Raw genomic sequence first — 72,089 nt, forward strand, 5'->3', positions numbered from 1 at the left:
AGCAGGGCGTCAGCCACACATACCTCGAGAGATGTGGCTCATGTTAAGCAGGGCGTCAGCCACAGATACCTCGAGAGATGTGGCTCGTGTTAAGCAGGGCGTCAGCCACAGATACCTCGAGAGATGTGGCTCGTGTTAAGCAGGGCGTCAGCCACATATACCTCGAAAGATGTGGCTCGTGTTAAGCAGGGCGTTAGCCACAGATACCTCGAGAGATGTGGCACATGTTAAGCAGGGCGTCAGCCACACATACCTCGAGAGATGTGGCTCGTGTTAAGCAGGGCGTCAGCCACACCTACCTCGAGAGATGTGGCCCGTGTTAAGCAGGGCATCCGCCACACATACCTTGAGAGATGTGGCTCCTGTTAAGCAGGGCGTTAGCCACAGATACCTCGAGAGATGTGGCACATGTTAAGCAGGGCGTCAGCCACACATACCTCAGGAGATGTGGCTCGTGTTAAGCAGGGCGTCAGCCACACCTACCTCGAGAGATGTGGCCCGTGTTAAGCAGGGCATCCGCCACACATACCTTGAGAGATGTGGCTCCTGTTAAGCAGGGCGTCAGCCACACCTACCTCGAGAGATGTGGCCCGTGTTAAGCAGGGCATCCACCACACTTCAACGTCTCACAGAGGCCTGTAGCAGAGGGGACAGGCCCATCAAAATAGCAGGGGCAATGCAAAATTTATCAAGAGGAACCCACCCATTAGCAAATTTCACTGACCCCCGCCCCCTTTTGCATTACCCCTCTTCCCCTGCCGGGAGACCCCTCCTCTGCTGATTGAGACCCTAAACATCTAACAACAATGTATGTGATAGTCAGCGGTCACAGGTCAAGAGGTCACCAGTCAAACTACTGCTGTTGTACCCTCACGTCATTAATTAAAACATTGATTAGTGTGCATTCTCACTATCGGGGACGGGGGATATCTGCTTATCAAATCGTCTTAATAAAGGTCACCTGTCCTTAACACCCTCTGCTCTTTCAATAATGCTGACAGATTCAGGTGAGTTTTAAACCATGAAACTGAAAATAAATCCCTTTCACTGTCTTTTTGATTATTTTCCCAGTCACTAACGTTACTTGGAAGGATGGAAGAAAAAAGAAACACAAATAATTAAAGAGATTAAACCATGGGTGTAATGTTACTGGTCTGTTTATACAATGAGATTGACATATTCCAGGTCAATTACTGTTTGTTGTGTCATATACATAGTGTTATTTGCAGTTAATCAGTCATGTTAAAGCACACAACTGTTGATAATATGTGTGCACACACTGTTGCGTAAATTACTTAGCAGAATAGACTTACTGTTGATTCTGAAGCTGCCTGTTTAATCATTTCAGTTGCTTAAGAGCATCAGAGTTATAAATTAAGATTAAAGCTTGGGAAGGCATAAAAACGAACAAAGGAATGAAATTATATTTGAATAGAAATTATTTAAGAATATAAGATACAAAAACGTTTGCATGGAAGAATCAGACACACGAATGAGGGTGCGAATTGGAGGGCCGATCGACTAGCGGCTGTAAACTGCCACTGTTTGTTAAAGGCCGAGAGTGAAGTGCATTTTAATGCTGCCGTGTGCCAAAGCGACTGCAGCTAAAGCCTTAATAATTTAGATTGAGCTGGTATTTAGTTTCACTTGGCTATGGGTGATTGAGTGGGACCAGGCGAAAACAAGACATGAGCTGTATTTAATGTGGGGGTGGAGGGGCGGGGGGGGCGAACTCAATCAGAGCCAGGAGCCGAGCAGCACCCGGCATGCAAATACCGTACTGGGGAGGGAGGAAGGAGAGCGTGAGGAGAGAGGGAGAGAGGGAGGGAGAAAGAGAGGAGGGTGGGGGCGTGGGGGTCAGATTGATGCTGATACCCTTTGCTGCCAAGCGAAATGCCAATAATGCTTGTATAGCATTTTGTGAAGGCAGAGGCTGTATTGATTCTGGAGCAATAATAAAGAATGAAGCTGCTCTCCCAGGTATAAAGAAAGGAGTATTGGCAGATGTTACAAAGCGCTGACTCCAGGCAGCCCCAGGCTGCCCCCATCTTAACACAAATCACCCCCCCCCCGCCGCCCCCACCCCAGGGGTTGGCGGGCCAGCCGGCCGTGCTCCCCGGTGCGCCTCCGCGCTCCCCATTTAGCCGCGGCTTATCAGCGGATTTCTCCGCGCCGCTGCCGCCGTCGCCGGGGCGAAATGAATTTCTCGGGGCTTGTTAAGCGAGAAATGTGAAGAAGTGGAGAGGCCATGAAAGTTTAATTTGAGAGGAGGAACACAGCGTGCCTGCAGCATCTTAATGAGGTGAGCGGCCGGCGGATACAGCGGGGGGGGGGGGGAGCAGAATCCTAATGGCTCGCAGGTTTCGGCGTGGATGGATGGATTGGGTGCAGGGGGGGGGGTTACTGTGTGACATGCTGGAATCCTTCAGCGGGTAAGCCCTCAGCAGACTTGAGAGAGAGAGAGAAGGGCTACGGCAAGTTGTATTTTATTTGTTCGTTTATTATTGACCAACCAATCAGAAGCCAATTCATGCATCCTGGGCTGCAGGGGACCCAGCTGCCACTGTCATGGCCTCAGCTCAGAAATGCGCCCGCCGACAGTGTAATGGAATGGGTCATTGTGTTTCAGGTCGCTGCTGTCAGGTCCCCGTTAAAAAAAAATAAAGGATAGCAGCACTTTTTCAGGGGCTGCTTGGCTATTATGTTTATGGGCGAGTATAAAGGGCCACCCCAGTGAGATGTAGGTCATGTGATGATTGAGGCAGGAGCCCGGCTTAAGGGGGGAGGGGCCCAGCGCAAAGTGGTACCTGGGATGAGACAGGCAGGCCGATAAGCGGAGCCCTGGGAGAGGCGAGCTGAGTGCAGACGAGGCTATAGGGGGAGATAAGGCCTGACAGTCACTGAACGCCCAGCTGCTGGGAAAGATGCACTGTCACGGGGCGAGTTGTTTACCGCGGCCGATTGTGGAACTACTCAACGGAACCAATAGCGGTGCAGATCCGATAGCGATGGGCGGAACCTGGGCACTTGGGGAGTAAAGCCGACACACTTTGTGGGAAAATGCACCTCCCAGGTTTGGGGTTAAAAGGACCGCACGCCATTTTTAGTGAATGAATGTTTCCAAAAGTGTTTCAAAAGTGCTCGATGCGATGAAGTACGTCTGCTGCCGCCTTGAGCCATGTGCTCTAACAGCAGGCTACCCATGTCCCTCATGCGAAATTGTCATCAGGAGGACAGTATAATTTTGCCCTCAGCTCAAGAACACCCGCATAATCACATTCAAATGGCCTGTTGTCACTAACTATGCTTTTGAGGCTTGAATGAGGTATCCTGCATTTCCTCGGCAGGCTCTTAGGCTTGTGCTGCCAGCAGCCCCCCTTCAATTTGGCACATGCCATTTGACCGTCCAAATCCCGAGTGCACCAATCGAACATTGAAATGCCATGGTTTTACACCAGAGGTCATACCCCCCCCCACACCCCCACAACAGAGCTAGCCCCTGAGATATCCTCATTGTTATTCAATGAGTCGTGCTCCAGCTGCAGCATTGGGTAGAGCCTCAGCACTGCTGCAGTGGGTCAATACCTCAAACCGCAGTGGTGATTTGCTCTCCCTAATGGTCAAAGGCCTGTCTCTGATCCCGCAGGACCTTATCTGGCCTCAAGAGGCCGCCCTTTGTGCAAATGCTATGAGTTTATGCATAAAGTATTTGCATAAAATATGATACAGAAAGTCATACAAAAGGCAAAGCTTTCGACAGCTTAAAATCCTGTGACATATTTTTATATAGTAAGTGCCAAAAATGCATATTTTAACATAATTGAGGGATTATGCAGAGCAGGTTTTAGCTTCATAGTCATGTAAACGGCAGCTAAATCTCCCTCCAATCCCATAAAATGATGCATGAGATTAGGGAAATCTCGCATACATATTTACAGTTCAAGAATCCCGTAAATACTCGAGCTGGCCAGTACCCAACCGTGATCTCAGTCGCTTTAAGCATATGCATTATTTACTTAATCGTAATTATATAGTTTCAGAAACATTTGCATCACAAAATGTGCAGATGAATGTCGCTGGAAGAGAATCTGATGTAGCAATTTTTAAATCCCCAGTCGTAGCTTCTCTCTCTTTAATCTGACGAGGATCCGCCTGTCTTCACGTGCCCCCCCCCCCCCCCCCCCCCCCACCCCCCCCCCCCCCCCCCCCCCCCCCCCCCCCCCCCCCCATCGCCGCAAAGCCCCAAGACTCCCACCCAGTCTCCTCCTGCTTTAAAGGGACCTTCCCGGCATCCTCTGCACTCAGGCCAATATTTCTACAGGGACGTGTGCGGATTGAGGGAGTGACCCCAAAACCTACCCTAAAAAAACAACCTGAAACCTTCCAAAGCGAAGCACGTGGCAAAGAAGCCACATTTCTCAGGCCGGTCTGGACGTGACCCAACCTGAGTACCAAAAGGCGGGCAGGAGACTGAAACTATGCGGTCATGTAACCTAATTACGGAAGTGATGTAAATTAAGCACTGAATCAGCAAGCAGCTATTTAGGATCACTATAGAGTCAGCAACAGGGGAGCGAGTGATTTCGAGCTGCTCGAGGCAGGTGACACAGGTCATACAGAGGTAAAATATTTATACACACACCCTCCCACCCCCCTCCACACACACACACACACACACACACACACACCGCATTAGGGCCCCAGTGATGTGAGCTCCAGCTGGGAAATGGAATCAATACATTATTTTCGTGTCATAGACGGGATCATTAAATCCTATCGCCGCACGCTGATCGATAGACGATGGCTTTTTAAAGGCTTTCTAAGAGCCCACTGCAGTCTCTGTCTGGACTTGTTCCCCCCCCCTCCCCCCCCCCCCACCCCTATCGACCGGCGATATGGTTGAGTGCATCTCCAGGTCGCACCGACGCAGCTTCTACAGCCACAGTCCTGATATGCCAGGCTGCCCCAGCAGTCCTAGAAGATGCGGGAGGGGGGATTAGCCTCCGCAGAAAGCGGCTGACCCGGCCAACACCGACGGAGAGACTTCCTAGAGGGGAAGGGGGCAGGTAACAGAAAAAAAGGGATCACATCCCTGTTGGCGTTTTGTCTGCTGTTTGAACTGGCAGCCAGTCTCCCATAACAAAGATCTGATGTAAGAAAGTGGGGCAGGGGGAAATTGTGAGCCAGGGTAATAGAATCCTCACAGATGACATGGTTTATTCCGAGCCCTCGGATTGCGATTTTTTTTTTTTCATACGCACTTTCTGGGCAACACAAATTTAGTGGTCTTTTCAGAGGAGAGACTGACCGACACAGAGCCTTTATTAGCAAGGAACAGGTCAACTCGGCTGGGATTTGTGTGAATAATTTCAGCTGGTTTGAGCAAAACAAGTTTGTGGATTCTCACTGTACAGCTAATCAAAATAAAGGATGTAGCCACAGAGTGGATTTAAGTGAGTGCTTTTTGTGTGGCTTAGCAGACAGTGTGAGCTACATCTCACACATCCTGTCAGAGATCCCCTGAGTGCAAGGAGGGCCCTTGTCCTCCTGTTTCCCAAAAGCCCGGATCATATTATTGATTGAATAACACACTGACTCCCCACCCCCAACCCTGATACTATGCTTGTCCATCTGAGTTACTGAGATATTGAATGAAGTGACTTTGGCAGAGAGATCAAGACCAGAGCCTCCACTGATGTTGTAGGGTGATATTTCAGACCCTTTGCTCTACTTTGTTCTAGAGCTTAATCTTCCATTCCAGCTACCTAATTATGGACATGTTGACTTTTTTAGTCATTACTAAGATCTCTTGTGAATGATACAGTTCATAAGCTGCTTGGAGTTCAGTTGTTAATCACAAAAAAGGTTTTCATTAAATTAAATGAAGGATCACGTGATGGGGGGGCCTCTGCCAGTCCTGCTGACATACTGACTCATCGTCCTCAGAGGGGTGAAAAATCACAGCTTTGCTGATACACGTCATGCAAAACCCAGAAAAGCACATGAAACGCTTAAATTAAGGATAATCTTTGGGGTAAAAATGATATCGTCTGTGTCATGGGGAGCACATGGGGATTGAGGCCGATAAGATTAGAATGACGCTGTTTGGAGAATTATGGCTACCCTTAAAGACTTTATTGATCGACCAACAAAGATGGCTGTCTTAGTGACGACGTGCATTGCTGCCACTTCTTGCACGTTCTTGCATGTTCCCTGGCTCTTTGAGGAACCTGAAAGAGACACAGAACATGTGTCGCGCTAGCTGCTGGCCAGAAAGGGGAAGGGGACACCCTGGATGGGATGCCAGCCTACTGCAGGCCCCACCCTCACATGCACAACCAGAGGCCAATGTGCCTGACTGACTGCATGCCTTTGGACTGTGGGAGGGACCCAGAGCACCAGGAAGAGCTCACAGAAACAAGGCGGAGCTTGGTGACTCCCAAACTGGTTACAAAATTTCAAATTCAGAAGGGAAGATAATATACCACCAATGTCATTATGAACTTTACGAAGCTAGTTCATATCTTATCTCATGCAATCCTCAGATATCCTCAGTACACAAGTGAGAAGCTTGTATTGCATCCTCCTCTGCCTCAGGGGGCGCCAGTGGTGGGATATAGTCCAAGCCGGTGTGACACGGCTGCCAACATCATGACATGAGAGCGAGGAGTCACAGTGGGGACTCATGCTGCGATTCCGGGGATTCATGGGACATAGGACACCGTGTGACAACTCAAAACAAAAAACCACAACTATCTGTGACCCCAGGAAGCCGCAGAAGCGGGGAAGGCCAACCCTGCCCGTGTCAGCAGAGACAGGAGTGGTCATGTGTGACGGCTGTGATCGAGCTAAACGGGAGGCCTTCCCAGTGATTCCAGGCCGGCCTGACTGCCTGCAGATGAAAAAGCTGCCGACGGTCACAGTCACAGGGTCCTGATAACCGGCCACCTCTGCACTTCCTCGGCTCGGAACCTCTTCCTGTCTTACCCGAAGCTACTGGTGTTTTACCATGGCCAGGCTGTCTCTGAAATATGCATCTAAATATTGAAAACACCAGCATCCACAAGTACACGTATAAAACTGGCCGTGTTTTTGGGTGAAATTAACCAGACTTCCCAGAATTCCAATCACCTCACTGAAATATCTTGAGGATCCTCAGCCCAGAGTTACAGGTCAGAATTTGGGGGGGGGGGGGTGAGACTGAGCCTCAGCTCCCCTTTTTACTCTGCGGGAGGCACTGGCTGAGGGGAGGCCAGCACCCCTCATTAGACTTTGGCACATGAGTGGGGGGATCTGTGCCGCCGAAGTCGATAACGGACACCACGCATACGCTGGTTTGTCATCTTCACCGGCTTGATTGGCCCCCCCCGGCCTCTGAGGAGCGCACCCCCACCCCGCCCTGTCACCCCCACTCTCCCCTCCAATCCCGGGAAATGTGCTTAAGTAATAGGATGATATGCTGCGAGTGGCCCTGGCACAGCCCGTCCCCCTAATCACGGCTGATTCTTACCCCCAGGCTCCATCACTCCACTCCTTTTCCGGAAGCTTGTAGGTTTTCGTTCTGCTCAGCTGATTGGAGGGGATGATTGTGGTGTTATTTCTGTGCGCGAGCTGCTGTCAGCGCTGAAGGTGCCTTTTTCTGTCCCTGGCTCTAATAGGAAGCAATCTGTGTTTCCCTGGAGGGTCCTGGCATGTGAAATGGGAAGAGCCTCTTCCTCGCAGGCAGAGGTGCAGAGCAGTGGGCGATGGCAGCCTCACTTCATTAGTTTTGGTCTGATATTCTGTATTCTTCTCCTGTTGTAGAAACACTGGGAATCTGGTGTGCGTGGGAATTTTGTAAATATTTGTTTTGCCCCTAATTAATTATACAGGACATTTATATTCCCCTGTTGGGTAAAAGGTACGTAGCTCTAAACTAACAGTTATTTACCTGCATCATTTGAGCTGAATGCTAACAAACAGGTTTAGCCACATAGTCTAGCCGTTAGATAAAATAGCCTCATGATTACAGAGCTGCACCGTCCCTGTAATTCTCTTGAAACCAAAATTTAATGGCTGTTCTCTAAATCTGATTATTGCCAAATAAATATGCCTGGAGACGCCGGGCAGGTAGCTGGTGTTTATGTGTTGGTGTTCTCCTCACCTGTCTCGTGGGCCAGACGCTCATCAATCTCCGTTACTTGTGCTCTCTGCAGCCGCGCTGAACGGAAGAGTCGTTGATTTTTTTTTCCTAGCACGGCGCTAAAATGACACCGCTGGAGTGGGGCCCTGTTCCTGCCTCCTACAGACGCCCGCTCCCCGTCTGCGAGGTGTCCTTAGTGACAGCGTGTTCCTGTCTGCCTGCGTGATCCTCCCTGACAAGCAGCCCACCCCCGGACTGTAAGGGCTCAGCGATGACGTGGGTTAAAAACCGGGAGAGAAACCGGATCACTGGCTAATCACTGAGCGTGCTCCCTAGACAAGGGCGGTGAAAAATCGCCCTGCGGATTGGGCAAGAAATTAAATGTCATAAGAAAACCTCCCACTGCCTAATTTAAATCATACATAGCCCTGTTCTTTCGGATCCACGCCTGCGTATGTCAGCCTGTCATGCACGGAACTGTGCCGTGCCGCTGTCAGACCCTGCTGCCTCGGCCTTGTTTCCCATCCGGAAGTTTCTCAGGGTCAGGCAGGTGTGGAGACTGCGTCAGTTGACTGAATCGTTTAAACGTGTACGTACACCTTGTTAGCGGAAAGCCAAGCCTAACTTAAGCGTCTCCTGGCTCACAGCGGCTTCTCAGCCCGTCTGAAGGCAAGTGTGACACGTTTCGTTCTCCACGGACTGTTCTGATAGCCGCACCTAGGTCACCATGACAAAACTTCAGAAGATTCTGCTTTCATTCTCATGGAATGAGATTCCATCATGGTGCAAAATCCCTGGTATGATTCAAACATCAACACACAAAAAACTTCTTTAAATGATTTGTGTTTCCTTATAAATATATTTTACAGCCGTTATTTCCATTTAGATTGTGTTTTCCGCTGGTTGCCTCCGGACATCTTCTGGGAAGAGGCCAAGGGCTGGGGGAGTTTTGTACGAGAAGGAGTGTCTGTGTGCGGGAAGCTATGGGCCATATTTACATAATTTATCATCTGGAAATAATTTGGCAAGATGACTCTTTGGCAGTTCCATCAAAGCTTAGTGGCATTTGTCTTTAATGGTGTTAGGTAACAGTGAAGTGGTACCTATGTGTTATTTATGGGAAATCATAAACCCTGTGATTCAGTGGTTGGACTGAGGTGTAGCTACTGTATGTTCATATGACTGACCGGTCTTATCACCACCCGACGACAGGAGTCGCACCGTCGCTCACTGACGCGCGGCTCCTCCCACGAACTCGTCGCGAATGTTCCGACTTCCATCTCGGGCTAACAGCAGTGGCACCACATTGCCATCAAGTGGACCCTCCGTACCCTCTGCATTCGCCTCCTCGCACTATTTCACGCTCGAACACGTTCCTCTTCAGCGGTGGCTAGGAATGAAAAAGGCTGCCGCTCCGTCCGTCCTCCCCCACCCTCGCTGTCACAACTCAGGCGTCACCCCTCTGTCTGACATGTGATACGTTCTACCTGAGCCCTGCCGCTGTCGCACAGCACCGTCTACCTGCGGACACAAGTGCGAGATGGTTGCCCACACCCCAGTGTTGACTCAGTCCAGTGGGTAAATGAACACGGCTGCGCTCTGTATGCTAATCAGACAACACGCGCCGAGGGGGGCAAATGTGGGTGGGACACCATTTCAGGAAGAGTAACGCTCCAGCAGGTTCCAGCAGAGGGCCCAGTCACCAAACTCCTGACCCCAGATCTGTCGCCAGTCACAGCCGCAGCCAAACATGCCCTGCCGAATGGCACAGCGCCACGTCTCGGAACACAGATGCCATAAACCACTACAGACAGTTTACATTAAACAACGGTCAGATACCATCTACCACGGACACACCGCCTACCGCCACTAACCGCCATATATGGCCGTAGACTAAACACCGTGTGAGATACCAGCATAAGCCACGCATCACGCAACACGGACATGCTGTCTGCTGGTAGTGTACACAGCGATGACATACATCCCTCACAGAGCTCTGCTCATTTACTGTTTAAGCATAAATCAACATGAGCGCACAATGGATATCACCCAACTGGCAGCGTGAAGCCAGCGAGCAAGCAAGCAAAGGCACATCCGGAGAGGTACCACTGACACACTCCCTCATTTGAATGCCTATGATTCTTGATGCAGAGGAAACAGGTGATGTTATTACGCTGCAGAAGCCTTGTGGCACTCAGAAGTCCTTATTGCTTGTGCCTAGGATTAAGGCCCCATTTATCCAGACAGCTACATAGCCCCTAGCATAGGCGATCAGGACTGCAGCTAGTGATTCTGGGCCCCATGGAAGCCCTATGGGGCCCTCAGCGTAGACCAATCCAATTAGGTTTTTTAGAACCCCTGTCACTGGTGAGGTCCTTGGGATCTTTTTCTTAAGGTGGGGGACATAATTCATAAAGAGGGGCCAAATTTATTTTTAGCCAATGATCCAATGATAGGATTTTGAATCGTTTTGGGGGGGGGGGGGGCACTCTGGGGGCTTTCAGTCTGCAGTCAAAGGGTCACGCTCATCAAGCAGAGGGGGATGGCTCAGGTGGTGAAGCTAATGAGATTTCTTTTTTTGATTTATTTGTACCAGATTTGAACAGTAGCTCCAAATCGCAGTTCAGATGCTAAGAAGAGTGCTGCTGTTGTTTCCTGGGATAATTTTAGATATTTTTTTTTTTGCAAAATGCGTGGATGGGAGGGGTTGTGGATTATGCCACAATCGCTGCTGAGCGACACCGCTCTCTAGGACGGCCAGCTGGGAGGCGGGACCCTCGTAAGCAATTCGGGCAAAGCTGAGAGCCGCGCGTCGCTTCAGATGTACGGCTCTGTCGAGCAAATAAATAAGGTAATCTCCGGGCAGCCTCTCCCGCTGCCTCTCAGCCTCGTTAGCATGCTAATGCCTGCACATGTCCGCAAGTTAGGAAAACAAACAGGATCCCGCATTAGCATCGGCATAATTAGCGATTGTTTGGTTAAAAGCCACGTCGCGTTCTAATTACCGCGACTAAAAAAATAAGCCCTTTCCCAAAATTTACATATGCAGTATATATTGTGTTTGTAATGAGTTTGCATTCCCTGGAGCATTTTAAATTAATAATACTTAATTGCATTTACGTTAGGGTGAAAGCTCAGTTTAAATGCACTGATGTGCCTCGGTCCAAACTGCACATTCCTTTCTGTTCCCCCCTCCCCAGTCCTACACTAGTTTATGGTGTAGGCCATCGAGGTTGCTGGAGGACCTCCCCCACACATCGGTGGCAGAGAAGCAAGGCCCAGCATTCCAAACACGCTTTCCTCGCGGAGGTAGTAGGCTTCAGACGCACGCAGCCTGACGAGGTCAGGCTCACAACGTCACCGGTCACCGGGCAAAGTAGGAAGAAAAAAACCCCCTAAATATTTAATTAGAAAAATAAATAAATGGGAGCAGTCAGTTTAAGGAAGCGGGCTTTGATAAGCAGCGACGTTATTCGTGGAATTATCCTGCGAGGCCACCTGTTCCGCTCGCCGAGGGCCCATTTGGCGCGGCCGGCGGTGAGCGCGTGCTCTGCGGAGTGCAGATACCGATTAAAGCTGGATTGCCTCACTCGTGCCTTAAAGAAGCTGGAAGCGCGATTAGCGACTTATCTGAAATGAAGCTAAGCAAGCAGGCGGCGTTCCGTATCCTCCAACGACCTGGCGGAGCCGCGGAATTTAGCGCCATTAATGACAACATCACTCTCACAGACAACCTTGATTAGTTTAATTATACATGCGCCACTCTAAAGAGGGGGACGGGGGGAAAGAATAATATTATGCAGATTAATGAAAATTTTGAATGAGCTGCCCCCACCCCTCCTGTCAGCAAGCAGCGATCGGGACGACCACCGTCTTTCTGACATCTGAAAGAGGGGAGCTGCCAGTTAGTCATAACTGTGAAAGACACGCTTTGTGCTCTTGGTAGAGCCCAGACAAGTCAGGCGCCCCCCCCCACCCCCCACACACCCCCGCCTCTCGGAGGCTGCTTGAACAATTGGGTTTTTTATTTGCCAATTTGTCGGCTTGTTTTTCTAATGACTAACTGACTGATTGAGAAAGACAGCTGGAGGAGGGGGTGGGGGAGGCAAGGTACAGCTGGAGAAGGCAGGAGGGAGGGGGCAGCTGTTTAGAGGAGACCAGTGAGTCAAAAAAAGAGTTGTTGGGGGGGGGGGTAAAAACAGCAGATGGTGCTACCGCTAGATCCTGAGACATATGCTATTCAATGCAGTTATGATTTAATTTAACTTAATAAGTAGGAAGCTAATTGCTTTGGGTTAGCTTCAGAAAAGGCTTCCTGATGCTTGGCAAGATGTAGGCGACGTGTTTTCAACTGGTACCTACTTAAAACACAAAGCAGATGCGGTCAAAAGTATTACTAGAATTTTCACAAATGAAAAAAAAAAAACAAACCTGATTTTAATTAACAGACAAATTTGGAAGAATCATATATTTTTAAGGAAGGCTTTAAACTTTTGATTGATGTTTTTTGGGTATGTGCAAGCAGTGGTTGAATTAAAAGTATTTATTATTTATTTATTTATTTATTTATTTTTTGCACTTTCCAGATTGGAATTCAAAAGACGGTCCATCCACTTCCCATTTCCCACAACAGCTCGATTGTAAATTCCACAGCCCGTGAAACATGAAAGCCTGCCTCTCTGCTGCTTACTGTGGCTGGACGTATGGGGCCTGTTGTGGGTTTACACCGGTCTATGCCAAGTTCTCTGCCAGCTGATACAGAACTGAGGATCATTCAAAGCTGCACACTCATTTGCATCAAAAATTTGCTCATCCCGTCAGAATGGCACAAAGGACATAAATCCTGTTGTTCTACCAGATAACTGTATAATCATGACTTATGTTACATTTTTAAAGGTAACTACAGTGATCGCCACTTAGCAAATTAAGAGAATATGTGGCATTGAAAGCAGCTGCTCCCAAAAGAGGTTCGTGTATTAAGTAAACAGCATCCCGTCGTGCTTTTAGTCTTGCATAAAAGCACCATTTATTTTGGCTGCTGTGGTAGAGGAACAGATCTCAGAGACTGGGTGATCCCAGAGAAGGATGACTGTCGGAACGCGGTTGGCAGGAGCTTGGGTGAGAAGCCTTCAACGTGCCGATTATTCACAAGCAAGAGTGACTAAGTGTGCGACATTAGCATGGATGTCTCCGGGAAGGAGACGACCAGCTAGGGCCAACTGCGGATGAAATCACATGCTGCACGAGCGTGACATCCACGCGAGGCACAACAGATGAGAGAAGAAGGCAGTTTCATGAGATATACTTTGTCGGGAACAACAGAGAGGGGTGAAGACGCACTATAGTGAGTTAAGCTCACGGAGAGCAGGTGGGAAAAAACCTGGTCAAATGAATCATCCCTCGCTGTCAGCAAGCAGACAAGAACATGAATGGCACATTCCAGGAGAAGTGTTTGGCTCTAGTGCTTGTTTCACACAATGAAGGATTCTGGGAGCCATGACTGAGGACACTGAGGACACGCCTTACTGGCATAGGTCCACTCAACGTAAATGCACATCTGCGTAAAGCCATTCTGGGTGATCATGCGCATCCTACGGAGAAGCATTTCCACCCCAACTGGAGTGAATTCTCCCGTGATGCCAATGCCACAATCTGAAAGTGCGCAGTCACTAAATAGTCTGATGCCGTGATTAGCCAGCATTCTATACCTCAACCCACCGGAACATGTGTATAGAGTAACGACAACACCATATAATTTCAATGTGGTCATGTTGAAACAACTGTTGCATCCCATCCAGTTCCAGATGCTTGTGGAGCTTATTCTCTAGCACACTGACCTTTGTGGAATTTATACTAAGTTTCAGGGTGTCTTGGTTACTCATGGCAACCCAATGCTGTATAATGATGTAACATTTTTTTTTCGTAGTTATAACTGAAAGCTCCTTGGTGCTTAAAATAATAAGGTTACGTGTGATGAAATGCCCCAATTGAGCGTCCATGTTAAACTGTACCCGCTGCAATTCAATCCTTCTTGATGAAGCACACAGCTTTAAGCAAAATGCTTACTTTGTCATTTCCAGCATGAGCGTTAATGCCTTGCAGCTGGTAGCTGACAGCTCAATTGTAGAGCACTAGTGGATCCTCAGCAGGCCACATTGTACCCACTGGAAGTTAGTTGTCTGATCATGTGTATCTATTAAATAGCCGTAATCATTTGTTCCGTTTGTCGCATCACGTTTTTGAAAATGTTTAAATGAAATTTTCATAGAATGTGCTGTTAGATTTCCTGTACAGGTTATGAGCTGAATAAAATACAATGCAAAGCTGTGCAGTCATATGTCTCTGGAGGGAAGTTCTTAGCACACAATGAGCCACCAAGCAACTGAGGTTGCTGTGGTTCTTATTCAGTCATTTAAAGGGTTTAATTTCCAGCAATAAACAATATGGAGACAGCTTAGGATGCTTAGGAATATCTGCAATACATGCTGCTTTTAATTATCATACTCGATGCCTGTTTCTGGTTGCAGATGAGATGACCATTTTAGCTCTTTATGGGTGTGTGACATCACAATGTGGGCAGTGAAACATCGGAACATCCGAAAATTCCAGAATTCTATTTACGATACATTGTTTATTCATTTTAGGTTAAAATTGTTGTAGCCTTAATTTTTTCGTTCAAACCCTGCACCACAAAAAATGTCTAACTTTCAACAAGTTGATCCTCTTGGTCGAGTCTGGAAATGTAGCATGTAAGCCCTTTCTATTGGGACGACGCAGTGAGAGAGTTGTGTTGCAAATCTTACCAGAAGAAACTAATCACAGTTTGCCTTCATGTTCCCTTTTGGTTAAGCTTAGGTTACATTAGCATTTAGGCTAATTGAATGGAAGTCTAAAACTGGTCAAACTGACTGCTACTGCAAGGCAGCCTTATACTCCATAAACACTGTAAATCAAATAGGCTGCACTTTACAGGCTTACTGTAACAGATCTGATGTCAATTCAACATTGTTATTTGCTCTCCAAAGAAGGGATTGTTAAGTGTTTGGAAATAAGATTAGACATTAAAAGAAGCATAGCCCACGGGAACTTCCCTGAATACATTGGAAACTGGGAATTCCAGAACTCAGCCTATTGTTGTATGGCTGAAATGATTTACGGAGTGTATCTGTGTATATAACGTCATTGTTTGTTCCAAATGGATATTATCCCACAGGAGCCACTGTATACTGCATATTTACTTTCAGTTCAGAATATTTAATTATTATTGCATGTTTACTATCACTAGTTTGTAGATTGTTGGAATAGTTTGTGGCAAAATATTTTCAGATCAGTGTTTATTGGATCTCTTTTGAGTACCTCTTCTAGTTGATTAGCCAGATCTATATAGGCAGTTTTGTTTCGGGGGTGTTCATGGTTTCTGTACCAAATGTGATGAGCAGCTGGGAATCAAAGTGCTGGTAAAGTAGTAAGACAAAGGACTTAATAAAGGCCTGAGCTCAGCAAGCCTGTGTTTAGCTACAGAAATGCTCTGTAATCAGTGTAAGCGGAACAAGGCATTCTGGGTGATTTATAAGTAGCGAAGGACAGTCTCCCGCATGCACACACAAGGGAGGGGAGGAACTTGTTCCTGGCCATGTCTGTGTGCAAGTTGGGGGGGGGGGGGCGTGGTTGTGGCCACTCTAGAAAGCAGCCTCTCATCTCTGAAAATGTGCTGGTGGGTACAATCTTCCCTCTCCTGCTCTATTAGAGCACCTTTCCTGCTGCCGCTTTCTGACGATTCCCTTCTCCTGCTAGGCTACTCACTGTCTTCCGGGCCCATTTCAGCAGAAGCCTGCCCTGACACGCACTGTTCCCTCCACCGCGGTAACCACCGTAAGAGCAGACTATTTCGTGGTACTTTCTCCTCCTATTGCGGAGGCAAGGAGGGGGTAACAAAAGAATGACAAAAAGGATCTACAGCTCATATCACTTCTGTAAAAGTGGGGAAAATGGTGGCAAAATGACCGTTTGGATGCAGATAATGACTCGAGCTCTGAGCCTCTTGGGATTGTCTGCCAAGACCATTTACAAGACCATTTTCTCTCGGTCTGTCATGCATTCGCACAGACATGCGTCGCATCAAGATCATCACAGGAAAACTGAAGCCTCCTGCACCTTTTATGGCGTCTCCGTAGCAGCACAGCGCGCCTGGGACCTGCCGCTGCGTCACTGCCGATGACGGGGTGTAAGTGTGGGTAACCCGTTCTCCAGGGGTGCCTGGGACTCCATCTCATGCACCTGTAAAGACACTGCAAGCCTTTCTTTCTCCCCAGAAGTGAAGGGATGAGAGGCTCGCTTCGTTAATGATCAAGCATTCGGCAGATCCCGAGAACACATGCAGGCACGCACACTAGAACGCATTCGCACAGAGGCGTCAACATGCGCACCCACACAAACTCCTGTAGGCTTTTCTTATTATGGGCAGCGCTGACAGGCATATCTGTGGGCAGCCTGTTCTCCAGGTGTGTATTTCGAGGTCTTTCAGATCCTCACTGTTACTCACCCATTCTAGCACTAGACACATGCACAAACATGTTCATTGGCTCACACACACACAGAGGTACCAACACGGAAGCTGTGCATGTCGGCAGTGACAGGCTGGGAGGCACAGAGCAGGTTTATCCAGGTTTTATCATTTATAGAGAGAGCCGCTCTCTCTATAAATGATAAAACAGGATTTTTTAACCATCCGACAAAAACAGCGAGATCTCCAACGGGACACCAGCTACCCCCAAATCCTTTTTTTTTTAATCACCTTCGCAACAACGAACTCTCCCACGCTATAAATATTTAATGCAAAATCTGTGGATTAATATAGCTTACAAAATGCCAGAGGCTGATTATTTTTAGGGTGTTTTTTTTTTTTACATGACAGGAATATTCATATCTCAGGGCTGCAGCACACGCTTGCAGTGGAGCAGGGCCAGGTGTTCCTGGGAGATACCTCACACACAGACATCAATAATCACCTGATTATGTAACCCCCTCAGGTGGGCCCCTAACGCCATTAATCCCATTACATTATTTATGTCCTTTAAAGAACCAAGCGGCTTTGTTTGTTTGTTGCTCTCGGGTGCCATGTTATATTTTCTGTCCCCTCTCGGTGCTCTTTAAAATTAAATCTGGGCACCATTTCATTATAATATATATATTTTTTTAATTCACCAACAGTCAGGAATAATCCACTATGCCTGAAATAAGTAATTAACGACAGTTATTGTATGAGGATTTTATAAGCTTGTTTGATGCGGGCGCATAAGCGGTGCTGCGGAAGAGATGAGGTCGCCTCCGAGCAGCCAATGACGTCGAGCCACGCCTCCGTAAGCAGGCTGCTTTATGTGGCTGCGCTCTCAGACGCCTGGTCTGTGATGTCACATGACACCACCAAAGAATCTCAGGTCCTCTGCCATCCGTCGGCCGCACAGCGATGACCACAGGCTTGAGTACCGGTCTTGAAGTTTGGTCAATGCTTCTGTGGCATCAAGCAAATATTATATGAAATATATGAAGCTGTCCTGCACTGGACTGGCATCCCACCCAGGGTGTCCACTGCCCCGCTCCCCCGTGCTGCCTGGGACAGGCTCCATGGACACTGTGACCCTGTACTGGACACGGTTATAGAAGATGGGGGGCAGATAATCAAGCCCTTTTGTTTTTTTTTTTTTTGTCATTTGTGCAGGTTGGTTCATTATTGGGTTGCAAACAGGGCTGCCGGAGGGACAGGGATACCCTGGCAGATTCAGTGCTTCACTGGGACCCTTGAATATGCAATATTGAACGGTGGGGGCTAAGGAGACATTTTCGGGGACCCAGAATTGCGAGGTACGCCCCTGGACACAAATATAAATGATTTTCTCCGTGTTTATTTGGTGCTAAAGCAGGAGGGTGAGCGGGTATCACATAAGCACCTGCCGATTGTGCCGTGTTCGGAGCAAGAGGCTCGCTCTCCGACACCGACTGGCGGGCAGACGCACCGGTCATTTAACAGGCATCCCGGCCTCCCCTGCCGACTCCCCCAGAGTCACGTGACCCCGGAGCCGCTTCAGAACACTGCCGTCCACCCCGAGTACCTCAGCTCCCTCAGGCTGACATTTAATTTTCCGAGGAACTTTTGGAGGCGAGTCACTTGGTGCCGTGGTTACCCTGGCATAGTGGGGGGGGGGGGGGGGGTGTCACGTCTGCCTCATGCCCACAGGAGATTTACAGCGAGTCCACAAACAAACCGAATCGAAGCATCAGCCTCGACCAAATCGTGAAGGTGGGGGGCATCGTTAAACCACAGCGTGATACGGTTTACATAATCTGTTGATCCTCTGGGTAAATATAAGTTGAGAGATTGGGCCTAGGAATGTATAGCAGACTAATTTGTAATTTAGGGATTTGGAAAATGGGTGGGGAGTCAATCCCCCCCCCCCCCCACCTTCCTGTATGGTCCAGATTTTCCCTTGAATAAGTGCTTGATCCAGCACAGAGAATTTGCCACCAAGAATTTCATTACAAATAAACCTCCCTCTTCCACCCGCAGTTTTAGCAGCACGGTAGCAAGCAGTAAGGCTATGTTATTATTTGCATTTACCTGAATTCAAAATGCTGAAATAGAGGACTGCAGTACAAATGTAAAGAAGTATTTTTTTTTTTTATAATTTGTAAAATTAAATCGAACTATTCAAACAAAAAGGCCCGTTCCACTGTTGTACGGAGAAGTTCCAAAGGGTTTTTGAACACATACACGTCAGAGGCTCAGGGCCAGATCTGGAGCCACAACTCACTAAAACGCCCATCCCACAACCAACCAACCATGCGGCTACTGGTTCTGCAGCGTCATGCAAACCATGCAGTTTCAGTGATATGTTTTTTGGCTTTGTGGCCGTCGTGACGGGCGCCTAATCACAAATCAGTCAGATACTGCTCTAACACCCAGGGACCCGCAGAGCAGGAAGCTGAAACGTTCCCATGCTTGTTACAGAGTAAATTAAACTTGATCAGTTTTTATTTTATGAGGGTTTATAATCGTGCCCAAGATAGGCATGCAGTACGCAGACTGTGGTTGATCCCCCAGGTGGATCCCTGAGGGATCGTTTTTCAGCATTCATTAGAGATCTGGTGTCTTGTTTACTTGGAGGAATGTGGTTTTACTGATGATTGATCCTGCAGCTGGGAGGTGCTCTTTAAGTGGCTAATGAATGATCTGTAAGGACGCATAAACCCCATCCTCACTGACTAAAAAGGATACACCCCCCCCCTCTGTTACAGTGGCCATTTGAGGGCGGGAGAAGACTTAGAGTGCCTCATCTGCCCCCCCTATGAGGCCTACAGCTGTCCTCCTACGTGTGAAAGGGGCAGCAGTATCAGCGGTGGCTGTGCCGAGGGCGGGGTGGGGGGCACGTTGTGAGGTTCTGCTGCTTTGTTTCTTGTTTTTGTTTCTCTTTCTTCTCCCAGGGGGGGCCTGGAGTTGCAATTTCCTGCAATCTGTCGGCTGGTTCCCGGCCATTCGCTCAGGAAGCTAACTGTGTATGACGGGAGCGGCGGGGGGGGGGGGGGGGGGGGGGGGGTAATCAGTGCGTGACTGTCTCCGCAGTGGCAGTGCTGCCTGACCCCCTGCAGGTGGGAGATGGGCTGCCAGTCCACACCCTGTCTTCCTGTGCTGCCCCCGGCCCATCTCCTCTCCTCCTCCTGGCCGGTGGGGGCTCTCCATACCTCCTTTCTGATCCAGCTCAGCTTCAGGCTCCGACCGGGAAGGACCAACTCGTCAGCTACTGGCCGGTGACACTTCCTGTACAAGGTCTCAGTGTCACCGAGCGAGTGAAGCTGAGGGTATTTATCTTAGTGCATGAAACAAGCACATTAACCAAGCAGCGTGTGGCCAACAATAAACATCCCGCATGAGCCCAACTATGGCCATTTCCCCCCGGAGCCAATTAAAAAGACCTTCCTTCAACGAGGGTGGGGTGCGCATGGAATCTTCCACTTTAAGTCCAGTAAACGCTTGTGTAGGTTGTTTGGGTAAAATCTCCCGCAGGCTCACGTACACAGGGCGTGGGCAGCCAGACACAAAGGCACTCAGCAGTGAGGCAGGACTCATCTTGGCGTCCCGCTGTTCGCCTAAATAACTTCCCAGCTCCATAATGCCGTACTGCTGTCCTTTCCCACAGTCCTCCGCCAGCTCATGTTACATGGGCAGGAATAATCTGCCATATCCGAAGAGCAGAAATTTGATTAATTATTCAATCCGGTTCAATGAAATGGGCTGATAACAAGGCCTGTCTCCTGATGAGAGCAAAGCATTCAGAGGTCAGCTGAGAACTGAACACAGAATCCATTCTGCTATCAGATCTTTAGATAAACAAATGCGCTATTCACAGAGCTTTCATATTTGATGCTTTTTCTGATATAGGGCACGTTTAAAATGAAATCACATTATTTTATGATGCTTAATTTGTCATACAAGTCAGACGGAACCTTCCAGAGGTGAACAAGGCATAAGCTCCCACACCGTCATAGAAACCACAAATCTCACATGCCAAGGGCCAGGCAGACAGACACGAAGTGACCCAATTGGACCGTTCAATTCCCTCAACCATTTTTTCCTTCACCCCCCCCACCCCCAATCCGAGAGTAAACGATAAATGAGAACCAGTTTTGGAAAGAAAAAAAAAACAGAAGTCCGGTGGTTGTGCCAAGAATTTGACAAAAAAAAGCAGATATGCAGAAAAAATGAAAGCACTTCAGAGAGGGAAAAAGGGAAGCGATCCTGAATTTCCATACTCAGGTTCCTGGCGGTGAGTGAACCCGAGAGCTGCCATTCCTACCCCTCCAATGAGGAAATGCCCGCGGCATTGTTTTAGCTTTCCGAAAACACACAGTAGCCCTTGACCTCTGATCCCAAATGACAACTTGCGAGCATCCACGTCGTGTCTGCAGGTCACTCCTTGTCACGACTGCTGCACGGTAACAAATGCGATGGCAAACTGCACGATGCATGGCGGCTCACTGGATCCACTCGGGGACTGGCTGGCACAGGGAGGCGGCCTTGTTTAATTTTAACATGATTGCATTTGGAGTTAAACTACGAGCCAGCATTACTGGCTGCATGCAAAAGCTTTGTGAAGAGAGCATCAGGAACAACTCCTGCCTTCTGTACGGACTCCAGGGCGGATCGGTTGGTATGAAGCCGGAAACACTCGTGTCTGAGGAGCGAGAGAAACTAGAAATCCCACGAATGTTCAGATCTGCTGGAATCCGCCCTGGCAGGGCAACGCACTCTCATTGGCATATCCAAGAGCCCCAAGCCGAAGTAAACCGGGAAAACCGGGATCGCCAGCATCATCGCTGGTCAGGAAAACATCGTGGATAGACGACGACAACCTGAGGAGGCTTTCGGAAGAATGCAAGTCACTTTCGAGCACAGCGGTGAGTTTCGTTCATATTTTTACAGCACGTTAGAAGTCAAATAAAGTATAGAAAGGTGGATTCCCAGAACGTGGTGCGGTGTATCGAAGCCATGCAGATGTATCATAACCTCCCTCCGGAATGACGCCAACACACAAAGAAACCAGGTGATTAACCGAAAAGTTATTCCATGGAGGAATTTTTTTATGGTTTCCTCTGTAATCTGTACAAATAAACAGATACTTTCACACAAGGCATGGAACAGTGCGTTGGCACAGTCTGCTGTCATTTCGGTTAGCTTGTTTCTACACCCAGTGATGTATTTACTTCTCAAACCCTCCAGTAAAATTCAGTAGTCATGGTAGACCATCCTTTTCTGTAATGAAATACATGTGACGGGATTTTCTTTTTTTTTCTTTTTTTTAAACATTTTTACTTTAATACATCACATTCGGAGACAACGTTCTTGGGATAATACAGAACTGGGACCTCACTACTTATCTTGTATCTGCATTATGAAACCCCACAGGCCGATGCTGTCCATGCCATGGCTGAGGGCCCAGGGCTGCTCCGTCAGCACAGCGGGGCCCGGCCCATGCAGGAGGCCTCATTACAGAGCTGCAAGTCACCAGGTCACTGCCCCGTATTACCATAGCAACACCCAGAGAGGCGAAAACACCTTGAACATAGTCAAAATTTCTGAAAACGAGTGTGAAACATTGTTAGAAAAACATTTGCTGTGTGGACGAATCCCTCAAATTATATTAGATAGCATTTAGATCGAGAGTTACCCATACTAGGTTATTCTTTAAGACGTATACCAAACATTCCTGCAGTAACTAAAGCATTTGCTGTAATAAACCGAATATTTACAATTTGTACATTTGCCATCAAAACGTAATGGGTACAAATGGATGGGACAAGTCACAGGAGGTCAGAGGTCACTAAGGGCCAGTGCGGGGTGGTATAGGGGCCCTCTTTGGGCATAAACACCCAGAAGAAACTCCGGTGCCGTGGGTCCAAATCCTCCCTCGGAGGCTCCATCCCTGCATCGGTCTCTGTAGCATCCAAGGCCGCCGCAGAGTCCCAGGGGTGGAGAGGGACAAGCGGGGGCTTCTGGGAAATCAGACGTTTACAAAAAAAAAAAAAAAAAAAACCTGGCGCTGGAGGGTGGGGGCAGGGCAGGTGAGGAGAAAACTTTGGTATTCAGTAGATAACTTCATAGACTGTGGCTTTCTTGTCCCCGGAGCCCGTGACGATGTATTTGTCATCGACGGAAATGTCACAGCTCAGCACGGAGGACGACTCCTTGGACTGGGAATGAAGGAGAACAGAACTGGGTCAGGAAAGCGGGCTTGACACGCTTGGCGCTCCCTGAACAGCTGTTCACATTTACATTTTTAAACATTTAAGGCCTGTAATACTTTCATTATACATTTTAAAGTAATTCCAGATGAAAAGTCACACTTGATTAAGCGGGTCTCTGCCAAAGGGAACAAAGGCATTTATGTACCACTGACATAAACACTTCCATGTTCAATTTTCCACGTTCAAAGCCATATGCGGTCTCGAATCACCCTACAAATATATCAACAAACTCAGCATGAGAAAAATGTTTTTCTTCTTACACCAGTCACCAGACTGCACGAAGCCCTGTGTCCACGCAGAACGCATTCACTCTCCATATAAGCTGTTTATACTAGATAATTACAAGTTCCAAGCATCTAACTGAAAAACCAGCTTTATCATACAGTGCTGGGTCTCAGTGCAGACTGGTTCTTACCTGGAATATACTGGCTCCATACGGTGTCCTCCAGGCATTAAGGAGGTTGTCCTTCCCAGTGCTAACAAACCATTTACCTGCAGACGAAATGCAGAAGTTCAGCTATGGGTGCTTTTCCACCTCACCGGGTACTGCCTTTTTTCCCTTTGAATTCTGGTCCGGTACCAGTACAGAAGTACCAAACCAGCTGGGGTGGCTCATTGGGTACTTCAGTAATTTGGTGTTTATTGTCAATCACTTATGCAAATAACCTGCCTCGCAAACAAAATACAGCCGCCACCTTGAAACAGTGCAGTTACAAGCTCAGGAAAAACAATGGTAAACAAAGTAAAAATAAATAAATAAAAATAAAGTAATAATTGGTGCGTGGAAAAATGAGACCCAACTGTGATCCTGCTTTGAAAAAGAGATTTGGCGGGATTTGGATGGCATGACAAGAAATAATGTATTTGCTATAATGCAATAGGTCTGCGAGACTTTGGAAATATTTTCTGATATGATTTGTTTTTGTGATAAATATTGTGATTTTTAATCGAACAAAAAAAGAAGCATACCCAGTATGAAAACGAAAAAGCCTGATCTCAACCCAGCTGACGCAGTCCTTGCAACGTGAGAATTGCATGTGCATAACACACAACATTGCTGTTAATACTGTGCATCGTCCAACCTTATACTATAAATGCCATTTCAGAATTCAGTACCAGGGGCAGATATAGGGGGCGCCCTCACCACCATCCCTTCCCCAGGAAGCAGGCTGAGGAGGGCTGCTCATACACTCGTGTGCCTCCACACTCCAAAGGCCAGTCAGGGACAGGGTGGGGGTGTGACAGGGGAGAGTATTAGGGGAACACGCACCGCAGTAAGCGAACTGCAGAGACAGCACACAGCTCTCGTGCAGGTGCAGCTGGTATTTGTCCGGCTTGGTGACGTGCAGGACCTCCACGTTGCTGCTCTCCATGCCCACGGCCAGCCACTCGCCAGTGGGACAGTAGCCCAGGGAGAAGATCTGCCGAAGAGGTCAGAGGTCAGGGCATCCATCGGGACCATGTGGACCTCCGCTTAACACGCAGTGACCAAGGTGGGACCCCACATGACTGATTGCTAAATACACAGTTACTATTTCATTCTACACCTGTGCTCTCTGCCGGTCGCAGTTATAGAAAAATGCTTCCATTGCATTTATTTTTTTTATAGGAACACAAAACATTTTTTGTTTGCAGCTGATTTTAAATGTGGATTTATAAAACAGAAGTAATACGCAGGAAATGCGCAGGCAACCTGAAGAGACAGTCGCCACATCCGAGCATCCCTGCCAGACAGACACCGAGGAGGAGGAAGGTACCGGAACGTACCATTGGGGTGATTTCCAGGGAGGCTAACAACATTACGGCTCCACTTCCGCCGGGATCAAAGCGGTTCAGGTTTCCAGACGCGCCGCTGTAACCTTACCCGGATGGAAAATGGGCTTGGGAAGGGAAGGGGAGGGGTCGCAAGGGGGTGTGGGACAGCCAAAGGCGAGGGGACGGGGCCCTACCTGGGAGGTGAAGTCGTGCTGCTGGAGCTGCCGGCCCTCCCTCAGGTCCCAGGAGCGCACCGTGTTGTCCAGGCCGCCCGTCCACAGCTTGGTGCCGTCGTTGGAAATGTCAATGCAGCTGGCTCCGTCCGTGTGGCCCTGGAACTGCCTGGTAAAATAAATACAGGCTGAATAAAGATTTCCTGAGTGAGCCGAAGGTAAACACGGTCACGTTGTTAGTGTTGGAGCCAGTATAAACGTGGCCCTTTTTGTTTCGCGCTAAGGCGTCTGCTGGAGCGTTTGGATAAACAGACCCCGGCGTAGCATGCGGAGCGCTTATGTTATGTAAACATTTCCCAGGTGGGAGGAAAACGCACCAGGATGCAGCTGGAAAAATAAGCGCCGGCATGAACATCCACTTATACGGATCGGCTTCCAGCGAAGCCACACTTTTACTGAGAGATGCTGCACTGGGGGAGGGGGGCAGGCTGCAAATTCCAACATCACAGAGCCATATAAACAATCTGCTGAAAAGATGATGATCCTCCTAGAACATGACCTCTAAATTTAGCCCCCTCCCCCCCAGGACAAGGGGCTCACATGCAGGGGGGGGGGGGGGGGGGGTCATACCGTTGTGTCCACCATCGGTGTGTGAATGGGTGAATGTGAGGCAAAAACTGTAAAGCACTTAGAGTGCTCAAAGAAGTAGAAAACGCACTATATAAACGCAATCCATTTACCATTTCTGTCCAGAAGGGCTCATCACCCTAGGGAGGAGGGAGTGGCTCAGACACGCCTCTGCAGGTCAGCAGTAAGGACACACTACCTCCCCCCCAGACAGAAGGGCTAGCGGGGGGGGGGGGCTACCGGCCAGCTCAGGAGCATCAGGGTATCAGATGCTAAGGATGCAGCCTCGGCCCTCTGTGACCTAACACCGGACCTGTTCTGCTTATTTCGGAGTTCTAATCAGATTTTCCGTAAGAGGCCGTGCAAAAATAAATAAAAAATAAAAAGCCTGCAGGCGCAGGTCACAGTGTCCTGCTGGGCCAGGTGGAGCTGGCCTGGAAAGGCCGAAGCAATGCTCTCAGTATAATGATGAAACACCGGGAAGGCTTTTTGGCTGAGGTACGCTGGGGCGATGGGCGTGGGCTCTCACCTGACCAGGGTCTGGTTGTGCAGGTCCCACACGGCGATGTTGCCGTCGCTGCAGCAGGAGAAGCAGACTTTGGAGTCGGGGCTGATGGCCAAGGCGTAGCAGGCGGGCGCCGAGGACGTGAGCTCCGCCTTGATGCGCGGGGTGGGGGCGGCCAGGTCCCAGATGGACAGGGTGCTGGCCTCGCCGCCCACGATCAGGGTGCAGCCGTCGGGAAGGAGCTTACAGGAGCGGATGTAGTTATCCCTGTTCTGAGGGTGTAGAACGAGGCGAGGGGGGTGGAAGATAAAAATGCATCCGGTGTCAGGATTACAGCGGCAGACACACATATTTCCATAAATCTCATTACCAGATAGCGGACGTACGTGGAGATGCCCCCACGCTGGAGGCCCTTGTCCACATCCGCCGGCGAGATCGAAAGGGCTAAATAAATAAATAAGCAAAGCACTCGCGGGACGAGTGGGGGGCTTGTCCTGGCAGCTCCAGTGAGCACCTTACACAAACACTATCTGTACGCGCCTCTCCATATCCTCGACCCCAGCCAGGAGGTCAATGACAGCTGCCACACGGCTAAGGATGGGGGGGGGGCACTCTTCAGAGGGGGGTACGCGTGTGCTTTAAGCACCAGGCACTCTGCTAGCTATTACTACTGTTCATCTGCTGGGACTTTACCTGGAGGGAGAAAGCTGCATCCAGGCAGCTGGGGAAACACGGTACCTGACATGGCCACCTCACAGTGGTACCTGACACAACCGGGCCAGCTAATTAGATCCAGAACACTGTGGGGCAGCCGAGGACAGTGGGAAGACGACTAACAGCCCCCACCATAACATGCCATCACAGGAACGACCTTGAAGGTGCAGAGAAGTTGGGGAAACTACAGCCCCCACGCCGGCCTGCCCCCACGCCGGCCTGCCCCCACGCCGGCCTGCCCCCACGCCGGCCTGCCCAGCGCACTCTGCAGCCAGGCCTTGCTTCCTGGTTTTCTGGGTCACGGCAACACCCCCTTAACCACAGAGACGCCCGGCACGTTCGCTTACCAGGCAGTCGAGCTGGGACACGGGGCTCTTGTTGCCAGGGTGACTGATGTCCCAGACCTTGACGCAGCCCTTGCCACCCGTGTAGACGTGCCGGGTGGGGTTGCTGATGGTGACGGCGCACACCACCTCGCCGTGGCTCAGCGTGTTGATCTGCCGGGCGTGCCGTGGGATGCCTGGGCCAATCAGGGCGTCGGGGGGGAAGGGCACGGGCTGCATCTGCCCGTCGGCGCTGACGTGGAAGGAGTAGGCCCTGGGAGGGGAGGACGGACATGGCGGCTTCTTGAAACACAAACCGGCAACAAATCGATGCTAATGTGGCGACTGGCTAATCCTGCCAGACCCACAAGGCGAGTCACTTCACTGCAGCTCTTAAATGTTTCATTCGTCTGGCAGACAGTCGCCTCCCATGGCCAATTCCCCTGTAAATCAGGTACGAAATAAAAGGCAGCTCTCGTATCGGCAGGATAGGGGGGGCCGTGGGCCCTAAAGAAGCCGGAAATGAGAGGCCCTCAAGCACCGCGTGCGTCTTAATGGGAAACACATTCAGTCACTCTCAGGCAGAAGCATCAGCATTTACAGATGTTTTTCAGGGGTCCCAGAGTCTTTTATTTAGAAGTACCTTGTGCCCCCCCCCTCTACCCCAGGTAGGGGACACCATCTTTAATTCAAGATGTGCAAACGCTGTGTCTCCGTAAACCTGCAGTGAGGCTGTGAAAACATGGATCGAGTTCTGCAAAGCAGAGGATTGGAGGCCAGTGGTGAAGGAGAAATAAACTTTATCCCGCCCCTCACACCGACCCTCACACCGGGATGGGCCCTCCCCCGCCTGGCTGCAGTTTGGGGGATGCTGGTGTGGGAGTCCAAACTTGTGACCTCTCTAATGAAACTCCTACTCTGGCTCTCTTTGCAATCTCTACAGGTTGTCCGGTGAGAGCAGGTGATCAGAATGTCCAAGATACTCAAGAAACCAACGTGATATTAGGCTTAAGTGTTTTGCATTGAATGACAGTGACCTTTAGAATTCCCGTTAACGTACAACAAAGTATTAAATTTACAAGGTACAAACATGTAAATGGGAAAATGATGAGACAATGGGGTTTTACTCGTTAACGATATAAACTTTACACATTATCAGACAAATACAGTCTACTTAACACGAACATTTACAGTATCATTAAAATACTTAACAATCCAGTAAGGAGTTCACCCCGATTGCTTTCTAACTGCTGATGCTCAACTAATGAATATAAGGGCTGGGGATAGCATTAGCCAACTCCCTATAAGTTCATATAGTTGACAGACCGGTGAGGGAGAATGGCGATTGGATATTGCATTATAATCATTTTCATTAAAAGTCGGCATGAGTTCAGAGGGTTTACAATGGTGTTAAATAAAGTTTGCAGAGGGCACCCAAAACCTAAAACCGAGAAATACAGTCACGCGCCACATAGCGACGTTTCAGTCAACGATGAACCACTTAAAGTATGCAGGTCCCATGGAGCCTAGCGTCCTCATAACGATCATTACATCATGGCGCAAGACAGTACTCACGTGCTTGTGGAGATGCTGCTGTGAACAAGCTTACTATCCTGACAGTCGTATAAAAGTACAGCGTGTACAATTACGCACAGTAGGTAATGCTTGACGATGATCGTTACTGGTTCATGCACTTGCTATACTGTACTTTTTATCGTTATTTAGGCTACACGATATAGCCCAGGTCTGTAGTTATACCGTAGCTATACCATCTAGGTTTGTATATGCACACTCTATGATCTCAGAACATAATCCTTGTCATTAAGCAACGCATGACTGTAAATTGCTGACCTTTATAACAAGGCCTGTGCAAACAAGAGATGTCCCACTTTCCGGTTTGGTCGAATGCAGGGCGGGGTGGGGGGGGGGCGTGGGGGCTCACTTACGGCTTTCCTCCTGGGATGCCAGACAGATTGGGAGGAATCCCAGACACTCGCATGTGAGAATGTGGGTCGAAGCCAACCTGATCCAAAAGACAAACAGAAGAAACAGCTGTTGCAATCAAGACTGATTAAGGGCATGTGTACATGTGCGTAGACAGGAAACACACGCTCACACAGGCCCGCCCCAATCCCCCCATCACCCCCTGCCCACATTTCCACCAAAACATCTCCTCCAATTCAGCGCCTTTTTAAAAATGCAGAACCCGGGGCTACAGGCAAAACTGCATTTTGCAAATGCGGAATCTTAAATATGCTTTGGGAAACTGTTTAAGCGACTCTTCTAAAGCAAAGATTTAATATAAAAATGAGCACTAATTGCAAATTGAATTTGGGTTACAAATGGGCAGCGCAAGATGATTTAATCTTATTTCCACATATCGAGAAAATATGCCTGCGCTAATAGAATTACTGCAGATAGGGTAAAACAAGCATCCCAAAGCAGAATGCTTATTTCCTGCCGAGACGCCAAGTGCACAGCTAAACCCAATAAGGCTGTACGCTCTCCAGACCACGGCTTCGATAAATTAGCCTGATATGCTAATAAATACTTTGCTCTAGGGAAGAGGAGGGCTTCAGTGAAACTACCCAGGATGCAACAGGGCCGGTAAGCACAATAACGACTTTTTCTGAGAAATGGGACGTTTTAAGGGAACTGGGCCTGCCTCGTGTTTCAATCAGGAGTCACCATGGAAACGCAGCACATACTGAAACCCACCCCCATAGTTAGACACGACGCTGCTCTGAGAGGCACATCCTGCAAGACAAACCCAACGGTTCCAAAAGACCAATGGAAAGTACTTTTTGGGGCCACGTCCCTCGACAAGGACAGGGACGAGCGTCTGCCAAAACGCACCCAAAGCCAGTGTACCACTGGGCCAGGTCCTTTCGTGACCTAGACTGCGGAATTTCCAAAAAGCTGGCGCCAAAGACGGTTTGCTTTCAGCGCCGCGGCCCGACCGTACTCACACTCGGCCGACGGGAAACTAGAGACGCTTAGATGGGAGACGTACCAGTCTGGGGGAGGAAGCAGCAGATGGTGACCACGGTTTCATGGGCAGATTCTGGCGCTTGTTAAACAGGGCGGAGGGTAAAAAACACGTTTGGTTCGAGTTTAACGCTGAACGTTTACCGTGTCAGCTTTCGGGGGGCGTTTGGCTGAGGACACAACACAGGCAGGCTGACTTCCACCGAAGCGGGGGCATCGACAAACTAAACACCTTCGCCTTTCAGAAATGGTCCATCCACTGGCCTTTTGTACTGCGCCCGCTACAGGGGCAAGTGTATACATATGCGCACAAAAATGCAACGCACCATGGGGGAGCGGCTGTACGCCGCTACGGCCGCTGCTGCCGCCGCTGCGCTCATCTGTGGCGAGATGCTGTGGAGGCCGGCGTAGGCAGCCCCCGGGCTGGTCAGGTCCCCATTCATGCCGGCGTGGGACGGCACCATCCCGAACGGGCCCGGGTACGGTCCCGGCACCGCAAGAGGGGTCCGCAGGCCTGCTGCTGCAGATCCAAAAACAAGAAACCATTAACTGTCTGAATGAATGACAGCCACACAACAGTCATGGGGGAAAATGACCACAGACAGACCGACATACAGCAGATGAATTTGCCCACTAAGAACATTCAAACAGCAAGTGTGTGGAATCCACATGTGAACAGTCCGTACGGGACATGAAGGCAAGCAGGGTCAGATCAGGCCCTCAGAGGACCCTCTGAAGTAGGCCAGGGAGAAGCCTGCGCGTAAACAAGGGGGCTTCATGAGGACTTAATTACTTCCACCTGTTTTCTTAAAAAAAATAAAAAGGCCGGGCAGTAATTGTGCTAATTTTTTTTAACCCGCTGACTGGTTTAATCAGCAGTCTGCAGGATGAGGGGGGGGGGGGGTAGGTAACACCTCGCAACAACAGCGGTGACATAAACCTAAATAAGGCAGAACCAGTACATAGAGGGGCACAGATACATAATAGCTCAATGAAAAGATCTCACTCACAACCCAGGTTAGCAGAACAAAACGACTCATCTCAAATACAAACAGGCTGTTCTTTACGATAACGGCACTAAAATCAGCACCGTTGGTAAGCACGCCTTTTAGGAGGATGCTTTTCGTCACCCATATTATTACTATTATTATTTATTATTAGTTCAGCACAGCGTTTTTCATCTTCCCCAAATGCATTCATTTCCCATGCTGCGATTGGCTCAGTCACCAGCATGTCCTCTTAAAGGGCCAGCGTCCCGTTGCCACGCTCTTACTGGGTGGATGGGGCAGCTCCAGCGAGGGAGGCTTGGAGAGGCCGGGCCTCAGCCCGGGCGCGGCACTGGTCCCGGGGGTGGCATCGCCCCGTGGGGTGGGTGTGTTAGACTTCAGCACAGGCGTGCTGGCTTTCTCGTGCTATCAGTGACAAAAAAATAAAATAAAACCTGAATGTTGATTTGACAACCTAACAGGACATAACAGACAGAGGCATCCAGAGGGCCACACAGAACCGGGACCCCTGCCGGTTCCAGGTAGCCCACAAGTGTTATCTGGTCTCCGCAGAGCCCTTCTCAATCTCACATTACAGCAAAGACTGACACTGAAACCACGACAGGGGGCTCAGGAGCTGCTGCCCTGCACTGTTTCTTGTGTATAGGAATTTATCTCCAGGTAACCCTACAGTCTTGCCCCCCGGCGCCTCCCCGTGTTCACAGGGTTTCCTGAGACCAGACGGGCCTCAGGCCAGTCATGCTACGCTAATCTGCAGGCAGCTGCCAGCTAAAGTTACATTAAATGCAGCCATTGCAGTGACCTTTCAGGGTCAGGCGCTGTCACCACCTACCAGGCCCAGCTCTTTGGACTTGAGGGAGGAGGAGCTGGCAGAGGAGGCGGTGGAGGCGGGGCTACTGGAAGCATCCTTCTTCAGGAGACGCGTTTTGTCCAGGCCATTCTCCCTGGGTGAGGGCACAGGCGTCCCACGTGGAGACACGGGGTCCTGCGGCCGTAGCGGAGCAGGAGGTGTCAAGCCATGAGCATCAGACCGAATAAACGCTTCCGATTCAGATGTCAGGGATTAAAACACAGGCGCTCTTGGGATTCTTGGAGCAGAGGCTAACCAGAGCGAAGGCCATCGGCACCAATGAACCAGGCAAACTAGGGAGGCGTCCAGCGGCCCAGATCAGCAGCTCAGTAGCACACTGGGTACGGCGGCCAGAGTCTCTGCAGCATCAGTGGCACATCTCCCAGTGAGGAGCGGCACATCTCCCAGTGAGGAGCGGCACATCTCCCAGTGAGGAGCGGCACATCTCCCAGTGAGGAGCGGCACACGCGCACACACAGCGGTCCAGGACACCAACCTCGTTGGAGACGTCCACCACGAGGTTGTCATCGCTTTTTTCTCCGTCGCTGTCCTGTGGGAACATGGCAGCAGAATAAGGGGGATGCCGGGGGGGGGGGGGAGATGGGCCGCTGGCCAGGAGGCGACTGAACAATCAACCATGTGTCTTGAAGCATGAAGCTCCACCATGATAAACTCCTCATAGATGGAGTAACAGATTACAGTAATGGAGCCTGAATGGATGTAAATTACTCTACGGGCTGCAGAGGCATCCCGTGCCGATTATGGAATTGCGAGGATTTAGCGCTTCGTATTACGTAATGGCTGGAGTCCTTGTCATCCACCTTCCGCTTCTTTGGGTCCAAGAACTCAGGTCCGTTTCTCCGTTTATCGGAATTCCGCAAGCTGTCTGGCACCAGCAGCGAGTTACTCTGGTGGGTGGGGGAGGGGGGGGGAGAGATGGTGAAAAGGGTTCAGTATATTTCAACCAAACCTCTGCGCCACCACACACCAAAACACCCAGGGTCCAGAGACCCCGTGGATAAGTGACAAAAAACCTTCCATGGCCCGAGCTAATGCTGCAGACATCAAAGGGGTGCAAGGTGACACCTCCACGGGTCCTGGAAGCTCACCCTGATCGTCAGGATAGGCTCACAGTCTGCCCTGCCGCTCCAATCAGAACCCGCACTCTCGGGTCACCCAGCCAACCCCGCCGCCCTGGCAAACAGACGCATTCCAGCGGAATATTCATGAGCATGCCCGTCACAGATTAGCTGCTAATATTACTCCTGACACACAGACTTTTGTTGTGCCATTTGCATATTAAAGCTTGTGGCGGCTTTGCGCAAAGCCGCGGTTAAGGAGATTTAACGAGACAAATCTTATTGTCAAATAAGCAACTTCTCCCCGCGCTCATCTCTCCGGATTTTCTTTAAAATTAAAAAAAAAAAAAGTGGCAAACAGAGGGCATATGAATATTCACCCCCAGCCAGCACCACTCTGGATGGCACTTGCCTCTTTGCCAAGGGGGGGGGGGATGTCACAACTCCCCCCACACCCCCATCTCTGCCTAAATCACTATAATGCCACAGATAAATGAAACTAATCCTGGGCAGAACGCCTCTTTCTGGGGCTGGGAGCTGAGCAGCACCCAGCGTCGGTGGGGGCTCATTCCCCCCCCCCCCCCCCATGGGGATTATCGCTGAACCATTATGTGAAATACACTTTAAAAACTCTGCACTACAAAATGTGTCACAGCATCCACAGACACTGGACAACAAGTCTATAGGGTGTGTGCTTGTGTGTGTGTGTGGGGGGGGGGGTCACAAGGTCAGGGGCTTAAAGAATTTCTTTTTTTGACCAAGACCGTATTCACACCAGGGTAAATTATTTAAAAGACCTCAGAATATAAAGTACTGACCCGCAAAATACACACAATTTTGATGTTTCTCAGGTCACATGACAATTCTGCCTGCCTGCCTGGTCACCCCCCTCCCCCCACCGCAGTTTCCCCTCCGGCTGCAGCATTAAAACACGTTACAATGAGCTCTTTTAAGACTGGGATTAACATATCGAAGGAGGCAATTTGTTCAGTGATGTGTTAAATGCTAGGAACAATGCTGAATAAGTTGTGTGGAAACCCTTTTCACCAGACCCTGCTAAACCCTCATTTGGAGGGCTGGGTGGGGGCTGCTGAGGGAGGGTGACAGAGTGATCCTACAACCACGGCCCCCCCATCTGCCATGTTGTTTACGATTGTGCAAATCACAGGGTCAATATTTAACTCCCATGCTAAAAATGGAATGAGGAACAGCCAAGGGTCACAGCAAAGTCCCTCTATTCCTGATATTCAAATAATCATTTGGGTTTCAAAAATCTATTTGAAAATTTAGGTTTCACCTACTTATTTATATCCGACACATTAGAAACAGATGATCCAGTCGCACCAGCTACATAACATGTCCCCCACACCCCCTTATTTTGATTGTAGCATGGTGGGGGAGTCAAACCCTTTAAACCTCACGGGAGCATTTCCCACTGTCGCTGGAACACACACGCTGACAGGGCCCTCCGATTCGTGCCTGTCCTTAGCGCTTACCCTGACATTTCACAGCTCTCCAATAACAACATGTGTGATAGGAGGTTACCACGGTTACATGCTCCACCCACAGCCTTTTTTTTTTCTTCTTAATTCATCGACGTGCAAAGCCGTGAACACACAACCTTGCCCCTCAGCACCCAGGGGTGTTGAATCCCTCGCCCCACTCAAAGGCTCATATCGACGCCAGGCTGGGAGGAGCCGGAAGTGACAGGGGCACGTTGGTGCCGCACTCGCCCCGCCCCCTTCTCAGAGACGTACGCGACGCTTCTTACACACATCGAAACGAAGCCGAGGCCAATGATACCTGCAGATGGCGACGGCTGTACCACGTCGATGAAGAAAGGGGTTCCAGGGTGGAGGAGAAAACTGGGCGGGGCTAAGCTGCACACATAAACTGAGGTGCATCATGGGAGTATGAATTTACATGCGATGCCACATACCGTCCTGAGTTACGGCCACTTAAGCAGCCAGAGAGATACATGCTGTACATGACGAGAGTGGAAACAGAGCCCAACCACAAAGGTCAGGCAGACAGCAGGTTTGGGTCATTCTTGAGTTATGCTCTTACGGAGCATCACAGGGGTACAAGTAATGTTTGGGAGCACAGAGTTAGAGGAACCCCAGAGCCGGATAGAGGCAGGGGCGGAGACATATCTCCAGTGACCAATCAGAATACAGGGACGAATAAACACTACTAGAAACACCTAATCCAAAAAATAAATATATAAACAAACGATGATCGATAGAGCGGCGCTGATAAACCCTGATTGGCCGGCACCCCCGAGAAAGGCAATCAAAACGCCAAGCAGCAAGACGAACAAGCACTACTCTGGCTGCGGGCTACGTTTCCGATTTCCAGTTTCATTACGCGCAGCAGCATATTTTAAGTCGGCAGACAGTTCGCCTGGAGGCAGACTTTCAGCTAAACTGATATGGATCTTGTTTTGACAGTCCAGTCACGTCTGAAGATCAATCCTGCGTCAGATGTTAATTTCTGGGCAAAAGCCTGATTACAAGGGCTTCCGAGGGGCTGATATTGATAGATGTGGCTTCTTAAAAAAAATAAGTTGCAAGATGCGTTGGGGAAGAAAATACATTCAGCTCAGACAAATCTCTATAAGGTCAGAGGTCAATGAATACTTAAAAAAAAAAAAAAACTAAAATGACGACACGCCACTTGACACAACAAGAAATCGCTGCAGGGTTCTGACACAAAACACCCTCTGAGAACGGCCACACTGACCCAGGAACGAGGCCACAGGGAGGCAGCCATGATATAATGATCCTCCCTGGAACTGTAGCCATCATGGCCCCCGGGGGTGTTCCACACATAACACCTTCATAACACTGCAATAGTCTTGCAACAGGACAGAGCCTTCCTGGATTACGGACCAAAAATAAATTCAGCAGTCTAGTGAGGTCACCGAGATGACTAACAGCACGAGCAACTAGGCGCCATAAATACACCAAGCAAACCCCCCCCCCCCCAGAAAATCCATTATGTTAACGTATCCCCACGCGGCAACCATGGTTAGCTCACACCGTCGGGTCTCGACCACCAAATCCAGCTTAAAAGGTTCACCATTAGGTTGCTTCAGGGCTTAGGTCATTGTTGTAGCAGCCTGCTACGTCATGCTGGATTCGTACTGAGGCAGGCAGAAATGGATCAGAACCTCCGGGCAAGTTTCATCGGATTGGATGGGGTGAACTCAAACTGCATAGGGGAGATATCTATACAGTCAAGGACAATCCACATGCGGGTTTTAAGCACCCGTAAATCCTCAATTAGGCTTCCTTTTGTCCGGGCTGTTGACAGAGGATTGACACGTCTTGGCCTCTGGCTGTTTACGACAAAGGAGCCCAACGGCCCGGGATTAGGGGCTGCAGATGTGAGATGTGGCTGGGACCGAACATTAGCATGTCTATGATCAGGCCCCACGCCATGACAACCGGGGGGGGCGGGGGGGGGATGGGCAGGAACTGGGGCCCACCGATACAGCCTCAACAGTGGGAAGGAAGAAGACCAAGACGACAGCTTAGAGCATACAGCCTACTGATCTGTCTCCAGTGGGTGGTGTGGGGGGGGGGGGTGTTCACTCTGCTTATAACCGCTGTGTTTCCAAAGTCCCCTGCAGTGGCACTGCGGTCATTGAGCGTCTGCATGTAACATCCGCCCGCGACCCACTCACAGTACTGGGGGGAGGGGGGTGTCAACCCTCACACAGTGACACCAGGGCTGGCTCTACCTTTTCAGGGGCCCTAGGCAAAGCTGCACTTGGTAGGACCCCCCCCCCCGGCCAAGACAAGTGATGAACACCACTTCAACCGCAGGCGCAGGCTGCTCAGGGGCTGCAGGCAAACCTACCCATATATACGCGCTTTGTCTGGGCCCCCTTGTGCCAAACAGCTCCTTGGCAGCTGCCTAGTTCGCCTATACCTGGATCCAGCCCTGGATGACATCACGCATCAGCTGATGCGTCATAATCGGAGCCAGAAGCTTAACACCTAAACTCCCTGAACGGTGCCCCTGAATGTCAAGTGATGGCAAAAGCCTTCCCTGCTCCTCTTTGATATCAAGAAGTCATCGCTCCCACGGAGGAGTCCGGGGGGGTCGCAGAAGTCCCGCTTTCCGGAGCACCCCACGCAGGAAGTGGAACAGGTCCAACTGGTTGCTGGCAGCACGGCACAGACACTACCTCAAATGCCTTAAGGCCGACATACTTCTGCGTAGAACAGACGCCGTCAGTACAGTGTGCAGCGTAGCCAGGTAGCCTATGCACACCTCCCAAGGAACACATCTACAAGCATCAGGCTACGACGCAGGACACACAGCTACTGACGGCAGACATTCCACCCAGAAGCCTTCGCTGAAAAACGATATGCTCACACACACACACACACACAAAAGAAAATGTTAAATATTTAAAGAATTAACCCAGAAGGACAAAAAGGCATGCATGCAAGAGCGGCCAGCTGCCACGGTGTACGTCCACCACATTATTAAAGTTCAGCAGGTGCCCCAACTGCTCTGCTATAGGTTACTGTACACAAGCAACAAGATGGGTAGGAAGGGAGCAGAGGCGTGGCAGAGAGAACACAATCATAACCGGAAATTAGCGACTAGGCGGACGGCCTGTCGACAGATGAGCTTTAGCATCGAGTGAAGAGGAGATCAAGGGTACTTACTGTGCTCGGCTGCCTCTCTGTTTCCGTGGTTACCAAGAAACGCACAAACACGGCCGTTCAGAAACAAGGCGCAAAGGCAGAAACGAAAAAGAAAAAAATGAAATTAGGAACACAGGGCCAATGCAAGGTTTTCCATCAGATTTTATTTATACAAACCAAACAACCCTAATACAGCACATTTCTCTAGAATTGTTTATTGTTTACATGCGTCCCATCGTAACCATCACAGCCAATGCTGCTGCTCCAGTATTTGCAGTTAATACAAATAATAAGTTACCAGTCAAATCGGATTTTTTTTTTTATTATTACTTTTTTTCTTTAAATAGACTCAAGTGCAATTTCTTGTCAGTCGTTACAGTATAAAGACACCCACCCACCCCCCCTCCCCCTTGGCCATGGAAGTCCCGGCTACAGCCCTCGGCACCTGCTACAGGTGCCCGGGTCGGGCCTATCAGCGACCCCTGACCAACCCTCGACGGCAGCGGCGACATTAAAGTCAACCGCAAAACACGACTGGGCATGTGCCTCCATTTCTGTTTTGGTTGTAGTACAAAAAAAAGAGAAAGAAAAAAAAAAAAAAAGCATTTTTCTTCTTAAATAAAATCACACCCACGCCTGGCTTTCCAGGAACGCTGTGGAGCTACACACAACCTTAACACCTTCAAAATTAAAAACAAAAACAAACAAAATTCTAAACAATTCTTGGAAAAGCGACACGTGATTGTACACGTCTGTAAAAATAGCCAGTCCTGCCCCCGAGAACTCCGAAAGCAGATCTGATTCACGGTATAGACTCACGCTGCCGTTTACATGATTGTTAAACCTGAATAACTCAGTTTAATATGCAATTTAAAGTGAAAATATTCTTTTATGCGACAACCTTCTCCTTTACGTCGTTTGGAAACGACAACACAGGAGCACTGCACAAAGCATTCCTTAAGTTCAATACAGCAAGCAGAACACAGCCTAAACCCACTAAAATCATAATAAGGATGATTGAAACGGTGGGGGGAGGGGGGGGGGTAGGGCTCAGGCCTCATAGAAAGCCTCTTTGGACCTCCTGTCTTCCGAGTGGCTAGAAATATTTATTTTCTGCACAGTAGCTGAGGAAGAAAAAAAAACCTTAACGCATCTTGAAAAGGAAAAAAAGCAGGGGGGGGGTGTTTGCAAAAGACGGCAATTGTCTTTTTCCTCGCTTTGTTCAGACTTCCGGATTTAACCGAAACCTTGAGAAACCGCAGTTAAAAAAATAAATCTAGGCGATGCCAGTGAGAGCCACGAGCAGCGGGAGCGGGGGGTGGGGGGGGGTGGGGGGTAAGTCCGGGTGTTGCCCCAAACCGGCCTAATCGATCTTGCCTGGCCGCTCACCTCTGTGGTGGTCCGACTCATGGCTGCCCTTCTTATCTTCCTTGACAGGCAGGTGGGGCGGGGCCCCAAGGGCGCTGGACAGGGCGAGCAGGCTGGCGCTGCCCCCCAGGTGAGGTAGGCCAGCTGGGTGCAGTCCAGCAGGGTGGGGGGTCAGTGGCACGGGGGGGCCGTGGCCGTGCGAGAGGTGCTGCTGCTGCGGAGATGAGAAGGGCCGTCAATGCATCTCTGACCGACACGTCGGGGGGGCTGATCACATCTCACATACCAATCGGCACCCAGCAGGACCACACGGTCCCGGTGGGATTCGCCACGAGCCAAACACTTTGTTACGAGACAAAAATAAAAACTTTTATTAAACTATCAGTAAAGATCCATTAAGATCCCAGTGTTTGAAGCAGCGATTATTAAGCAAGTGATACAGCTAAAAACACCCATCATCCTTTCATAGGAATTGCAGCGCTGATTTAGCAAGGTAAGTGAGACACTAACATTACCAGCCCTGCATCCATTCAGCTCATTCCTGAGAACAGCCTGCCCCCCCCTACAGGACGACACATCCCATTATCCCTCCCCCCTCTTTTCCCATCTTCTGAGCCACTCGCTAATAGCCATCCAAACCACACTGCCCCCCCCCAAACCCCCAACCCAAACATCACTGCGGTGACAGCTCTTCAGCACCCCCTACACTGCTCTACGCTGGGGTCAAATCCTCAACAATAATGACAGCTGCGATTGACTGGGGAGGGGGGGCCGGGGCCAGCCAGCTGCTATCGTGGGGGGGGCGACTCGTCAGGCGGGCTTTCATCGGGTTGAAAGGCGGAGTTGGGGGGGAGGGGGACACAAAGGTTGGCGGGTGTGTGTGTGTGTGGGGGGGGGGGGGTGCCTTTGACTGTCAGGATGCACACACATCTCTTTCACAGCGAATTAGGGGAGCAGCAACGCGTGAAAGCCATTGTGCTCAAAAACGTCATTATACAGCACTTTAAAGCACACTTAGGGCTGCAAATGGCCGCTCTCCAAGCAGAGAGGGGCGGCGTTGGCGAGGCTGCCCGCCCGCCCGCTCGCTAGACGTGGGAAATAAATCACATTTAGCGAGAGAGAGAGAGAGCGAGAGCCGGGATTTTACAAGACAAATTTTGTAACGCGTGTAAATAGACCAAGAAGGATCAAGTGATGGGAGAGGCCAATGCCGTTACTGCAGCCCCCGTAATGTGCTATTAAAGCAGGTGTTTCTATCACAGGCCTGCATGTGACAGGAGCCGCGTCACCCACGGGTACAAACCCGGCTTGCCCAGCTGTGCCATGGAGACCGGCTACGCCCACCCCCAAGTGACCATCTCCTTTACCGCCGCATGAACCTTAAATTTAAAAAAAGCTCAATAAAAACAATGTAGGAAATTACAACAGGAGGTGATTCGGGGGGTGGGGTCATAGAGAAGGCCAGGTGTGTGTGTGTGTGTGTGTGTGTGTGTGTGTGTGTGTGTGTGTGTGTGTGTGTGTGTGTGTGTGTGTGTGTGTGTGTGTGTGTGTGCGCGTGCGTGTGTGTGTGTGTGGGCATCCACAAAGGGACTCAATGTTTATGCAAGGCTAAGCTGTCAAGTATTATAAAGCCGCATGAATAAGATTTAAGCTGAAAATCCGGCGGAGCAATTCACAGGAGAAGATACCATTAGAGGGACTCGAAGGTCACCCCTCCCCCCCTCGACTTTATTTCACCTAATTGACTGCCGATGGCTTATAGCCGGCGTGCCCGCAGCGAGCCCGGCACAGAGACACCCGAGACTCAAGGCCCGGACCGATTCTCATACCCATGCTAATCCCCCCCCCCCAACCACAGCAACATCCCCTTCCCCCTACCCTCACGCACCCATAAAAAAAAAAAACACACAATAAATAAGTAAACAGCGGCGGGGCAGATAAACGGGGGGGTGAGCGGAGGGCGCAGGCCGTAGGTGCAGATGGGTTAGGGTCCATTGTGCAGCTGTCAGCAGGCCGAGCGCAGTGACGGTGACGGCGGCAGCACTAATCCCCGCTGCCTCATGTCTCATTATCATCACAAAGTGTCTGGGAAACACACTGCGCCCAGCAGGGCACCTCCTCACAAGCAATTAACAGAAATTGATAAATGACTCATTTGAGTCTTCTCAAGCTGATAATGCTCGAGGTTGTTTTCTAAGGTCTATTTCCACCACCGTGGCTAATTCCCAGCCCCCCACCCCCACCTCAACCATTCATCCCAAACACCATTCCTCCTATATCTCTAATCAACCCGAAAAGGCCAAAAGCTTTCTCAGGAAAGGAGATTGGAGGGGGGGGGGGGCTCTTGTTGATGTACAAGGGAAGAGCAGCTAGCTGTAAGAGGCGCTAATTCCGATAAACGTGGACGCCAAAAGCATAGCAACCGTCAGCTCAAATAAAAGATAAAATTAAGGGAGAGACGAAGCCCCACACGTCCTCAAAGAGCCAGGAGACCTGCACCAATCTCAGCGTGACGGCTCGTTTAAATCCCTGCACACAAGCCTGGCTTTTCAGAACGCGCCACAAAATAATGTAAACACCCCCGGCACGGGGCACGCCGTGAGACGTCACGCTCTCAGACCATCGCTGTGATGCGGCCGCACACAGGCCTCCAGAGGAGACGGAAACACAGCAGAGAAGTTCCCATCCCAAAACTTCATTTAGGCAAAGGATTAAAATATCTTAAACATCTTTTATCTGCAGTAGGGGAGTTTTACGCAAGTATTATACGTGTCATTAAAAAAAAGGAGAAAAATAAGAAAAAATGCCCGTTCCCTTCAACCACAAACTCAGCCCTCCAAGTATGTGACCCCAGACTACTCTGGCCACACCCATTCTAATTAAAGGGTCATGTGATCTTGGCAGGACCAATTGGATGGCAGAATATATCCAAACACGAGACCTCACTTTTCAGTTGAGTGAACCAGGCACTCAAGATGTCTAAAATTCCGTACCTGTATCTGAGGAATGACTTAAGATTAGGGTAACACTGAGGGCGCTTTTCCACCGCACCAGCTACCGTACCTTTGGTACTTCCATAAAGGGCCAAAAGTATGGTACTTATTTTGTGTCGGTTTTCCACTGGCGTAAAAACTGGTACCCGGCACCAAATGACATCATCAGTGACCGCCCTTGACTGACATCATCACAAAGCGCGGTGTGGTATTTCGTTCGCTGAATTTAAACGTTATTATGATCCTTCACTTTCCTGTAGTCCTGCTTAAGTTTTTTTTTCTCCCAAGCGGCACTGTTCGGTGTTTCGCGTCTGCCACATTTCTTCCAAGCGGCTTACTATTACGGCAAATACTTTAATATTTTTGTTTCTACTGCTTTTTATTTAGTTGCTCGCTGTTCGCCGTGTGTTTCAAAAGATGCCGGTTGTATTTTGTGTTTCAGCTGCAAGCTGTTTGCATAACCAAATCGACAGCAAATACGTTTGCCAGTCCCACCCCAAAAGTACCGAAGTACCACCCCAGCTGGTTTGGCACTTTTGGTACTGGTACTCAATCGGAAGTCAATGGAAAAGCGAAAGTCCCGAAAGTGCCGCACTTTGTGCTGTGGAAAAGCGCCCTGAGATCTGCCAGCTGTACCATACATGGTGAATCACAGGAGTAATTACCCACGTGTCCACTTGGTTGACTTATTACTTATTATTGGACACCTGGTTTATATTCCCCAAATTAGGACTGGTACTTTATGCAAACATTTTCCCCTCCCCAGCCCACAAAAAAAGAGGGTAACAGAAGAGGTATACACACTGTAGGAGGCAGACCAGGAAGTCCACGTACCCCGATGATGGCGTTGAGCTCGGCCATGGTCACCTGTTTGGCGCGCTCCACGGCCTGAGCCACCTGCTGCTGATGCTGGCCAAACACAGACAGACAGAGGGAGGGAGTGGGTCAGTCACATGGCACAGAAGCCACGCCCACAATGAGACACCAACACAAGCCAAGGCGACTTACCTCCTGAGAGAGGAAGGGGATGACTTGTGCACAGATTGTGTTTAGCCTCTTGGCGATCTCCGTCTGTTAGGGGGACAGAGGGGGAGAGAGACGGACACATTAATACAGACCGATTAAAATAAAATAAGTAACTTACAAAGAAAAAACAACAAAACTCACTCATATTACCTAACATGCTTCGAGTGTTTCGCAAAAAGACAACCAGATCCCGATATTAGTCAGGATCACACCAAACCAACGAGGTTTCAGTTTAGGTTATGAGAGATAAACAGAGGCTCAGCCTAAAACCACAAGCGCAAACAAGTTTGACGAGGAAATAGGGCCGAAATGCCAAGTTAATCCCATCTTCAGACTGCTGGCATGCAGAGACAGGTGGACAGAGACACATGCACCCACACGCAGAACCCCCAGCACTGCGGGTGCGAGTCGCAGCTCAGCGGGTTCATAAAGAGATGAAGTCCAAAAAATTATAATCTAAGAAAAAAATTATGTCTGATTTGAACATGACACACCACCCCCCCCCCCCAAAGTACAAAACCCACAGAGTTTTGAGATAAAGCCTGAATACTTCCTAACAGGCATAAGCAGCTTGAGGAAGCAGCAGTTCTGAGCCCCTTTAGCTCCCTGTATAAGAGTACCCGGGGGGGGGGGGGGCTTTCCCAGCACAGCACCTCAAGTGCCTTTTAATTGTCTATGCTTGCAAGCCCTCTTGAGCATCCCCATCCATTTCTTTGGGGGGGCGGGGGGCCCATCAAAGAGTGACAAAGCCGGCCCATTCACACACCCCTAGCCACAATGACGGCCTTTTGATTTGCCAACCGACGCCCCCCCTCCCCGCCCTTCCTCTCAGGGCTTTGCGCACGGTTACAGCATGCCTCTCGGGCGGTTAGGTAAACAGGTTAACCCTGGGTAATTAAGCGGTCCCGAGGTCACATGCCGCAGCCCTGTTTTTCAGCGCATCTCTGATGAAACACTGATTTTCCCTACTACACCCCCCCCCCCTCCCGGGTCGTTCTCCATTCCTTCCGTGGCCCAGTCCGCCAGCCAGCATCAAAGCCCAGGCCGTGATCAGAGATGGAAACTCTGTCAGGAAAATCCCTACTTCTCCTCCACCGTTAGCTCAATTAGCACGAAGACGAGGACACCCGACGCGTGGCCGTGTCCCCCCAGGCGTAACTTTCACCGCAGGGTAAGGCAAACGGGGGAGCCTTTGTACCACGCCGTGCCAGGGCTCAGCCCACGCTAAGCGGCTCTGTGAATCCATGCATCCTGGGGTAACGGCTGGCAGAGGACATTCAGCTGTCCTCTCAGACGGGAATTATGGCTCTGCAACCGTTGAAGGGGAATGACTTGGTAGTGGGGTTTCATATTGCCCTCAGTAGCACCAGGTACCATCAAGCTAACATCAGAAGGTCAGGGAAATTCGAAAATATGATAAATAAGGAACCCAGGAGCACCTTAACGATTCAGTCCAGGGGGTACAAACACTGAGCACCTCAGGCCATAGTTCTACCTACAGGCTCTGGGAAGAGAGACGACCTCCTGCTGCACGTGCCTTGGTGCCCGGAGAGCACCTGGGAGTGGACTGTATGCACACCCCCCCAGCGTTTACCACCAGCCCGTTAGCCACTGACAGCCTTGCCACCCCCCCTAAAATTTGACCTGCCAGCATCTTTTGGAGAGCTATTAAAATCATACCCCAAAGCACACCACCACGAGTTAGGCGGAACATTCCGCATCGGGGTCCCCACAAGGGGTGGTCGCCGTGTGATCCCACTCAGGACACAGAGCGCTCCTGGAGGCACTGCAGGACCATGAAAACCTAATACACCGGCAGTGCATCAATGTCATACAATCGCATGTCAAGCTTATATTCAATTTAGCCAAGTGCCAGCGACAAATTCGCCGATTCCCATACGCACTTTAAGATTATTTCATTGCTTAAAATTTCATTTGTTCCAACAGGCGTCTCCATAGCAACGGGAGCCAACCCCGCAAATTGTCTGGATAATTGGATATCTTATCTTTGTGTTGCTCTCAAATCGAATGATTCTGCTCAAATTGCAACAGCCAATCAAATTTCCCAGCCTCCTGAGTAATAGCGGTCTGGAAGTAGCCGCATCCATCTCGGTTTCCCAGCCGTATTCGGTGGGGGGGCGATGACAAAAAAAAAAAAAAAAAACAGATGCGCTGGGGTCATGAGTCAGATTTCAGTCTCCCGGGGGATCATGGGATATCATTGATGTTCCATTAGCTTTAGAATACAATTCAAACCAGTATTTAGCCCCATTAAATCTCTTCAACTCCGTCATGCTGCAAGGGCTCCCACAGGTAAAGTTCTTTAAATTATTTTGCTTTCCATTTGTGCTCCCGTTCATCTGCACTGAAAACAAGCCAATTAGCATTCGGCAAATTAAACACAGAGGAGAGGCGGACCAGCTAGATTATGGGCTGTTTGGTCGTTAAAACAGCCCAGAAAAATCATTGCAAACAAAACAATTCAAAAGTATAAACAAAAAATGGCAAATAAGAAAAAAAAACGTTTGCGCCAAAAAGGGAACGATGGGGAGGGGGTGTCTTATAGACAGCATTAGTAGGTGATAAGACTGCAGAACATGTGCTTTGCTCACAGAACATGTCTAGGGACATGAACCACTTTTCAACATAATTACACAAGGCGCCTTAAGAAATCTGTGATGCTTATTAATACACGGCTAACAGGAGTGGTGATGGCCTTCTTCAGGATGGTTTGAGGTCTCTGGTCAGTGTGAAAGTGACACACGCTCACAGAAAAGAACCAACGGCGATCAAGGAAACCGTGCAGCAGACTGAACGGTGGAATGATGCCGGATCGGGCACCGGTGCCACACTCCCATGCCAGCGAGAGTGTGGGGATTACCCAGTGTGAGTCCAGTGGGGGGAGTACTACAAGTCCACTTCCTGGTTTCAAGATGCAGCCATAACAGGATTGTCACAGACTGAGGGAAATATAAGGTTCATCCAGAACCGTCCACAGAAGCATGGAATAATTAGGCTGCAAGCCGCCTTAACTGGACGGGCAAAATAAGGGGCCAGGAGGGGCTGCCAGACACCCCCACGGAGGGCATGACACACATCACACATGGCCAAGCAGAGAAGGATGCCCCAATATCCCACCTGGTCGAGGGATGGGGATAACAGCAATGCCACATTCAAACAGAACCAACCGGGTCGACGACGACGACTCCTGTAACCAGTACACAAGTTTTCCCAATAAGAAGCGAGTGTCACCCCCCCTCCCCAAATCCAATCACTTCTGGGAGTCCAGTTCTGAAAAGCCCCACAGGCTGTAACCAACCAAGTCCACATATTCATCCGCCGTCCTCCAAAAAGCCAAAGGACTCTGATTCTGTGCTATGGCACATGGCCGCCTGCAGTCCAATACTCATAAAATCTACCTCACGACCTATTCTCCAGGCGGAAAAACGTGACCAGACATCCGTCGCTTCCCGCAACCTTCCCAGCGACTCGAGACCAGCTAAGCGACCCACTACACTGCGTGTGGCGGCGCAGGACCGCATACAGTCGGCACGTTAGGGCCTTTACACCCCAGACTAAAGCCCGACCCTGAACTGTTTCTCTGAAATCAGAAGTTGCACGTTTCCGGTGGAAGACTGCCGCTGTGAACAAAAAGGATCATTAAATAGAACACAGCTCGTTTCTAAAGCTGGTGTACAGTTGAACTCAGTATTCGAATATGCATATTAAAGAACGAAACACTGGCCATGTTATATTTCGGTACAAAAATTTCCCTCAAGAACAGTGTTTTGCTAGTAGGAAAAAAAATTATGAAATGGGAAGCATGAGTTCCAGAGCACAAACACAGAGCTCACATGAACACATAAAGACGTATTATCCGGCCTTTATAAACAGGAGTCCAGCACGCTACACATCTCTCTGTACAAGTCAACAAAAGAAAATTAAGAAGAATGTGTTGCTTGAAATAATTCAATGAAACTAACAGCAGCTCGTCACCTCCAAGCTGACACCAACTCACACACTAAACCGGGACGGGTAACCGAGCCAGGCGTCCCCAAACCCGCTGGCGATTCCAAGGAGCTAAATCAGCAATGAGGCCAAACTCTACGCATTACACCGCATGACACCCATAACAGGACTTTCCATGGAAACGGTATAAGTGCCGCGGGAAGAAAGCGTGCCAAAAAGAATCACGTCTGACGGGTGGCGGAGTGCAGCCCATACGGCGATGCCGGCGACGTTAACGGCACACGAACGCGTTCAATCTGCACGTCCCCGAGCTTAGCAGCCGTGACGGGAGCCCGTAAGGACGGCACAAGGTGCCATCGGTGTATACCGAAAACATGCAATGGTACGGTAACATATACCGCTATCCATCAGCAGCGGAGTGCACTCAGACCCCACCCCGTCATATAAACGTTGTCGCTATGTGCGCTATTTGCCTCATTCGTGCACCGTTTTGGACAAATGTCTGCTACATATTAAATGCGACTGCCGAAATTTGTTAATAAAGACCCATGTATTTGCGGGCAGCAAGTTTTGAATTTTAGACTTTCTGTGGCAAAAGTACTTAAATATAAAGTTTCTCACCTTTGCATAGCATTATTTACATTTCTGTGCCAGAGCATTTGAATGCAGAGGTAAAGCACGCTACCCAACAAAGGCATCAATGTATTAGTATACTAGCAATAGTAAATTATTACTCACACAGCACATCTGACCCCAAAGACCATCTAGACAGCATGGCCACGGGCGTCTCCAGCCGCTGACAGTTTATACTCAACCTTTATGTCTTTTCAATCTCTTCAAGCTGGTGTAAAAGCAAACTCCAGCATGCTGGACCTGGACCCCAAAGGAGGACTGGATTGTATGATTTCACGGGGCCCAGTGTCACTGGAACAAGACAGTGCAGCCAACGGTCCAACTCAGAGCCATTATGGAGGGTCAAACCCAGTGTGCCGACAGCTAAACTGACGACAATGTCGATCTGGTTATAATGTCCCAACAACGGATTCAATAGAAAACGGCAATAAACGATGATTTTACTTTTACATCCTCTTGAAGCTGGTCCATCATAGAGAGGAAATGGGATTTCTTTCCAATCAAAGTTTTATTAATGATTATAACCCACTTTATGCGCAACACTGAGAGCACGTTGCCAAAGACAAATGTGAAGGTTTATGCTTGTGCGTCAGTCGCATCGTAGAGCATCTGTTTGGGTGAAAGCAGCCAACAGGTCAACAGATGACAACATCAATACCTTGTGACTTTTTCCAACTGCATCCATCTTTCCAGCCCAAAAAAAAAACCAAAAAAAACATAATTTATTCAGTTATCTTTGTCACTAGAGCCCTGGTCAGTTCCGTTTGCACGTGCAATGATTCCTGGTCTTAGAGGAATGTCTTATGAGAGGTTAGCTGAGCTGAATCTGTTCAGCCTCGAGCAAAGGAGACTAAGGGGGGACCATGATCCAGGTATATAAGATTCTAACAGGTCTGGATGCTGTTCAGCCAAGTGGCGACTTCAATATTAGTTTAAATACTAGAACTCGTGGCTATAAGTGGAAATCAGCAGGAGAACATTTTAAACTGAATTTGAGGAAGCACTTCTTTACATGTAGTTAGAGCATGGAATAGTCTTCATGTTCAAGTAGTGCAAGCTAAAACCCTGGGTTCCTTTAAATCAGAGCTAGATAAGATTTTAACAACTCTGAGCTATCTCCTCAAACGAGCTTGATGGGCCGAATGGCCTCCTCTCGTTTGTAAACTTCTTATGGTCTTGCAGGGTCCTTCCTGAGGACAGGGGTTGTCTTTTAAGGTCAGGTGACTTATATGACACAGTGCTGGCGAACGATTCATGGTGGAGAATGGCTCTGCAGGTGTTAGCACTAGACCGACTGAGGCGGACCTCCAACACCATCTGCTGAAGAATCCGACACAACCCTGCAGATAACTTGTAGATCCCTCATCGTGCTGTAGGACAGCAGAGAATTTGTTCACCAAACTGTTTTTGTCTCTCCAAATCCTTTAAGGTGCACCAAAGATGGCCGCCTGAACGACCCCATGTGGAAGACCACCGTCTGTAGACCTAAGGCCCCCAGGGCAACCGGGGACAGCGGAAACTATTTAAGACTTTTTTGTTTCAGTTAAATCATCTGAGAATCATTGGAGCCTCTGCAAACCTGCCTCTTCTTTCTCCTCCACACAATGGATGAATTGGTGCATTGTGGTACGGGGGGGGGGTAAAAAAAAGGGGGGGGGGGGGGTCGAATGAGAAGGGGAGTGGGGTTGGGGCAGCCCGATGACCCGTGACCACTCCCCACCGCGGCTCTCCTTACGCTGTTAGCCACCTCTACCCCTCCCCATGGGAAATCCTGTCTCAAAGCCAAACCCCCCAATAAAGAACAAACAGTCAGAGGCTGCAACAGCCACTTTGTGCTATTTTTTTTGTGAAGGAGAGGTGGGGGGGCATGTGGGATGGCTGAGTAAACAGCTCTTACAAGTGAAGTGAAGCGTACCGCTTTTCAAAGTGCAAAACGGCATGGCGATTGAGTGAGACTGGCGAAATTTTAACTAATGAAAGTGAAGCAACACACGCACACACATCGACCGCCGCACGGCTTATACCAGCAAATCAGAGCCGATTTGTAATTCCATGGGTTTTTGTGCCTCCAGGACCAATCCGGAGTGAAAGGGGGGTGTTCTGTAACTTTAAAAAAAAAAAAAAACACCCCCATCCATGCCACGAACCAGGAGGTAGAAAATATCTGAGTCTGCTCGCAAAGTATGACAGGGGCCTGAATGAGCAAATGGGAGGCTGAATTAAAGCCTTCCAGAAAGGGGGGAGAAGAAAGGGCAGCAGCGGGGGGCCCCCACCAGGCCCTGCACGGAGTGGGCCCCGGTGACGGGGCCACCGCCACCACCGCCGGACGGCCACTCACCCCCCCACCCCCCCTGCCGACAGAGACATTGTCAGGATGACATTTCCCTCACAATGAGTGCCAGCATTTGCTTAAAAGCAATAAAAGAGAAACGATCTGAGGGCCAGCGGGGGAGGGACGAGGGGGGGGGCGCGTTCCCGGCCTGCTTGCCTCTGGAGAGAAGTGCTGTCAGAAGTAATGGGAGCCGTCCTGGCTCGTCTCTACAACATAATGAGCACTTAGGGCTGGCTGGCTTGCAGGGAGAAAGCCGGCCTTGCCGCCCCCCCCCCCGCTACAGAAACACTGATGCCTGGATGTCAGACCCACCAAGCCCCCAAAGAGTCCCCAGCAGACACCTAACCAGGCGCGATGAATGCATTATTGCAGCGATTATAACGGCGGTTATTTTTACCACACCTCCCAGTCTTATTGGACGCGCCCGTACCTCCGACGGGCTCTGGCGGGCCACCGGGGTGTGTGTTCTGTCACGACAGATGGCACCAGAAAGGCCAAAACAACAACGGCGCTGCCAACGCCCTGAGGTTACCGCTCGTCTGCGGCTGCCTGGGACTCACCCGAAGCAGCCCAGCCCGTCCCGCCTCCCACCGAGGTCTTTCCCCGCAAGCGTGACGCGCCCCGCCCCTCCCATAAGCACAGGCCCAGCCATTCCAGCCACCCCCCCCCAGCCAAACCCTACAGGATCTCACCGGAATTTGCCTCACTCTGCCATGCCTGTCTCCCTCTCTGCTTTAGAAGCAATTAAGAGAAAATTAATTCGGTCGGCCCCACAGCCCTGCTAATCCTCCAGAAGGTTCCGTGCGGGCGGAGATGAGATGCCTCGGATCCTTCGAAGTGAAATAAGTTGCTCCACACACACACACACACACACACACACACACACAAAGCAGGACTCGGTGCCATTCCCAGCAAACAAGCTTAATAAATGGCTCCAAACATGGCACAGGGGAGGAAACAGGAACAGTGGACTCCACTAATCAATTCCACTTGCCACCCCCCCACCGGCACACTGGCTGGCCGGGCCGGGTCAGGCAGGCACGGTAATGAAATCAAACGAGGGGGTGGGAGGTCGGAAAGGCAGCACAAATTCATCAAGTGAGAATTTCATTCCACGGCTGAACCACCACGCTGTCAACTAACGGTGATCTGCCGATAAAGCACCAATCGGCTCTTAATGGCCATGGCGTTGCCAAGACCGCGATGTTACAGAGTGCACTGGCAAGCACATAAACAAGCCTCCCCCACCCCCCCAACCACAAACACTCTCCAAACGATGACCACTGTAACACAGAATGCGGACGCTGAGCAATCGCTCCGTCACCCCAACACAAAAGACATTGTCAACTGTCCCAAGACATCGCTCATATGTCACAGCATTCAAGACTTTGCGAGTTATGCTGGTGACCCCCCCCCCATGATGAGCCAGACCCACAAAACCCCGCCCACTGATTCAGGAGTGTCACCCAGGCTTGACCCATACACAAATGTTTTCCCCATCAACTTCAGAAGAGTCCTTTCATAAAAACCAGCTCAGAAAGTCTCCTGCTTTTCTCATTACGCCAAAGGATTTGCCACACAGGTTTGACGCTAACGCTAACCCCAACCAGCCCACCATCCCCCCCCCCCCCCAGCCAGCTGTACTCCAGTTTCAAATCAAGAGCAGAGAATTGGCAGGGGAGGGTAACAAAATAATATCACCTACCTGTTTGTGCATTTCAATGTTCAGCCCGTAAGACATTTCATAGTACTGCAAAAAAACAAAAGACAAAAGACAATAGCATCGTTTTATTCGTAAAACACATCGGTTTGGGTACGAACCGCCCACCTCACCATCAGCCTGTGGTACAAAACCCTCACTGGGGCTTTTCGTGGACTGGCAGGAGACCGCAAACTCACCATGACGTAGTGTCTCTGCATCTCCGTCTTCTCGCTGGCCAGTTTTTCACACTCCAGCTTCAGGCTGCAGACGAAACGTACAGATTGCGAACTTTACAAAAAAAATAACGAAAAAGGTCACCACCAAAATACAACATCGGGCAGAAACCCCTGTGCAGATTCCAAGCCCCACAAGACCGTCACACAAGAAGGAATATTCACAATCTTATCCCCCATCAACTACCCAATGTCCATCCCTGCCAGAAGCCATTAAATGAAATACGGACGTCCGCGGAAGACAGCTGCAACGCCCAACCATGTACCCCCTCCATAGCATGCAGCCAATTTTTGTAAACCCGATGCTTTGATACTTAATTTACAGCCAAAGCAACTCCAGGCCCAGCACTACATGTGGTGCCCGTCTCTGAGCATTTCGTGTGGGGGAGGGCCTCTCAAGTAACAATCAGAACATGACATTTCTAGCAGCTGTCTCTAATAGGGAAGCATTCAGTGCCATACAGCAGCTCGCCAGGTCAAATATGGGTTTATACAAATTCATGTTACATCCCCACAAGCGTCTTAAGTAAGATCCCAGCCAAAATCCCAAATCCCCAAACACACAACGAAATATATACTTTACTATCACGATTCACAGATATTCACTGTATTTTTTTCTAATTATGAAATAAAGGAGGATGGGACATGACATCTTTTTAAAAGTCATCGGTACAAACCATGTTTTAAAAACATCCGCAATTAAAGGTCAGTTATAAGCCAGGAATACGAGATCCAAAAAAATGCTGTAGTATAGAGTATATTTACACAGCGGGCACAGAGAGTCGCATGGCATATTTGGACGGGAGGGGGACAGAGATTATTTAAAGTGATTTAGACGCCACCGTCTGGCTCGGAAGCCATACCGCAGCTTTACCTACCGCAGACTGGACACAAAGAGCCTACATGGGAGGGGGGACCTTTCAGCTCTTCTCATGTTAATCAGATGTCGCACAAACCTGTGATACTGGGCCTGTAGAAACTGAAATTCCTCCTTTATCCGATCCAAGGACTCCGGGATTGTGAACTTAAATGGTTGCCCAGGAGCCTGATGCGGGGTCTGTAAAAGAAAGAGGTTATTTTTAAAATCTGAAACAACGTCCCTTTCTTATACTAAAAGTACGTGTTTTTGAATACGCCGTGAAACGCAGATGTGACATCGGGGACCCGTTTCCCCCCTCCCCTCCCCCAAAAGCCAGATCTGACATAATGATTATTAACAACAGTAATAAAAGCATCGGGCAAACTGTAGTGCAACTCTTCTGGGATGTGGCCTCCGACAATAGTGCATGGCAGATCGGCTGCGGAAAGGCGCTACAGCACGACTGGCCGTGTTACTTTAGGTCATCTAATGAGAAACAAAGGGGATGCTTGAAACAAGGGAGCCACTAAGTAGCGCCGATCAAAGGACCGCGGCGATCGCGGGGAGGCGACCATGCAGCACGGCGTCGCGGGCAGAGGCATACACTCCCAATGCATCTGCCGGCATAACTATCAATCCATGCAACACACCATCTTTAAACTATAAAAGAGAAAAGTTGTTCTTTATCCGGATATCGATTGACTCACCGGGTGCCTGCTTTGGGGAAACATCGCGGAAGCTCCTTCGGGAATCTGAAAGTCGCGCTTGTTTACGTTTTAAGCTTGTTTCAGGAAGAACTCGGAATCGCCGAAAGGAGAGCTCGAGATTAGGATAAATTCATCCTGGATCGTCCCCGATGAAAAGGGGCCGCAAAAGAAGCACCGATGGCCGACCCCCCCGTCGTTCTCGTGTGCTCGGTGTCTCCCCAGAACAAAAACAGGCTCTTCCACCGCCGCCGCTCTGTAATTACCTAACTCGGATCCAACTGCGAGCTATTTCTCGATTGCTTTTGGTATTCCACCGGAGAGACAGAAATACAATCAAGCGACGGGGGAAAAATTTAAATCACCAGACGAACAACCAAAAACAGCAAAAAAAAATAATAATAAAACTCCACTGAAATGTATTTTCTGTGAATGTGATGATGTTGGCTCCGGATAGCAATATCCAGCAAAAGAAGCCTAGCGGAGGAGCGCACGACAAAAACAAACAAAAACTACTCCGACAGAAGTCCAAAACCCATCCAGAAACGCACGCAATTGAATCGTCAAAAGTTAATTGCGACTGTGCCCCCAATTAACGATCAGCTCGGGGCAATGTTTGACATGTATAAAAACACCCTATGCGACCAAAAAGTACTCAGCGGTACGTGTCCAACAAAATATCATACCAATAAAATCACGCAATGAAAAAACAGTAGTACTGGTGATAATAATAATCTCTATAATAGGAATAGCAACACCGCTCTTTACCCTACTCTCCTCCACTGGTCACTTTCACACGCGGTTTCACACTCTCAGAGCTAACCATGCGAAGATCCGCCCCGAAAACTGAGAACAGCCAATGGAAGCAATCTCTCCACGTGGGTAAATGACGCAGCCAGCAGAATTGACCAATAGAGTTACTGCTGTGGACTTGAAGACGTCGATTACGTTGAGCTACGCGGGCGCCAACCAATCGAATGGGTTGCTGTGTTGAGATTGGAATGAAGAACGAGAAGTCGGGCTACAGGAGAGTGACAATTCTCAATTGTCAATCAAAGTAACGTGGTGGAGTGTGCAGTTCTTAAAGAGATAAACACCACCGCTCTCTGTTTTGGAAAGCCTGGATTTTTAGTGCATTGGCCTGTTTTGAGGAAGTCGGTTCATGTGATGAATGCTGCGGATGATAATTTTGTGCACATTCTCGATTAATCACAGGGACACAACAAGTACGTCTGCTAAATTGGGTTTAATGAGAAAAATAACCTTGGAACAATGCATTCCCTGTCTCTGTCCATTTACACCAACTGCATCACTCATATCTTAATAATTGTGAGCAACTAATTTCTTGTGTCATTTGCATTTTTAAAAAGATGTTTTATGATCCCGTCACCAGCGACATTTAATTGATACGTTCGAAGAGTGCACGCATTACCTTTAAATATATTATGGTTATTATGCCATAAAATGAATAATATATAATTTGAATTACACTTTATATGTTAATTTAACTCTACAGAGTAAAATAAATGCATCAAGAGAAAATAGAGTCGCATTTATTTATCGAAAATTATTATTTCAGTCTCAGTTTTTGTAAATTGGAAAATTCGTCGGAATGGTTGTTAAAAGAAATCTGACACAAGAGTAGTAAAAGGAAAGCAAATGATAGATAGATGAACTTGTACAGATAGACAGAAGGATGGATACAAGTCATCATGGGGGAGGGGACCCCCGGGTGTGGTGGGAAGTAAAAAAAAAAAACTGACCAAGCAGCCAACCTGACGTGGCAGGGTCAGAGGTCAGAGCACATGCCCTCGGGGGGAGTTTCTGTGCTGGGGCTGGGGAGTAGATGGGTAGCTGATGTGGGGGGAAACACGGCCAAAACAACCATTGCTCAGCTTTGCTAACATGCATAATAAATTACATTTCAGAAAACATCTTCTGCTATCCAAGAAACATCGATAGAGTGGGCATTTTTGGTTCAGCAGCATAGGCTTGAGTAGATTAATAAGGCATAAATATCTATTCTAAGTGTAATATCTATAACTTGCTACTTTTTGAAGGTTTTTCTTTCATGTTTGGAGAAGGCCAGTGTAAGCGGAGCTGAGCGTGAAAGACGTCCCTCTAGACCAAATACCACAGCTGAACTTCCCAGCCTTATCTTGTTTATACATTATAATAACATAAGCTTCTTAAAGCGGCCTCACTTTTTTTTCTCAAAGCGACAGTTTGCAAATATCTGGATGCTCATTTCACCCCTTCCTCCTAATCCCCCCCCCACCATTGTTTTTATTTGCAAATGTAAAACTACGCGCCTCGAGGGCCAGATAGCCCACTCAGATGCCCCCAACTGGATAGTCGCAAGATGCCTTTAATTCATCCAAACCACCTGTTTAAGGTTTTTGGACCGGAACACACATACTGATAGGGAAGCCGTCTGTCTTTCTGGGTTACTCCTCAGAAGGTAGACCATGACCACCTTTCCACCTTTTCCAGTGCCCCCCCCCCCCCCCACCCCCCTTCGAGGTGTGCCATTTTCACCTCCAGTAGCAAAGGTTGGAAGAGCAGATGTATAGATTTAGAAAGTCCTTTCTCTGTCTGCGGTCCAAGTCACATATGTCAAATGCAGGTCACTAACAGCTCCCTCTGGTCCTAGTAACTACTGCCCCCAGTTCTGGGGGATAGACAAAAGCAGGTGTTACAATTTCCTAGCTGGCAAGGAATCACAGGAAACAACCGTTTTTTTTTTTTCTTCTTTCTCACGAGAGCGTGTATTTCTGCTTTAAGCCCCTGGCACCTCAGCATGAGGCCCCTTTCCAGTCCTATCTTAGGGATTTATGGAAATCCTTCCCAAGTAAGCAGTCTCTCACTTGCCGATGACCCATTTGTGCATTAAGAGCGACAGGCTCTTTTTAGTGACTCACCCCCTTGCGCTCCTCTTTTTGAACTGCCTGTTACACACCCACAACCCACCCCCACTGCCCCCCCCCCCCCCACCCCCCAACTGACTTGACAACCCAGGATTCTGTTGCACGGACTGGGACCTTTGAAGGATTTATCACAGATTGCCCTGGCTCACATTAATTACCATGGTTAATTGCCATGAATCGCTCCATGTTTTCTTTAAGTCAATAAGGGCTGTTGGTGCACAAGCCACCCCGAAGGCTCACATAAGCATTTCTCTCACTTTTTGTCCATAATTGCACTATGGCTAGCTGTCAGCTCATCACATTTTACAAACGCTTTTCACTTCCATTATAATTGCATCACATCGTACGCACGAGACTGCTGCACTATCCTATATTAGCAAGAAATATCCCGACATGGCTACGCTCTCAGCTTGCCAATTAATGAAGTGCACATTACTGAATTATTGAGCCAAAAACTGTCACCTTTTTTTTTTTTCCCTGTGTGCACTGCAGGGAAATGTTTTGATTTGTTTTCTGAAGCATGTAAAACAGCAGCAGAGATCCCCATTCTGCAGCACTAATGGTTTCGCTGCCGTCTTGCATGCTAAAGTGTGGCCACTGTAAGAAAGTAAAAATTCCATACAATGATCCAAATTCATGACAAGCATTTCATCCTGACCACCGTATATGTTATGGATGTTATTATTATGGATGGTAAACACTCATCAAATTTCTGGAACAGAAACTGACCCTACAAAGATTAATATCTACAAAGATATTATTATTATTATTATTATTATTATTATCATTATTATTATTATTATTATTATTATTTCTTTTTCCACACCACTAGACATTTTATTGAATAAATATAAGTACTTTATTGAAGGCATAAACAGAAGGACATTACCAGAAATACTTTAGTTCTAAGTTCATGTCTTTAGATTGAGCTTCTTGGTTGGATGCATATGAAATAAGTTCATTCAGAGAGAAAAAAAGAATCTGAAACTACTATGAATAAAAGGTTTTCTATGGAGGCGCCTTGAAGTAGCAAAATGTCTATAGATTGTGCATAATGCTACATATTTAGCAATTAGTGTCCATTGATGTTGGCATCTTTAAGCATGATTATATGTTTTTTGGCTTCGCATTAGCTTTCAACTCTTTTAATAAAAACACACAACAGTACATTAACAGTAGTGAAGTGCAGAACTGCACTCCTTGTTGAAGAGCAGATCTGAAGATTCTTAGGTCTATTGGACTAAAATATCACAGCGTTCGAAGACTATTCATCTTTCTATAGCAGGTCTATGGCAGTATTTCCTTCTTTCCTGTCTTTTTCCTATATGTCCATCATTAGAAACAAACAGAGGTCTCTTTCAACAATCTTCCCATAACACGTGCACTTCACAAATCAGCAGAAAAGCCATTCATTCAGCCCAGGGCTCGGGGGGGGCGCCTTAGTTACTGAGCTTGACTATAAGTCACTTGGGTTTGCGGCCAAGTCTGGGTCAATGGTGCTTGAGTCCAACACCAAGGCAGAGTCACCAGGTAAGATCAGTGTAACATTTTAGCACAAAAAGACAAAATGGACTCTTTACACAGACAGCGAAGTATATTTCTTTTCGTTTCAATCGAAATGTTTCGTTATTAATGCCATTGCTGGGCAGGAATATTAAGATATTAATAACCCAAATAAGTGGTCCATTGCCGGAGGCATAATCACAATGGTGTCCGCTACTCCAATTTATCGATAAATTGTTACCCAGTAAGCTGCGTCTCTCAAATACATCTGAGGCTTCAGACATTACAGTGTATTCATTTGTTCATTCTGTCATTAACACTACAATTTCCTTTTGTTGCTTTGTACTCGCATCATGATGGGAAAGTCCTCTCATAATGCTAAGAAAAATATTACTGGAATGCTAGCAGGTAGCAAACACAGAGCTATCTGATTGTCCTAGTGCCCCCTGTGTCAGGGGACAATGAGCGACATATTTAGAAATATCCATGTGCCGACCTCTTTTCCCTGCATCATTTTCTTATGCTCCGTCGGGTCCTGTCTTCTAGGGACATTTTGCATTTTATTGCAATTCAGCTTCATTTCCTTCACAAATAGCTACATTCTTCATTGATCATAGCTGCTTCTAATTTCATTGTTTTGGATGCAAGAAAAGGCCATTTGTCTGTTTTGTATGTAGTATATACAGTGTCCACAACACATATTTGCTATTCAAATGTGATCCTTTTCGAATTTAGTGTCTAAACAAATCACAGGTGTTTTTAAACAAAAAAGAAGGACTTGTTATTTTAACCAAAGCCAGACTTACTTTAGACTGCATTGGAGAAGTTATTTAAGGAAGAAATCTGACCTTCTTTCACCCTTTCCTGAGTAACTGGATTAAAGAACATGGATGATTTTTTTCACATTACTTAGTAACATTTATAAGGATAATAAAGTTCTCATTGGGGAATGCAAACTAGGAAGACCCACTCGACACAAAACTAATAATAGATACAAAACTAAATAGTTTGAAAAGCTTCTTTACACCATGCAGAGTAGCAGCTTCCTTAACATTTCACTTTCATTTATTTGAATGAAGAATATTAACCTTTAAATGCAAAATAAATGGTAGACTGTTAATACACAGGCAAAACATCTTTGAATAAATTAATTAATGCTACTGCAGTGTACCTATATTTTTTTTACTTGTATATTGTAGGATATAGTATGTAACTACTTGTATATTGTAGGATATAGTATGTAACTACTTGTATATTGCTTGCATATCTGTTAAAATAAATATCACAGTCAATTTAGAGTAATAACTGTATTTGTAGTGCATATTATACAATCCACTTAATATATTTAAGTAGCTAGCTTATAAGCTTGATATTTTTTGTGGCCCCCCAATGGGAAATTTGAAGGAAAAAGAATGTTAAGTTTGTGTAGTTCATCACAGGGAGATATCCGGCATAATTCAGAAGAAATGTGATTAGTTGCAAGTTGAAAGAATTGGCTCTTTGTTTCTTCAGCAAGTGCATCCTTTGATGTCAGCACATGCCATTTTGAGATTCCTATTGCATGCCCATGGAGAAATAGAATTCATACTGCCCTGTTATCATCCCTGCCTCAACACGAGCACCCGTCACACTCCTTCCTGATCAATCTCTGCGTTTGGCTTCGCCATCCCCTTTCGCCACGTCCAGGATGCGAAATCCCTGTGAGTCAGCAGATCGCCCTGACAAAGTGTGTCACATTTTCACAATGATTTCAAACTGAAACCATCCTGCAGAAGATTTCACCCGCAGACAGAGCCAAACAGACATTTCAAATGTTGCCGAGATGCTCCTTTCTCATTTGGTTAATAGGTTATTCAAGGACGACATTTGCCTTCATTGACCAGAAAACAAATCAGAGAAAGCCAGAGAGGTGTTCCCTGTGCTTGGACTGAAACAAATACAATGAGACGAGTAGTTGTCTGTCGTTTTCCATCCCTGCTTGGCATGTCATCCACCGCAGCATCCCTACCATGGCTCCATAACCAGTCAGCTAAAACTCATTTAAACAACACTGTATTCTCTAACACTCCCTAACAACACTCTATTCTCTAACACTCTCTAACAACACTCTATTCTCTAACACTCCCTAACAACACTCTATTCTCTGACACATCACAGTCAACAGCAACCCTCTACATCATCCCCTGGTGAACTCAAACCAGTGGTTCCTCTGCACAGGACACGTTTCTCTTTTGATCACGCAGGGGCAGCCAGTCTGGACCACTTCGGGACTGGGCCAAGCAAGGCCGACCTACATCTGATGAGAGGCCTTGGGTTCGTCCCCCTCGGCTCAGCAGGAATGCAATGGCACTGACAGAGGAAGCACTCAATGCGCCATGCAGATATCTCCCAATGGACTGATCAGGAGATCAAACACCAGGTCCAAATGGTCCTGATTATGACCATGCAGACCACACACATGACAGGAAGGCGGGAGCAAAGACAATTGATTGGTTGCACTTAAGAATACTGTCACGAAGAAAACTTACGGGTCCATGAAAAAATACCATCAGTCTTGTTTGCGGCACAGTTTAGTTGTATGGTTGTGTGTTGTGTGAGTATGACAGAACAGAATACTAGATTATTTGTGTTTACCAACAATAAGTAAAAAAAACAAAACAAAAAACCCCCCAAAAAATATAGCCATAAATTTACAGATTGGCCGTTATGCATTTAAATTTTCTTTCATTATTATTTTTCATTATCATTATTTTTCATATTAATTTCCACTACAAAAAGTTTCTCTGAAAAAAATCTCTGAAATCCTTCAAAAATGATCAAACGCTGAACACAAATTTGTTTTTATATGATGTGGGAACTCAGATGAGTAAAGAGGAGAAAAAAAAATCTGGTGAATGAAACGATTAACCATAACTAGTCACGAGGCCACTCAAGCTCCAGTTTGCTCCCAGAATTCCAGTGGGGACCTGGAGAAGCAGCTCCACATGAAAAGGCGCAGTGAGACTGTACATGTGGAATATCTGGCACGTTCCCATTATAAGGTAAAATGAGATATTGCAGAAGAGCAGTGGAAATAAATCGGGACACTTGTGAAGCTCTAATCACACTTTATGGAAATGACACATTGGCAGTCTTCTGTTTGCTCCTTTTTTCCCCCAGAAAATCTCGTTTCATCAGCTATGTCTTTGTTGAGGCTCACTTCAAAGGCTGCAGCATGTGCTCTCGTTCTGTCCTAACAGGGAAATCGCAACCAGATGCCTAATAGACGTTTTGTTGGTTTTTCCATGTGGATTAGATATGGGGCGGGGGGAAGGTGGCTGTTTGCTTACATATGTAGCGGCATTGTTTCCGATGCGGATCGCCGCCACTCCCATGGAGGAGCTCGTTAAGATTTCTGGAACAGCTCCGAATTCTGGAGCCGCGTTGTCCGTTCGCTGGTGAATCGCGCAGCCCCTGTAGATCCTGTGACTTGTCTGGGAAAAAGAAAGAGAACCCCCCCCCCCCCCATCCCCTCCCACAACCTACCCAAGCTTAAACCACAGGATTTCAGCCGGATCCCGGCTGCCTTCGAATGTGGAGAAATTAGGGGTGCAGACCACACACACTTCCCCCTTTAATCTGCTCTCGTTCCATCTGGCCCAGACTCAGCTCATTTTTCAACCATCTTAATTAGCAAAGCCAACAAAATCTGGGCAATAAACCTTGGCCACCTGTGGGCAATTTGACCGAATCGGAACATACACAAACAACCCCGAGCGAAATGAACACAAATGAGGCTGAAGAAAGAATAATATAGCCAAAGCCCCGCTCCATTTATCAAAGGCATCTTTGTGCGGGGCTCCTCGCCGCGTCTGAGGCCTCCATTCGCTTTTTTTGCCTCTTCGTGGCACGCCCGGTGTACCTGGCTTATTTTACCAGTTAATGAACTCCCGAAGCCTCTCATCCCTCAGATTTATCAATGGGGCCTTGTGCTTGCCAGCTAAATCTCCACTTCCTTAGGTAAACGAGACAGTAAATGTAGTACAAAGGCATGTTAATTAAATGTGAGATAATGAAATAATCTGACTGAATGAGTCAGTAAAACCAAAGTCCATCCATAAGCACTTAGCCAGTACGAGATAATAATGACCTGAGAGATCAGGGAGACCGTGGACAGCTCAGCAGGCCCTCAGAGGGGACACACAGAGCAGTGTAGAGACACCGCTTACCTCATCACATGTAGAGGGCTATTAGACTAAATTCATATAAACACCAGGGCCGGATGCAAAGGCGCTATTTAAACCCCTTGACCATGAACATGTAAGACTAGGCTGCAAAGTCATCATGACACCTCTCACCTTAAACTGCATGGCAGCAAAACCAAACAGCAATACATTCTATCGATTGGGTTTAACCCAAATGCGGTAGCCCATACCCAAGGAAGGGCAGGGTGATACCATATGACCCTGCAGTGGTGGAGAGTCATTCACAACCTCCCGTTTACACAATTGACAAGGAGCAGGCAGCCCGATTCGCATCATCAGAGCAGAGAAGATAAACAGCTCAGGAAGGTTGAAGAGGTGAGTGTCCATCACCCCAGCTGTACACACACACTACACCGTGACACTCCACACAAGCTTCATACACACTTGACTCTAACACCAGTAATGCACCGTCCAGGTTTGAGGACCCCAAACTCTACACTAGTCGTAAGTGGACCACAATCATCCATCTACCATCTCATCCACTCTCAGCTTCAACATTTCTCAAGTGCTCTCCATTGTCATGGAACATATACCGTTAACTGAGTCCGACTGCTTTTAAAGGATACAGAGGAGTTTTGTAATGTAAAACTATGACTCTGTGTCTGTCAAAGTGTGTTAGCTTAGTTAGCTTTTTGAATTTCAAAACCTCTCAAGTAACCCCAGTAGTTTTAGTAACCATCCAATGTACTCATGTATTGGTTGAACTTGACCCTTAACCCACCATGTTTGGCTAATGAAGACCTCATCAGTTATTTAACTAATTAATCTAAGTAATTAATTTAACTCATGAGCTGAGCTGGTGGTGAAATTGAACAAATTCACAGAAGGACTGGGGTGTCCTTGAAGGGAGGTTTCATCCACCAAGAAATCCATCATTTTTCACAGTAGAGAAGAAATTCTTGTCATTTCATCGTGTTACTTTTTATTTGCGTACATAATATTAAAATGTCATTTCTGAGCAACACAGATACATAGCTTTAAGTATTTTCCTTGACTACCTAGGACTCTAGCACAATACTTATATTATATTGTGGGGACCAAATGTCCCCCACAATGCGATGATAAGCTGTTATTTTGATGCTGTTGAGACCATTTTTCCAAGTCCCCACAAAGATCTGTGAATGCATTCATCCATCCATTTTCCAAACCGCTTATCCTATTGGGTCACGGGGGGTCCGGAGCCTATCCCGGAAGCAATGGGCACGAGGCAGGGAACAACCCAGGAGGGGGGTCAGCCCATCGTAGGGCACACTCACACACCATTCACGCACACATGCACACCTACGGGCAATTTAGCAACTCCAATTAGCCTCAGCATGTCTTTGGACTGTGGGGAGAAACCGAAGCATCCAGAGGAAACCCCACGAAGACATGGGGAGAACATGCAAACTCCACACACATGTGACCCAGGTGGAGATTCGAACCCGGGTCCCAGAGGAGTGTGGCAGGTGCTAACCACTGCACCACCAAGCCGCCCCCTGAATGCATTCAAAAAAGTAAAAATGTCAAAAGTGTCATATTTTGTTTAGTAACTTCTGGTTAGGGTTAGGGCTGGGTAGGGGTTAAGGTCGTCATGTTGGGATTAGAGTTTTCCCCATAGAAATGAATGGAGAGTCCCCACAAAGATATAGTCACAAACCTGTGTGTGTGTGTGTGAGAGAGAGAGCATTCAAAAGTATGTATATATATATATACACACACACACATTCCTGATGGCTACCACGGTTTCCCACCGAGAGCCGAAAGCTGGACCAAACGCCACACGGCGCCGAGGTGTATGTACAGGCACCTGGAGCCCAACATGCTCGCAAGCTGCTCACAGCTCAAAATATGTCTTCAAATGTCTGGCTTTGGTAGGGGAAAAATCCCGTGGTGTACCACTCAATAAAAAGTGTTTATTTCTGTCAATTCATTACTTCTGAAAGGCTCCTCTTGAAAGGGAATGGAAAATTGCAACTTTTAAGACGGCACAGAGTCAGACCCTGCAGAAGTCTGAAGCGCGGGAAACGCGGGGAAACAAAGAAGTTGCTAATGTATGCTGCTTGATCTGCCCATTCTCTTTGAAATGTGTTTTCATTCAATTTTAAGCACAAAAGTATCGAAAAAGAAAAAAAAATCGTTATTTTTTTTGTGTGATGCAGTTGCAAATCTATCCAGCTATATAAAAGATTGTTTCTAGAGAGGAAGAAAAAAACTATTGAACTCATCAGTTTTAAATCTGTAAACACTTTTTTAAAGCACGTTCCCTTGTCTATGCATGTATTATTTTGAAGTTCTCACAAATAATTAATGAAAGTTCTGAAGTAAACAAAAAGAAAAATGTGTGAAGGACAAAGACATTGTCAATGTCTAGATAGATCAATGGTGTTTGTAGAGTAGAAATTTGAATGAGTGCTAAAGGATATTGCAAGGAATATTTACAGATAAAAATCAAGCTGATTTGCGCCATGCTTGCATTGCATTTACATACCTTTCTGTGCCGAGTGTTCTCTGCTGATGTTGCTGTTGAAGGCAGTCCCCGGGCCTTTTTAAAATATTTAACGAAGGCGAATAGATTTAATTGATGGTGCATGACAAACAACAATATTTCAATGTCCAGCAATGCAAAACAAATAGTATTGTCTAATTTTTTTGGGTAAAGTTGCTGGAATCCTTCAGTGCATCATTCAATAAACTAGTATCATCAGTTATCGCAAACAAATTCAAACACCAGCTGTTTTTTCTGCATTTATAAGAGTAACATCTCTTATATAAACATCTCACAAAGTAGCAGAAGACAATGGCCATGGAGGAAGAAAACAGGCAAGGCCTGTGGCCTCGGATTTAGATCCTGAACGCTACAGTGCAAGTCCTGGAGTTTACAGTATGTGCTAGGTGTCTCAGTGTTGCTGGGAAAACCGAAATGATGACTAGTTAATGAGGGGGTTAAGTGCTGGTCAGCCATAATAAAATCACATGGCAGGAGGCATGCCAAGGTGCCAGGGCACTATCCGACCTGCTTGGGCTGCCGCTTTACTTTGTGTCACCTGATCTGCAATCCATCGGGGACCAGCTTAGATGCAAAGCTTTTTAAGACCTTAAGTAGCCTGCAATGCAGTTAAATCAATCTCATTGGCTTTTTGTACAAAAGCAGGTTGGGGTTAAACATAGCAGAGGAGGAAGAGAGACTCACCTCACCCTGACCTCCTACTTGCATCCCGAAAGTCAGGAGTATTCCCTGTTCGCTGTGCCTTTGGGCGACCTTGGTGTAATTATCTTCATCGACTTCTAAAAACATCTCTGATGGGATCGCAGTGATGGAACATCTAAAAAACTAGGTCTCGTGGATCAGACCAGAGATCAGGATGCAGCCAGAATCCAAGGAATCATCAGGACCAAAACTCTGGGACGTGAATGAGGGGCTTGGAAATTGGGAAGGGGTCACAGACAGCTCGCCAGCAGCTCACACACACAGACACAGACACACACAACGACATGTACACTCACGCGCACAGATGCATTCAGACAGATGCATGGAGATGCAAACACACACATGCACTGTGAGGTCAGAGGGACTGAACAGAAAATGCTTTCACCAGATCAATGATCATCAAACAGTGAGGGAGGCTGCGGGGGAGTGCTTTGGACAGACCTTCTTCTTCTCTTACCCTTATTATGTTCTTACTAGGATTACCTGCACTGAGAAATCCCATAATCCTTTGAGCACCTGGCACCCCATCTCTTCACAGCTGTGTGTGTGCATGTACCTCTTCCTAGCCTCAAACTTACCCTACAGAGGCAGGGCATGTGTGTGCCTGCTGACAAGCTGCTCTTAAGAGGGAGTACCGATGTAATAGCTGTACTGAAATTACATCAATAAATACAACAAAAAAAATCCCTCCATCCATTTTCCACCCTCTTAACTGATACGGTGCTCTGGGGCCCTGGAGTTAGTTCCAGGAAGCATAGGACACAAGGTGGGGGGGGGGGGGAGAGCTGAATTTGATGCCAGTCCACTGTGGGGCCCACACCGTGAACTAGAAATAGTAATAATAATAATAATAATAATAATAATAATAAAATAATAATAATAATAGTAGTTTTCATCATCATGTGTACCTCAAATTTATGCGTATAACAATTAATTAAAGAAATTACATGATATGAACTCAGAAACCCAGAAACGAGGCTGACTGCTGCCTTTCTGACCACTGATCGAGGTGCATTTATAAGGAAAAGTCCAATCGACACCTGTTTGTACATAGAAATCTCATTGGCATTCATGTGCTTAACGATGGAAAAAAAATCTGAAAATGACTGCACTGGACTGTAGCCAAAATAACACTTACAGCCTAGTAAAATCAACACTTTATTTCCCATCTGTTAAAATCCACTTTTACGGAATGATTTTCTTTTCAGTGTGGCACCTTTGTTGCCGCTTTTATTTTATATAAATAAACTGTCGATGTGACTCAAGGACTCACTCCATCCTTGTACTGAATGCTGAAGACATGTTCTGGTGCGACATTAACACACTGTGTGGTTCAATAGGTGTGCCACTGAATGAATGAGACACAAATGGAAAGTGGAAGAGCACGCTCCTCACTCTCACCGCGTTCTTTCAACACCCAGGCATCCTGATTTGGTGGATGCAGTCCATCCACTCTGTCAGTCTTTTGTTCTTACCGTAATTACCTGAGATTCAGGGGTAGAGCTTTTTTTAACATTACAGCGTAGGGAGTAGGTCAAGGGAACAGCCTGCAGAAGTGTCCGCAAAAGGAACGTGAATTTATTCACCTGCCACTCAGATTGCTTCTACCCTCTAGTCACTTCTATCTCCTCAGGTCCGGTATTTCCTGTTGTGCCCCTATATCTCAACAAGTAGAGCATTGTGCTAACAATGTGAGAGGTCATAGGGTTAAATCCCAAGGATCACACATAAATTGTCAACCATTTCTTCTGCTGTAAGTCACTTGCAAATCTAGGAAATGCATTCACATCTGGACATCCTTAGAACCTATTGTTCTGTCTGTTGTGTTCCTATGCCAACATTGGGCACAACAGACCATCATACACGGAAGGAGTCGCATTGATGGATAAGAAAGGTAGATGCAGCATATCTCTCTTCTGAGTGTTTGTCTGTCAGCAGTGGAAAGCATCATTATGCATTTTGGAAGAAAGATGATGGTGAATCCAGATCCGGTATCACTTTGTATTTCGGAAGGAACATGATGGTGAATCCAGGCCCAGTATCACTTCGCATTTTGTAAGGAACATTATAGTGAATCCAGATCCGGTATCACTTTGCATTTCGGGAGGAACATGATGGTGAATCCAGATCCGGTATCACTTTGCATTTCGGGAGGAACATGATGGTGAATCCAGATCCGGTATCACTCTGCATTTCGGGAGGAACATTATAGTGAATCCAGATCCGGTATCACTTTGCATTTCGGGAGGAACATTATAGTGAATCCAGATGCGGTATCACTTTGCATTTCGGGAGGAACATGATGGTGAATCCAGATCCGGTATCACTCTGCATTTCGGGAGGAACATTATAGTGAATCCAGATCCGGTATCACTTTGCATTTCGGGAGGAACATGATGGTGAATCCAGATCCGGTATCACTCTGCATTTCGGGAGGAACATTATAGTGAATCCAGATCCGGTATCACTTTGCATTCCAGAAGTAACATGATGGTGAATCCAGATCCGGTATCACTCTGCATTTCATACTTTTTCCAGCCAAGGCTCCTGTTTGCAGTGGCATTCTGCAGCGTCTTTGAACGCTGACGTAATCTCATATTTATAATCCCTCTGTTTGTTATTCTGTACTCTGTTGCAGCTAATGCCTTGGCAGATAAGGACCTTGAGGTAAAAATCACAGCTGGGTGCTGGAAAGGCTGGATGGGGGAGGAATTAAGGCATCGTCTAACACGTGTCTGTGTCAACAGTGGCTCTGGGAAGGCTATTCAGACAACAAAGGCCTGCTTATCCTTGTGAACCACAGCCTGACAAAAACACCATTAAAGGTTTTTATTACTGTTGCAAATGTCTGTCTCTGAAATAGACATGATGTGTTTAAAAAACACTTTGTGTAGCATATCTGTCTTTGTTGTGACAGGATTCACAGCTGTGAAATATTGTTTCACAGAGGTGATACAATATGTGAAAACCACATTCAAGGAGAAGAAAAAAAAGGTCTCACGTTTAATTGGTGCTCAATTAATTCAATAGACAGGAAGTCAATAGGAGCAGTAACAGCATGGTGTAAATACATCTTCTACACCAGGGAGAAGCAAAACAAACAAACAAGCATCGGGTAATTGTTCTAATTGGAAATGTAAATGATTAACGATGCTGAGCAAATACACCTCCAGCAAATATAATTGTGCATGCATGAGGGAGAGCGTCAGTGTCGGAAGGAGAGAGATGAGTGGGAGGAAGAGTCGGAGGAGGCATGGGCAGAGTGCTCCGGACGAATGTGACGCTTCAGGGACTTGTAACGAAGCATGAGCTTTAAAGGCTTTTTAACTATCCTGACACGCATGATTTAAAACATTTACACACTTTAATAACAGCTCGTCTACATCACCGTATACGGACGCAGGTCCGGGACATGCACGTTTGAACAAAAGCTGAGAAATGATCACAATGGCACAGTCATTTTTATGAAGTTCAATGAATCCCATGTCATCAAAAGGAAAAAGTCACTGGGAAAAAAAAAATGTAATTTTATGTTTTTAATTTACATTTATATACCATTGCATATTACGGACTTTGATGTAGACAGTTGTAACTAATCTGGAATTAGTTTTCATTGGCCCTAAGTTATTGATTTATATTTAAATTATATACAGGTCTGATAAAAGTGAAACCAAAAAATAATATCACTGGGCTCATGCTGAAGGGGGTAAAAACAATAATTTTTGGCAGATTTCTTTCTGCTTCTTTCATTCCAGGTTGATCTGGTTTCCTGCTTTATTACAGAAATAAGAGACTCTGTCACTTTCTTGGACACGTGTTGTAAAATCAGCCCTCTTCACTCGCATTCATTGGAATGACCCTTCTTCTGGATTATTGCACAAATTCTCTCGAATCCTACCACTCACCTAAGTATTGTTACATAATGAGTTTAATGGCAGGGCACAAGACAAATTTTACATGGAAGAAAATGCATATAAATTACCTCAGTTATGAGATACAGTGCTTTTCAGACCGACCTCATTACCGCCAGTGCTACAATGACACCGTATCGCGGCTGTACAACAGAAAATTACACGAAAACCCCAATAAACAAGCTCAGAAGAGCACAGTGCTCAAGGAGAGTAAGCCTGGTTAAACATTTCCTGCACCGATTTATCAACCAGACATATCCAGTTATTACATTTTCATAATGACGTTTATTTTTGGCATTCATTAATTATGTATGCCGCCCTCAAGGTGGTGGGTTCTTAACGGTAGATTCATTTGCCTGCCATTGGCTTCGTAATCCGGGATAATAATCTTTATTTTTAAAATGTGCGAGTCTCTGAAGTCGCTGACATAAATTCAGGAAGTGAGTTTTTAGACCATCGCCGTGCAACTAATCATACCTTAGCAAAGTGGTTTTATTCTCTAAGCATAAGTAGCCCACAGTCCCGCTTGTCCCAAGTCACCTATAACTGCAAGCTAGCCCCGCCCACCTCAGTTCCACGTCATGCTCTACTAATGGCAAAGAGGGTCAACAACCTTGACACTTGAGTGGAATCTCGCCAAGGCATCCCTGAGCAGAAAAACTACACAGGATTAATATCTCAGAAAAAGGATAAACTCCAAGTGGTTTTTGCTTATATGAGGCAAAGGCCCCGTTCTTCTTGAGGGAGAGTATGGCTTCCTAGCCTAGCTTTACAGGACCACAGCGCATGAAGGCCTCTGCACCAGCTGACCTCTTAAATAATGAGTGCTGAGCTGGTGCAGAAACAAAACCTGTTGCACAATCCATGTTAAAATTAAGTGTTGGTCAGTGTCGGTCAGTGTCAGTCAGTGTCGGTCAGTGTTGATCATTATTTTGCCTCTTCATATTGAATAAATAGGAATCTTTAGGTTAGGTCATTGCAAAATAATTGCTTTGTGCCATAAATTACCATAAAAAATAACAAACGTTAATTTGAACTATTCATATATAACCATAATAGTAGTCATATAAAATTCATAATATTTTTAACCTATATTTTCTCATCATTACAGGTATTCCTTCACAAAATTCTGCTCAGCAAAACTAAACAAAAATTGTTGGACATGATAACAGTGTGTAGCTCATGTTTGGTGTGATTCAATTAGCACAATTAATTAAGAGCTCAGCTGCAATTAAAACCAGCAAAAACTGAACGAGTCACCAGGCCAAGGATTGGGAAGAATTTATATGGCAATTAAGGTGGAGGGTAACACAGGAGAAGACATTAATAGATTGTAAAATGCATTATATAATTACCATTAAGAGTGACTAGCTGGCTTCGACTGAACAAGATGCCAGAAGATCATTTGTCTTCTTTTGCAGTATCAGCTGTTTCCAGGCATATTAAGCCTGTATTAGAGTCGTATTTATAAATGAATGCTCCCACGTAGAGTCACAGGATCTCAGAGTGTAGTACTGGGTTTGATTCCTGCATCCAGCTGTGTGTTTCTGAAATTAGCACACTTTCCCTGTGCTTGTGTGGTTTTCTGCTGGGTGCTGTGGTTTCCTCCCGCAGGCCAGGAGCATGCAGTCTGGTGAATAGTTACCTCTTAGATGCCCGGAGTATTTGACCTAAGTGTGCCCTGCGGTGGACTGGCTTCAAGGACGTAGGTTTGGTTTCAAAACTGGTAGAGACCAAATTAGCCCAGAACCCCCTGCCCCTTTAGAACACACAGCAGTCCTACAGTATTGGTAAGGAGATATCCCCACTCACCCTATCAATAATGACCTTCGTCCTGTGGCCTGTGCATTCTGGGACAGCTTTCATTGTCACCGTGACCATGTACTGCATCAGTACTTACGGTATGAAAGTTGGGCAGGGCTGCAATGGGACTGGGTTTGTGTCTGGTAATGTCATACCCCGGACCCCGGACCAGCTTTCGGGGGGTGTATGATACACATTTCCATTCCACAATCAGGATCACCCCCATCAGTACTTTTTCTGTCCCCCCCACCCCGATTAACCGCTCCAGCACCAATGGTGGGTAGATGGATGGGTTTTCCAATTGTGGAGATTTCTTGGCGTCCTGGGTGTGTAGGAAATGTATCAGGGTTTTCGACATATTTGTAAGGGTGAGTGAGCTAATCTAAAATACTTCCAAAGATAATACACACCAACAATTACTGTGGATTGGGAACAGCTGCGAATGGTTTGACATAATTCTGCCTAAGCCAGGCTAATTGGAGAGAGCAGGATTCACGCTATGCTGAGGAACGGGCTGGTCCCCATTATTTCTGACTACCTTGGGCAGCCTCCGCTCCCAGATGATTTTTTTAGCGGTGATGAATATTCAACTATCACAGAGACGGAAGTAATGACTGTAGGCAGGTTTAATTATACGTGAATAACCGCACAGAAAAGGTAATGGCTTAATTATGTGTAAATAATTCATCCAGTCCTCATGCAAATGCACTGAGTGGTTCCTCACAGAGACTGTAAATACCTCCATTAAATATTTGCACTTTGGTAGAAAGCGGCTTTATTGGGCTTGTTTTTAAACAAGTGTTTCATGAGACGCAATCAATGAGGAACAAAGAGCAGTCAAAAGGAAGGCACCTTAATTGCGTAATCGCACACACAGGCGGTCAGGCAGGCCTGCAAGTGATGAAAGGTTGTAGCGGTGCAGGAGTGTGGGTGTGTTAAATCAGGCACCTGTAACAGACGCCTTCTTTTTGCATCCCGTGTGCATGCATGGAGCAGAAGAAAGCAACAATGACAGGCTCTGGGGGCTGATGTGGGTACAGCCCACCTGACGTGACTCCATATATGGGAGATGTTGGGAGAGTAAACGGG

General features: G+C 47.7%; 1 protein-coding gene across 4 annotated transcripts; it reads right to left on the reverse strand.

Moving 5' to 3' along the window:
* Nucleotides 1-21,721: 21,721 nt before the first annotated feature.
* On the reverse strand, nucleotides 21,722-54,237 carry LOC125716327 (transducin-like enhancer protein 1). Of its 4 annotated transcripts, none has more exons than XM_048988518.1 (20): nucleotides 53,426-54,237; nucleotides 52,816-52,916; nucleotides 51,824-51,887; nucleotides 51,630-51,674; nucleotides 42,973-43,035; nucleotides 42,799-42,873; nucleotides 38,993-39,182; nucleotides 37,625-37,641; nucleotides 32,655-32,768; nucleotides 32,357-32,410; nucleotides 31,843-31,995; nucleotides 31,277-31,415; nucleotides 30,330-30,523; nucleotides 28,962-29,038; nucleotides 27,040-27,289; nucleotides 26,003-26,250; nucleotides 24,868-25,015; nucleotides 24,189-24,339; nucleotides 23,334-23,410; nucleotides 21,722-22,864 (listed from the first exon to the last, which is right to left on the reverse strand). In XM_048988518.1, exons 1-20 carry the CDS (start codon nucleotides 53,447-53,449, stop codon nucleotides 22,757-22,759), a joined length of 2,292 nt encoding a protein of 763 aa, XP_048844475.1. In that variant the 5' UTR covers nucleotides 53,450-54,237; the 3' UTR covers nucleotides 21,722-22,756. The 4 variants fall into 4 exon arrangements, with proteins under 4 accessions (XP_048844475.1, XP_048844466.1, XP_048844458.1 ...); XM_048988509.1 differs by having other exon boundaries at nucleotides 38,993-39,185; XM_048988501.1 differs by having other exon boundaries at nucleotides 42,769-42,873.
* Nucleotides 54,238-72,089: the final 17,852 nt, after the last annotated feature.

This window comes from Brienomyrus brachyistius, chromosome 2 (assembly GCF_023856365.1).
Source record: "Brienomyrus brachyistius isolate T26 chromosome 2, BBRACH_0.4, whole genome shotgun sequence".
NCBI lineage: Eukaryota > Metazoa > Chordata > Actinopteri > Osteoglossiformes > Mormyridae > Brienomyrus > Brienomyrus brachyistius.

Excerpts from the sequence above, each read along its gene's own strand:
- LOC125716327 (XM_048988492.1), bottom strand. The coding sequence starts at position 53,449 with ATGTTTCCCCAAAGCAGGCACCCG. Across the intron at positions 26,251-27,039 it reads TGTCCCAGCTCGACTGCCTG|AACAGGGATAACTACATCCG; the intron begins GTAAGCGAACGT and ends CTACACCCTCAG. Across the intron at positions 23,411-24,188 it reads TCTGCAGTTCGCTTACTGCG|GTAAATGGTTTGTTAGCACT; the intron begins GTGCGTGTTCCC and ends TTTCGTCTGCAG.